The sequence below is a fragment of the Zeus faber genome (genome assembly GCF_960531495.2).
Source record: "Zeus faber genome assembly, chromosome: 5".
Classification (NCBI taxonomy): Eukaryota; Metazoa; Chordata; class Actinopteri; order Zeiformes; family Zeidae; genus Zeus; species Zeus faber.
Window position 1 is genome coordinate 8460924 of NC_137192.1, and position 70729 is coordinate 8531652.

The window sequence follows — 70729 nt, forward strand, 5'->3', positions numbered from 1 at the left end:
CAATTACACTGCCACGCCATTGCTCCGGAAATCCACCGGCGCGGAACGAAAGACTTTTCTTCGAGCATCGCCTTGTTTTTAGCCTGATTTGAGGAGATAAAATTCACTAATGTGAAATACCTCTAGCCAGGTTAGACTAGTGGAATGAAGCCAGAGCTTGTTGTCATTGGAGTCAACGCCACTAAGTGTCCAGTGGAGGTAGGTTCATGCAACCTCACTTGATTATCTTTCTCTGGGTTGATTTTTGTATTTTTGTATTTTTGTATTTTGTCTGTTTAACTTAATTTAAAGGGGACCTTTTATGCTCCTTTTTACAACAAATTAATAAGGTCTCTGAGGTCCCCAAAACATGTTGTTTTTTGTTGAAAATACCACTCTGCATTCTAGCCATTGTAACATACCTTTATACCGTCCTGTTCCAAAACAGATTTTTTGTCGGAGGAGCCACCCTCCTAAGGCCAGGGGTTCTGTGAGCCATTGGGGTTTGAGCATGGGTTCTGGGTTTCCTTGTATTTACTCCGTAGATCTTACTGATTTTACCTTATCAGTCCACCAAAATTTGTTTTTGAACAAATTTGAGTACGAGAAATAAGGAATCCAGTTGCTGAATCTTCACACCAACTGGATCTACGAGGCCTCATTTAAAAGTTAGTTCTGACTTTCGTTGCCGTGCTCCAAGCTCCAAGGTTGTGGGAGACACCGGGACTCTCGGATGCGGGGATTTTTTTTTTTTGGAGTCAGGGTATTGCCCCTCCACTAGCTCAGAGGTATTAAATGATACGGCCACACAGAAAGTACGTATTACAATATCCAGGAGGAGTACTTTAATTTATGAATGTGTCTTGTATAATTGTGCGGAATAATTCCATCTCACTAAAAGCTCCTTCCAGGTTCAACCACAAAAAAAATTGTAAATAGGACCGTGCACTAGGAATTTGAATACATTGATGCCCATGAATGTGTCCGACTGTCCAACTACGGTTAAGAGTAAGGAGACCCAAATGTGACAAGAGGGAAAGATGTGGTGTTGAATGAAGGGTCTTGGGGCCAGGAGGCGGCTGCTGGGTCCTGTTCAGCTTTAGCCCATCATAGATCTGTGTCCTCTGACTTGCAGCCAGAGTCTCTGCCAACTAAGAAAACTTTTTGTCCTTGACACATGACGTCGACAGTGTATCCAGTGCGCCGCTTCATATTCCACTCATACATGACTTTTGCCATTGTTTTTGCGGCATTTCAGAAAAAGATCGTATACCGGCAGACAATTCGGCATCGTTTGTGATTTAAGAAAACTGATAGCGCTGGCCTCCCATGGGCCTTCACCACTTAATAGATAGATGGCTGCCCTTGGCCTTTATTACAGTCCATCCCGACAGATGATGCACAACCGCTCTGCCTGCACTTCCCCAGCGCCCCCGTCCCTCCCGTGGAAGAAAGGCCCTTGAAGGCGGAAGGGCCGCTTGGCAGATCCACGGCCTGTCAGTCGCGCTCAGCTGCGGTCCTAAATCAAGCCGCGTGCCATCTCCCCGGACGGCCGGGCTTAACTTCGGACAGCAGAGGGTCTTCCCAATCACTCATCGCACCCGGTCCGTGCCTGCAAGGACCAGTGGAAATTAGAGGGCAGTGAGGGGTGTGTGTGTGTGTGTGTGTGTGTGTGTGTGTGTGTGTGTGTGTGTGTGTGTGTGTGTGTGTGTGTGTGTGTGTGTGTGTGTGTGTGTGTGTGTGTGTGTGTGTGTGTGTGCGCGCGCGCAATCTGACTCATGCCTCCCACATTGAGAGGTTGTAGACACTAGGCTTGGGCGGATTTACGATTAAAATGTCTCTGCAATCGACTGCGTCATCGGCGATCGACTCCATTCATCACGATTGACATTGATGACACTATTTTTTTATTTTTATTTTTTTCCTCTATCCGCCAGGAAAAATCTGGGGATTGAAACGACCCCTCTCCACTTCAGAGCTGTCCAGTAATCACTGGTGATCGGCTCTCACTTCCCCTCTACAGTCTCATACAGAGAATTTGAGGGGCAGGTGCTCAAAAAAAAAAAGAAAAGGCACATGGACCCCCAGCTCCGGTTTTGGGCATTTTGCCGCTCTGGACAAATAGAGCAGCACAGCGAAGCCGCTGCGAGGTGCAAGGTGCATGAGGAATTCCTCATGGATATGTATACGTTGCCCAGACAATCCGCTACCTCAACACCCCACCCCCCTTCTTGCAGGTACCTGCCGCTCAATATGCAAATCTTGTGATAATAATATAGCAATTTATAATATAATCTCATAGAGAAGGATTTCGATTTATTTCGTTTCCTGAGTTTCTTACATGGATGGGAAACAAAAAACGTAAACCTAACCTTTTTTGTTTCTCCTCCAGACAGCAGTACGTGCCAGCTCCCGTGCCTGTCTTCTTATTTTACATCTATTTATATTTGTTTGTTTCCTACATGTATGAAACAACATTTTTAAACAACTGAGTTAAAGGCCTGTCCAAGTCCTTACTCCATACTGTTCCAAAAAAATCTGTGCACCCCCACTGTCGGGACGCATGTCTCCCCGTTTCTTTGCGTTGCTATGGGACTTGTTGTTATGGGACCCCACCGCGTGCCCACCCCTGATAAAATCATATATCGCCGATCGCTTGGGGGCGGATTGGAATTTTGCACAATCGCCCAAGCCTAGTAGACACAGGCAGTCACGCAGCAGTGTACCCAGTCAAAGCTGAGATGAGCCAAAGAGATCCCGCCGCTGCCGAAGGGCAACACTGACCATTTTCCTAAAAAAAAAAAAAACACTTCTGAGTGGGGAATCGCTCCTTAAATGACGACGTCTCCTTATGACGGGAACCACTCCGGTTTTGTCCGATGTGTGTGTTTTTTGTTGTTGTTTTTTTTCCACCATCTCCTGTGTCCCCGGGCGAGTGTCTCTCAGACAAGCACGCTGAGCTGGGCTTGTTGTGGACAGCTCATGTGCCTACATGAATACTGATGCAGCAGGAGGTTCTCGCCTCGTCTCTGCCGCACGTCACACCCGGGCTCATGGGGTTTTTTTTCCTCTCTTTCTTTTTTTTGGTTTATTTTCAGGCAGCAACACAACACGTCCCAATCGGTCATCATTTCTTTATGCAAGCTATTGGCATGATCACACTGAATGGCTGTAGTATTTTTGAGGTATGGCAAAATCATAATAGTCATTACAACGTCTGCTCACATTCCACAATGATGAATGAAAATAACTAATAACAATAATTTATTCAATATCTTATTGTAAATGTTTGTCACTGGGTGGTTTATCACTAGTAATGACATACTTCAAAATTGCAAGTACTGCAAAATCTTACGAAATCTCAACATAACCTGCAAAGTAAAGCAAAGTCTGTCAATCTTTATATATGAGTACACCATATATGAGTATATAGTACCACCTGTATTCCATTATTGTTAGGTTTTGGACAGAGGGTGAGTTCTCTGTGTCCTCTGTGCAGTCGGTGTGAACAGAGATCCACTCGCCTCCTCTATCTGTGGAGAACATTCCGAAAAACGTCCACTGTCCACAGCCGGCGGACAGCGATCGAGCCACTCGGACCGTCCGTGCACTCTTTAGATGTGACGATAACAACCGGTTGACAGGAGCGGATGATTAAAACAGCTTAGCTCAGCCCGCGGAGCAGAATACGAAAGTAATATCCATGTGACCAAAACCGGGAGAAGAAAGCGTGGCGTATGAAGAGTAAGATACATTTAAATATATATATACTATTATTGCTTCGGCGGCTGATCCTCCCCAGCCGAGATGAGATCTCGCTGGATTGCTTCAGCACGCCTTAACCTCCGTGTTTAGCTTCTCAATATTTATCTAAGTTCTCATTACGGGGCAGCAGGTTAATGGTGTTGGCGCGGTGATGCGGCTTAGAGGGACCACGAGTCACTGCCTTGGGATTAGCGGAGATAAGAGGAAAAAACAACCTAGCCATAACGGCAAAATATATAACACAGTTAAAACATGCGTGACATGCTGTTCAGGAGGGGGGCCATCTTGGAATGTCACCAGAACAGATGATGTGGTAGTCCATGCCAGTACTAGTGCAATTCATTGACTGAATATTAGGCTAGGCTTTGGTGCAAAATTTCAATCGTCCAATCGTGCGTGTATAGAACGTAATGTATTGCGACAAAGTCGTTGTCACATTCCATTTCTGTGGTCGTAGTCGATTCAGACAATACACTTCACAATGAGGGTTTGAGGAACATGCACTGTAAAGGCACAACGACGAGAGGGAAAATGTCAGTCATTTTATTCACACGCAGAACAAATACACTTTTACACAGTGAACATTACGAATAATCAATAATGAATACAAACCCACACTACTGCAAACATTTCTGCAGTGCACGCCGGCTAACAGTGTCGACGACAGCCCCGTCGTTGCTAGTTATGCTAACAAATAAACCGAGATTATCAGCTCTTCAACTCCCAAATGAATCAGTCTTCAACTCTCTGTCGCTCAACTTCTAAATTACAACAATGTTTCAAAAGCCTAATTATCCACAAGCCATTGCGCTGGATAATCTACGGCCGTGGCTGCGGGATTTTGCATTGCTGCACTGTGTACTAGGCTACTTCAGCAAACTAGGCTATGAATGATATAGAAATTGTAACGCTTCGCACGAACATTCCAAAACAGCCATCCAAACCGCACCTCGTTACGGGAATATATTTAAAATCACATAGTTAAATGTTAGTCATCTTGCAGTGTCTCTATCTGACTAGATGACAATCATTAAGAAGTAGGCCTAGCCCAGCTGTGAGTCCCCTTAAAATTGCCCGATACCTTTGCGTTCCCACAGCTACCTGTTCATATCCTTGTTTGTAAAATAATAATGAAGGTGCCGATTGACAAACACAAATGAAAAGGAATATTTAGATGTTTGCAGATGTTGTAACAGAACTTCAAAACTAATACACCTCTTTGTTGAACATGGACTATGATCGAACACAGTAAACAGCACTTACACAGTTTCAAAAACCTGAATTTAACAATAAAAAACAGGCAAAAACAATGTAATAATCCTGAAATTAATAAGAAAAATAAAAATGTAATTCAATTAAAAAGAAACTTTAAGCCTAAAAGTGACAATAAACAATAAGTAAACCGAAAACTCAACAATAATCAATGAAAATAAACCAAAAAAAAAGCAAACAAAAAAAAGAGAACACTTTGACAACTCAATATCTTACTGTTAAACTGACGTTAACATCAAATTAAAGTCAACACCAACTCTAAATGAGTCCGGATGTCGCCTCTTTTCGGCTATTACCCGGCACGGGTCAATGTGTCCCTCGTTTCGGCGGAATTGCTGTTTTTTAGAGCGGCCTTGGGATCCCTTGATCCTTCGCTTCAAAGGCAAAGCACTTGCACTCAGGACTTTTTCTTTTTTCTTTTCCTGGAGCCTTGTATTTGGCAGAGCTGTCACTGCGGCAGCACTCGCTGCATCGCCGTTCGCCATCTTCACTCACTGCAATTCTCTCGTTCGTCGACGTTTTTCCCGTATGTGGTCACTTTTTCCAACATTTTCCATAGACTTATGGGTGCTTGTGACGCCGTCCCCTGTCATCTACAGATCCAATTCTGTCCTGTTCGTGCCGTGTCTCACGGTATATGTTTGTAGTCATGCCCGCGTGACTCCTGGGTGCATTTGCCAGATCGACATGTGCATCCATCACGAAGGCAGCGGTACGTCCTGTGGTCAGCGGAGTTAATCCCCCCGGCTCCCTCAAGCCTCTTTCGCTCTCTAAGGGAGAGAGAGACAACGAGAGAGTGAGCGCTAGAAGGGCGAGAGAGTGCTAGAAGCTAGCCCAAGAGCACCGGGCCACCGCCTCGCCGCGAAGGCCGCATGTGGGTGGGATCTGAGCTCAGGGGATTAGAGGGCTGAACCGAAGCCAAACAGCTTTGCAACGCACGGCCAGAGCCGCAGTTAGTCGGCTGGCCCCGAGTTCCGCTGTATTTTTTTTTTTTTCAGAGCGGGGGTGAGGGGGGATGATGATGATGATGATGATGCAGCGGTAAATCAGCCAGGGACCATGAGGGGTAGTCCTGTCGGGTAGGGTAGGGTAGTCTACGGCGAAATTAAAACTACGGCCTCGGTCAATGTCACCAGACAGGAAGTGGTAGAGACTCAGGAAATGGCTACAACTTTGCACAAACTGTTTTTGGCTGGTGTTTATCACAGTTAATGTTGGGAAATCTCCTGCAAATCGGTGTTGGTAATGGGAACTAAATTTAGGACTGCACTAAATCCTTCGCTAATGGTTTGTTTGTTCCGGTGGCTAAATAACTGCATAACTTTGCATGATTGCAAGCAGTGAGGCCACCCAAACTCGAACCATGATGAACAATGAACACAATAGATGAGTTGGCCTCCATCCATCACATCAGGCATCCCCCGACCCCTGCAGGCCCCACCCTCTGCACACCCCACCCTGCCCCATTGCATCTGGGGTTATCACAAATGCACAAGAGATCATTGCCGGCCGAGTGGGTTCGACCGAGGAGGTGTTTTTGTTTCCTAATTGTCTCTCGTCGTTGTTTTCGGCCACATCTGGGGAAGGTTTTGCGTGTCATAGTCTCCGGCGGGGGCTGACGACTCGCCCATCTCCCTGGCCCGGTCAATTTACCTACCAAGCGGAGCAGAAAATGAAAACGCCTGTCAGGGGGTTCTATTTCTGTCCACCTCCGCCAAATGACGACCCGTCTCTGGCAGTATGCGTGAGAAGATCATCCTCCGCACCGGACTTGATGCAAAGAGGAGCGGTGACCACTTCCAAGTCCGACACGGGGTTATTCCCTGCCGGGGTTCAGCTGGTGTGGGAATTAACACCAGGGACAAGGGGGATGTTGGGGTGGCGGGGTGGGTGTCCTTGATGGATCTGGTTTTATGACCTGAAACCGTGGCGTAACAGGTGTGTCAAGTAACACAAGCCTTTCAAAGGAGGCGTCCAGTTGTCAAGTTTTCCCCGATCGGGTTTTACTTTTCAAAATACACCCCAGCCGTATTTATCCCATGTCTATAAGGAGCCATTTTGTTTGTTTGTCAGCGACAGACCCAGGTCATTTGTCTCTTAATCTGTTGAGGAGACATCAAAACCGTTCCAACATGTGACCATGTCCAGGAAGAGCCTTTTCCCCATTTGGTGCCTGTGACAGATTCCTCTTTGATATCCACGTTTGTATAACGCTCACTCCCAAAAACCACCCTCTAATTTGAGTATCTGCTGTCAAGATGAAAATAACTCCGGCATCTGATAATTTGCAGCCGCTGCGAAACCATCTTTCTCCACATTCAGACAGATGGAGAAAGTGCTCTCTGCTGTCAGTTTGCCTCAGATGGGAGAAATCTATATATTTTTAAATAGTCTCACTTCGAATGCCATTGGGAAATAACTGGACTCGATAAGATTTCCAAGATTAAGGAGTACTCGTTTCCACTTTATCGTTACAAGAACTTTAGCTGTTTGCCGTTCTAATGAGACCCGGGCACCTATTAAGCTGCATCAGCTCGGCTCAGCTCAGCCATGGAAAGTACCTTTTCTCTTTCAGTTTCATGAAATCTTTCTGGCTCCATGTGAGTTGTGTGAGTACTTTCCAGAGAAAGAACCTCCAGAATGTAGAGTCGGGGAAAAATTAGTTAAAATCATCTACTTTTTTCACTTTAAAATCACTCTAAAATCACTTACTTTTTACAGGGTTTTTTTGCTCCACATAAGAGGTACTGTACAGTCAGTGCAGGCTCCCAATCCCATCCCATGCATTAGCAAGTCTGTTGTAATTTGTTTCCTTGACACCTTGCAGTGTTTAACACTTAAGAGCCAGCTTGTATTTTATTGCATTTTTGAGCTTTTAAATGGTTTCCTCTACCTATTCCTGCTGCATTGATTCCACATTCAGTGCCATTGTTTTTCTTAACTAATAACAGATTAAAGTCTCAAGTTCTCTGCTCTTCTTGAAGCTTGAAACAGTGCATGGCAAAAAGGATATGAAAAGTATGATTAAAACTTGTGATTATCCAAGCTGGCACAAACATCACCTTGAATTAAAACCATTTATTCACACTCTTTCTGGCTCTTTACTGAGCGACTGCAGCCTTTTGACAACGAGTCAATTCAAAGCGTCAAATCGATGACTTCAGACAAGGGTGGAGGACAGCGAGCCTTCACCTCCAAACTTGGGTTTGGTCAAAACGTTCACTTTTGCTCTAATTATTGACACTAGAAGTTGCTAATGCTGTGTCATTCAAACATTAACCACAGCATTTTCCAAAACTGAGAGGTAAAGCGGCTGAAGGTCTGTTTCAGAATTGAGTCTTTTGTAGCGACCTCCGAGTTAAAGTAATGGGAGGGATTTTCTTTTTGCAGTTTTAAGAGTGTTTCACACTCCATTGCGTTTATTTGTGTAGATCGTATCTCGTGTCCCCGGTTGATACACACCCATTGTTTGGCCTATGATGTCATGGCGGGAAAATGCGTCCCACGCTTCACTGTTTAGACACGCAAGTGGATGGGTGGAAATGGCTCCAAGCGGTAGAGATTTGAGTCAAGTGTTCACATATCATGTAGCGCACTTGTTTAAAAAGTGCAGCTTGGCTAACTAACTCCAGCTGGCTGTTAGGGGTTCAAACGACAACTGTTCTTTTCTGCTTTAGTCGTTCTAGAGTTAGAGGGAATGAACAGTATATCCATGCTAATGGAATGTCAGTATTTGCCACGTGAAACCGAGGGGGTTAACTTCTCACGCTGCTGAGGCCATTGGGCTTAATCTGCTCTGGATGGAGGGCGTTGGGAGTGACAGAGGTGTCCTCAGCAGTAGGTAGGGTTTGCATTACCCCTGGACAGCAGCTGAAATGCTCTGGGCCCAGGGTTTCCCGTTACTCCCCTGATCCTTACCACTTCAGATCCGGTCTCTATTAATAACGCAGGCATTTTGGGTCCTCCAGATGCAACTACATCTCTCTCTCTCTCTCTCTCTCTCTCTCTCTCTCTCCATTTCCTCTTCCTCCATTGCTGCCCTCACCCCCCAACCCCCCATGCCTCAGACCCTTCTTCATCTGCGGGTCATCGGTGCTCCCGCTGCCTTTCGACCCAGTTTCCTCTGGAGAAATTCCCTCCCTCTCCCGTGGGCTGCCCACCACGCCCCTCCCCAAAGCCTCCGATGGCTGGCCTGAGCCGAAAGGGGGTGTCTTAAGGAGAAAACATTTTGTAATGTTTCAACACTGTGTGGATGGACCGGGGAGAGCCGGCGTTCACTTCAGGGCTGAAGGGCAGGAGAGTGGGATGATGGCGGGTCTCCTGTAGCCCGTGCAGCAGGTGGCGGGGCAGCATGTGGTGTCTACCTTGTGCCTCTGACAGGAGTCGCTCCCTACTCGAGCTGGAGACAGACAGCTGGTAAGCACAAAGAGTCTTTCTGTTGGAGTGTGTGTTTACGTCTTTGCATTTGTGCAAATCTCTGCCTGTGCCTATTTTTGAGGCAGGGCTTATTTCTTATTGGATCGATATGGGGCAACTGTAGCCAGACTAAACAAAGATAAGCTGGGAAATAGTAACAGTATTTTTTTTCCAAATCAATTGCTCTTAACTTTTTCAATGGCTGGATTGTGTTTAACATGCTGCATGATGAAATCATGAAGGAGCGCCGTTTCCCCAAACAGTGTTTGCATTATTTATTGTATTGCCTTGTTAAGTCATTCTGCTCCATCAAGGAGCCAGTGGTTGTGATTTTTCCTGGTGCGTGCCAAGCATGGCAATGCAGCTCAGTCACATTAAAACACTCCTCGATAACACAATCTGACTGATATTCAGCAATTCAAGGTTATTAGGAGTAATTCACTTTTGACAAGCTTTTAACATAAAAATAAATGTGAAATCATAAAAACTTAGCATCAGGATGAACCAAGAGACACTGTGTGTGTCTCTTTAGGACCTTCCCGTCCCCTGATAAATCCCTTATCTCTGCAACTCTCCCTTAACCTCTATGTCATGGAAAGAGTGACTTCACTCATGCTATCCTTCCTGTTCTCAAATGTACACTAGTACTTCACCGCCCTTCCTAGTGGTGGGTGAAGTCATTGGTTTATACCGTACAGTATATCTTCGTCTCGCCTACCAAGAAGGGAGCTTTTTTTGGTTAGGTGATTTCAATTCCTTCTACGTGAAGAAATGAAACATGGCTAGCGGGAAAACAAGCCCAAGGCGCTTCCACGCTGCAAGTCAAAAGAAATTAAGGCATCTGCCTACGAATAGGGCGATTGAGCATTCAAAGCCTCACTCCAATCTAAACAATGAAGACCTCAAATTAGAAATTCACTAGACTAGGTATTATGTTCCGAGGAGAACAGCGGTTGAGGAAATGTTGTCGCGGTGGCCATGCCTCCCCATGTAGCCAGAGAGGTGCAAGTGTCACATTGAAAGAGAGAGGACATTTTAATTACCCCAACCACTGGGGCCATGACACAGGGACTCCTATCTGACCTCGTGTGACTTGGCAAAAAGGACTGGTAGGCAGCGGTGGGGAAAGGACGCGTTTCAATGTGACACTGAATTGAATGGTGGCCACAATACAGATTGGATAATGCTATCACGGTCGTAGAAGCATGGCAATCTGTTTGTATATTTAAAGTATTATTGCGGCCGTTCTATCACAGCTGTTTACTCTTTCGCTCTTTTCTTTGAAGCAAAAGCAGGAGTGAGTCCAGACGGGTGGATATCAAACCCTCCCTCTTTTGTCCATTGAGCTTTTTATTGCAGCCTACCTAATCTAACCTGACACGTTGTGACAGGGCGAGACCGGTATTTGACAAGGTTATGCGGCAGTAGTCGCTCGCAGACGAATGTCCTCTTTTCTGCGCTCATCCATCATTTGGGCAGAGTTTTAGATGGAAGTCAGCTGTGGCGGCTGATAGAAACGTACCGGCTGCCTGGAGAGGGATGTGACAAGTCTAAACAAAATGGAACGGTTTTTGCCCAATTATTCACAACTCGAGACGGCAGAATGTTTCAGGGGTGAGGTTTAGGAAATTAAGTGTCAGTAACACCATCTTTTTTTTTATAGCTCCCGGACCATAGCGACCAAAAAGCACTCCGTCTTAAAAGCCCAACAGAACCACAACCAAGCTTTGTTCTTGTTTTGATGAGTAAAAAGCCATGATCTAATAATTGATGGACTGCAGAGTAAAACTGAAGTTAAACCCCGGGGGATCATGATAAGATATTGAATTGTCATTTATTGAGAATTAGACTTAAAGAAAACTTCCACTTGAGAAGTTGCTTTAGGTAAACAAATTGTGCTTTCGCTTCCCGATATATGTAAAAAGTAGACCGCATTGCTTAGTACATGACACTTAGAATGAGCAAATCCAAAGGTTACATTATGTTAGTGAGTTATGGGTAGGGCATAATTTATGCCGGATCCTGCTGGAACATGTTCCGGGACCTTCCAGATTGGTACCGGCACCTACCTGATTGGATCCGACAGCTCCGCACAAGTTGCGGAGCTGCGGCTCGCGCTGCGAGCTCCGCGTTCCCCGTTTCTCCAAACAAAACAAATACAAATAGTGGGTTTTTAGATTAGTATTTTTTAGGACTGTACCCGACTCACAACTTTGTCAGTTGAATCGGATTTGCATCGGTCTCACTCTCGGAAGGTACAGACGATGCGCGAACCAGCGATGGGGTGCCCGCCATCAGCACCTCAGAACAGTGTGTTTTTATTTTATTTTACGTCTCCTAATGGAACGAAACACGTGGGTTGGAACGAATCCAGCATAATGGGAACACTCTCTGTGACTCTCTCGCTGATCACCCCCTCTCCATGCATTATTTGCAGAAAATAATCTTTACGAGTCGTGCCCCATACACACATTGTTTTTAGTTTAGGAATGAGGCTCGGCTGTCCGTGTTGCTCTCCGCCATTGAGGCGCACAGAGAGCCGTGTCCGTTCCCTTTAAGAATATAACATTTATAAAAAAAAAAAAAAAAAGTTTACTGCTTATAATATCCTTGCACTTATTTCTTGTTTAGAGTTTCAGTATGAATTGCCATTAGGGCTGCGGTCTTCAGAGATGAATTGCTGATCATTTCCCAAAACTTAATTTAGAAGAGCAAATGCCTCCCCCCAATCTGATTGCTGCCTTGACCTACAATTAAAAAAAAAAAAAAAAAAAAAAAAAAAAAAAAGGCATTTAATTCCTTAATGGAGGGAGTTTCTAAGCTGGCTATATTTATTGGACTTTAACCCTCTTAAACAATAGTAATCAGCTAAGATACGTGGACTAAGTAAGCAAATTAATACCATTATTCTGGAGTGGCATAGCCAATATTTGCATGCCAACACTTTTTTTTTTTTAATTTCAACACATATTTAGCCTGGCCATTACTGGCTTTAGGTCATCCGGCATGTTATGTTTTTGGGAATTGAGGACTGGATAATTTACCAGTGATCACTTTTCAGCTGCTCAGCCTTCCACTATTTACTGAACAATGCTGCTCCTAATAAATGGCAACCTATAATCTTATAGCTCTAATTTTATTCATTTACTATGAAATCTGATGGAGATTTACAAGCGCCACTTAGACTGCTCCATAAACACTCCTCACATTTTTCTCTGCTGATGGTATCAAAGTTCACCATGTGTGACGTCCTCTGTCCTGGACAATCCTGGAAACACACTGTACTTTAGACTCTAGAGAGAGTCGCTCACTCCACGTCAGTTATGCTTTTCTGAGGTTTTTGTCTCAGTAAACGGCTACGTGGATTAAAGCCGCCCTCTGTGTTTTGTTACAGTGTGGAAGGTGATGCTCCAGGCGGCGAGGTGGGCCCCACTGTGGACGGCAGCGGGGGCTACGTCTGCGCCCCCGTGACCCGCAACATCGGGCTCGGCCCCGACCACCTGGACGGCCATCTGTACGGCCACATCTTCCTGCCCGCACAACAGCGGCCCCGCAGGCCCAAACTCCAGCACTCGCAGTCCATACTCCGCAAGCAGGCCGAAGAGGAGGCCATCAAGCGCTCCCGCTCACTCTCCGAGAGCTATGAGCTCTCCTCCGACCTCCAGGACAAGCAGGTGAGGAGGACAACTAAAGAGAGACAGTCAGTCCTTAGTTGGTGTCAAATTGGTTTCTGTACTTGAAGTAGACAACAACATTTCTCATTCACTGAGACAATCTCCTTTGGCCTCTAAGATTATAGAAGCAGTTTCTTGTAGTGGCAGTCTGCATCAGGGGGTTGAGATTAGTGCCGTCCTTATTCCCTCTAGCGAGTCCACCAATTTTCCTGGCCTTCCCTTGTTGCTGGACACAAATGCATTTGATGTTTTTTTATTACCTAGTACAATTATTTCTAGGATAATAACCGGTTTATTATAGGGTTAATTATGGTTAATCTGGCATTAACAGTTTAGATTCAGTTAAAGGGGATATTATGAAAAACTCACTTTTTCAGTGCTTGTGCACATTTGGGTCTATGATGGGCCTACTAACGCACAAACTGTGAAATAGGACAACCCAGTCAGTTTTTTGTGTGGTCCATATTTAAGAAAACATGTGATTCAACAAGCCATTCTGATTTGTGTCTCAGTCCTACGTCACGTTTAAACAAATTTGAATTAGAACTACCCCTATCTGAATAACTCTACCCACGGCTGGAGAAATTCTAAAGCGTCACATGGAACTGCTCTGTTGGCTTCGCAGACCAGCACAAATCTTTAAAGAAAAGAGGAATTTATACCAACTGACTGTAACAAAACTGCAGATGAGGGAAATGTAAGTATAGAAAAAGTAATTCTGCTGTGTGTTTCTTTCAAAAAATTTAAAAAACAGCTGTGCCGGTCTATTTGGCCCGGTTCTAAACTGGTTCAGAACCCACCTACAGGACAGGCAGTTATTTGTGTCCATTGGAGATTTTGTGTCAAATGGTGAATTTTATATGGGGAGTGCCCCAAGGTTCGACTCTTGGCCAATTATTGTTTAACCTCTATATGCTCCCACTTGCACATATTATAAAGAAACACAAGACAAATAACTATGCAGATGATTCAGAACTGTATTTATCCCTATCTCCTGATGACCTACTCCCCATACACTTCCACACTCAGTGTATTCATGATATTAATGCATGGATGTCACAGAACCTTTTACAACTGAACAAAGATAAAACAGAAATACTCATTTTTGGTGCAAAAGCTTAGAGACAGAAAATTGCAGCTCATCTCAGTTCTCTGTCTCTGGAGAGCAAGAATGAAGCCAGAAATCTGGATGTAATCATAGATGGCGATCAAAATTTTAAGAGCCATATCAATCACATCACAAAATCAGCCTTCAAAATTAAGAGGCTTCCTGTCAAAAGCAGACTCTGAAAAATGAATCCATGCATTCATAACGAGTAGATTAGACTACTGTTCTGGCCTATTCACCAGCCTCCCAATATCAGCTGTGCAGTGACTACTGTTAATCCAGAATGTGGCTGCACACGTTCTCACTGGGACAAAAAAGTTTTAACACATCACACTTGGTCTTAGATCATTACATTGGCCTATTAAAACTAGAATTGATTTTAAGATTCTGCAACTTGTATTCAAAGCTCTAATTGGCCTTGCACCTCAGTATATACTGTAAAAGAGCTCTCAGGTTCACAGGCAGTGGTCTTTTAGCCATCCCTCGTACCAACTCTAAAGCAGGGGAGGCTGCCTTCTGTATCTATGCCCCAAGTAGATGGAACACCCTGCCTGAGTACCCGAGAGAGGCCCCCCCACACTGACCTCTTTCCAAAGCAGGTTAAAGACCTTGCTGTTCATTGCAGTCTATGACTGACTTCTGTGTTTGTGTGTGTGTGTGCATGTGTGTGTGCATGTGTGTGTGTGTGTGTGTGTGTGTGTGTGCGTGTGCGTGCAGAAATCGGTTTGTAATCTCACATCTGGAAGTGCGGCATAATTAATTCATCAGTCTCCTCTTGAGGAAGATACTCAGTATACGTCATATCGAAAGCAAACAGTGATGCCCAAGTTATGATAAGGCCTCAGTCTCAGTGGCTCGCCAACCCTTCTACGCTTTTGAACTCAAAGGCCACCAGAGATCCAAGCTCATCAAGCGACTCACACCATCCATGCATCTCCTTGAAAAATGTATTATTTCAATAAGGAGTAGATGCCACAGCCTGCGAAACAATCTCTCTCATCTAGAGAAATTTAGACTAAAATCATTCTCGCTCGTTCTCTCTATGTTTTGAGATTTGTGTGTGTGCTCTGTATGCTATGAGAGCTGATTATTCTGCACTGACTGTTCTTATGATTGCACAGACATTCTCACATTTCTCAACTTATTTTCAATACTGAGTTTGATTTCTAAACATAAATATTAAAGAGTCCAGGCTACGTGCTCCATCAGCATTAGTTGAGTACTCGCCGACAAGTTGTTGAACACAGCAATCTTATGGTTTCCTTTCAAAACATGCAGATCAAAATCATCCTTCGATATGTCAAGTGACGTGAAGTCAGAAGGTGAAACCGCTTTGATGAAATAAGGTTAAAAATTGTATCTACTCGTGAATGACTAGACCCCGTCTTCTTCGTGTGTAAAAAAATTTCACAGGACGCCGCCTCACAGGACACGAAGAAGAGCTGTGGGGTGGGATGGTAGCTCAGGAGGTAGAGCTGGTCGTCTAGCAATCTAAAGGTTGCTGGTTCGATCCCAGGCTCCTCCTGCTAGCATGCTGTAGTGTCCTTGAGCAAGACACTTAACCCCTAATTGCTCCTGATGGCTGCGTCCGTCGGTGTTTGAATAATTGTAAGTCGCTTTGGATAAAAGCGTCTGCTAAATGTAATGTAAAAGAGCTGATATCACTTTTGTATAATATGTCCCCTTTAAGAGCAGCCTGTAGAAGTCAGTTATATTAGTTGAGCTTTGCGTTCATGTTCTGAATTAATGTCTGAATCTATTTAGAGCATCCTTATTGTATCAATATTAACTATTATAACGCCTTATCATAAGAAATACTATTGTGCAGAATTATTTGGCCATTCCTCAATTTTTATTGTTCCTTTACAAAACATCCTTATCCTTTATCTCCTGCTATTTTTCTCCTCTAATTCTCTCACACTGTTTTTTTTATTTTCCATTGAGCCATTTCATACAATTATTTATGTTGTCTGTCATAATCTTTTTGAAAAAGAACCTGTTTCCCCATTACAATGGACATTTGTAAGAATCAAATAGGCATAGGAGCTAATGGACCACTTGCATGTTGTGCTCAGGCCGTTTCCAATGATTTAGTATGAGTCATTTCAGATAATATTGTTTTTTTATGTCTCTGCAGGTGGAAATGCTAGAGCGGAAATATGGTGGGCGTTTCATAACCCGACATGCAGCCCGCACCATACAGACAGCCTTCCGTCAGTACCAGATGAACAAGAACTTTGAACGTCTACGGAGCTCTATGTCTGAAAACCGTATGTCCAGACGGATTGTCCTGTCCAATATGAGAATGCAGTTTTCCTTTGAAGGACCTGAAAAAGTCCACAGCTCCTACTTCGAGGGCAAGCAGGTGTCCCTGACGGACGAAGGCTCCAAAATCGGCGCGCTGGTGCAGGCAGAGCATAGCGGAGACATGGGCGTCCAGGCCAAGTCTCCGGCAACTCAGACGGACTTCACGGATGCCATCACGGAACTAGAGGATGCCTTCTCCCGGCAGGTCAAGTCTCTGGCGGAGTCTATAGATGACGCTTTGAACTGTCGCAGCATGCACGGCGAGGACGGCCAGCCAGAGGTGGTCCGGGGCCACTCGGACATGGAGAGGGAGGTCAGCTATCAAGTGAAACCCTCCCATAGCACCTCTGAACACCGCAAGCTGGACGAGATGACAGCCTCCTATAGCGACGTCACCCTGTACATCGATGAGGAGGAGCTCTCGCCCCCGCTGCCCCTGACCCAGTCGGTGGACCGGCCCTCTAGCACCGAGTCAGACCTGCGGCTGCGCTCGCTCAACTCCTCTCAGGACTACTGGTCCCTTGCGCATAAAGATGACAAGGGGGACACGGACAACAGCTGCCGCAGCACGCCATCCCTGGAGTGCCAGGAGCAACGCCTGCGGGTGGACCACCTCCCACTGCTGACCATCGAGCCCCCCAGTGACAGCTCGGTGGAGCTGAGCGACCGCTCGGACCGCAGCTCCCTGAAGAGGCAGAACGCCTATGAGCGGAGCCTCAGCGGCCAGCAGGGCAGCCCCAAGCACGTGGGCCACGGCCTGCCACCGCGGGGGCCCTCCAGGGAGGATGATGTGGCCCGCCACCGGCCGCGGCAGCTGGAAGCTCATCTGGCCATCAACGGCACTGCAAACCGACAGAGCAAGTCCGAGTCGGACTTCTCTGATGGGGACAACGACAGCATCAACAGCACGTCCAACTCCAACGACACCATCAACTGCAGCTCTGAGTCATCGTCCCGGGACAGTCTGCGTGAGCAAACCCTCAGCAAGCAGACGTACCACAAGGAGACACGCAACAGCTGGGACTCGCCCGCCTTCAGCAACGACATCATCCGCAAGAGGCACTACCGCATTGGCCTGAACCTCTTCAACAAGTACATACGCACGCCACCTTCCTTTTTGAGACGTAGCTAAGGCCTTTTGATATGAAAAGGGTTGTGGATTGTTGTTCAAATAATGGACAACAACCCACAATTATCCTGCGCGGTCTTTGTGACTTGTAAAATGTCAGAACATAGAGGACTTAATTGTTGCTTTACGAATGATTACTCACACAATATACCTCTTTGGATTTAATTCAAATAATCACATGGAGTAATTGTCAAAAGTGTTCTCTAAATTAGATCATTAATCTGTAAATGGAACTGTTGATATGCAGCGGAGGCTAAAATCTAAAATCTTCAGCACGATAGCTCTACTCTTATGCTGATTGAAACCCGAGCATCTGCTCACTGTGTTTGTGGTGTAAAAAAGGCTTATAAATCTATTCTGCTGCCGCCTGTTTGGCTATTTGCAGTTGGATTCAACTGTGCCTTTTCTGTGCTTAATCCGAGATGATTGTGGATTTGCTTTGCTTCAGAGGCGGCCATTAAGTTCCCCTTTTAATCATGCCTGATCAATGGTGTGGAGAACAGTAGTTTTGCGCTCCCCAGACTCAGCAGGCTCTTCCAACACTACCCTCTCTCCCTCCCTCCCTCCCTACCAGCCTTCCCTAAACCCTGTCCCACATCTGACACACATTTGGCCGGGGACACAAGTGCAGTGGGATAATCACAGATTGTCCTCTCTCTCTCTCTCTCTCTCCCACCTACAGGAAACCAGAGAAAGGCATCCAGTATCTTATTGAGCGGAACTTTGTTCCCGACACTCCAGTGGGCGTGGCTCACTTCCTGCTCCAGAGGAAAGGCTTGAGCAGGCAAATGATTGGAGAGTTCCTTGGCAACAGACAGAAACAGTTCAACAGAGATGTCTTGGAGTGAGTCAAGCTCTGTTTATTTTCCATGAGCTACTTGGTGCTATTGGATGTGTGCCCTGCTTTCCACTGTCAATCTGATTTGCCATTTGCTTCATCTGTGGAAGTACGGAAAGTAAATAATTTCGAGCAGATACAAATCACCTTTCTCTAAAGGTCATCACTTATACTCCTTTTCAACAAGTTAAAATAGGTCTCTGAGGTCAACCAAAACATGTCTTTGATGTTTCTTTGCTAAAAATAACACTGTATCAGATTATGCATTCTAGCCATTCTATTATGCCTCTATGGCCCTCTGTTTCAGTCCTTATATCGATGGGCTGTTTCTGTGTCTGTAGCTTTAAATGTAAATGAGCTGCTGCTCCCCATGCCCCACTCCAGCTACATGCTGGACAGGGACGGAGGTGAAATGGCCTCCATGATTCTTGGCAAGTCAGTGAACTTCTTGTGAATCTCTATAAAATTAGCAGCAAGCAACACTCTGCGGACGTCAGCACCCATTCTCTTATTTTACTTTCCTGTTATTTAAGAGTGTTGATAAGATGGAGACAATTAACTATGACCTCAACTATTAGCGTTACCTAGTGTTGAACAGCAAAAGAAATACAGAACAATTATTTTTTTAAATACTTACCGTCGTCTGCAGTTTTGTCAAGGACAGTTGGTATTATTTCCTCTTTCTTTAAGAAGATTTTTGCTGGTCTGTGCAGCCAACAGCAGAGCACTTCCCATGCTTAGCTCTTATCTTCGGCATAATGCACTTGCGGAAAAAAGGCGCACCTTCGCAAAGGTAGCTCTCAAGCCGTGAGTGGAGATGCAAATCTGAACGGCTTGTTGAATGACGGCTTGTTTTCTGACCGAGGGACCCCACACCAAACTGACTGCGTGGTTTTATTGTACAGTTTGTTTGATAGTAGGCCCATCAGAGACCCAAAAGAATGTGCATGAGCACTGAAAAAGTGAGTTTTCTTAAGTGGTAACCCTTAAATTATCATGTGTGTATCGCTTATAAATAGTTGCTTCCTTCAAATAGCAATTTCCTTGTATTGGACCTATTGCAACTCAACTGTAATGACTCAAGTTCACTCATAGAATTACATGCAAATCATCAAAAGTTTAGTTTATTTGAGTATAAGAAATCAGATTTTCAAGCGCAGGATTTATAGATTCTTGGCTGAGATAGAAGAGCGATCGTAAAGGACCAAAACATGTCTGGGAGATTGTCACCGCAGTCAACATCACTAAAACAATAATCAGAAACACTAGATTTCCTTTTGGATTTTTCAGCACGATTTTATCTCTCCCCGCATTATTCTACGCAGTGTAAAACACCCCTACATTTGTCTGATCGCCTCCAAATAGCACTTAATTTATGCAATCTGAAGGGACTTCAATGCGGTGAGTTGACACTTCCAACCAAAGCAACCCTTGAACAGGGCCAAGACGCAGTCAGTCAGCGTCAGGTTTTGAGAACAGGTTTCTAAAGGGCTTCTTAAGGCCCTACCACTTAATCCTGACATGAGATCTGATCTACACTACTTAGAAGAGATGCAATCTACCAATTCATGTATTTTTCTACCTGACAACCCCACTCCTGTCCACTCAATTACTTAAGACATCTGGCCCTTTCAAAGAGTAGTTGTTGATATTGACCATTGATCGGCTGTTGGTGTTGTTTTCCCCCAAGCTGCGTGGTAGATGAAATGGATTTCTCGGCAATGGAGCTGGACGAGGCCCTCAGGAAGTTCCAGGCCCACATCCGAGTACAGGGAGAGGCGCAGAAGGTGGAGCGGCTCATCGAGGCCTACAGGTGGGGACGCAACGACTGTTTAGAGTACAACTGTTGGCTCTTTGATCCAAAAACTGTTGTGCAAAGTAGACGTTTGCTAGCAGAATTGTTCCGGTGTGGTGACATAGCTGATCAGTAAATGGTAAAAACTATAGCTTTGCATCATCTCAAGACCACCAGGGCCATCAAATACTAAAGAAAATAAATAGGCTCCAAGACCTCAGAAAAACTCCTCGAACATCTTCACTAGATATTATTTATTGGACATAAGCGTGATCATTGGAGTTAAATGGGGCTGAACCACTGTTTGAAAGAAATAGGGTAAAAGAAAAACAACAACCATGAAATTGTTTCAAAGCTAGTATCAAAAACAGCTTTGAGGGCCCTAGAACGCAGGTGCCTCTTTGGGTGCCTTATTTATTTTCTCTCCCCGAAAAAATGCTCCAGCTGGCCCAGAAAGAATGCGTTCCAATCAGTGCTCAGAAAGAATGTCTCTGGCTCTACACAAACACGATAACTGTTGCGTCACTGGGTCGGGAGGAAGTGATAGCTGATCATCCAGTGCCAGCCTGTGGCTAAGCTGGTATCTTGTCACGATCTTGATTCACATCAATGTTGAGGGACATTGAATGGGCGTATTGGTATGATCCGTCTTGATCGGTGATAAGATGCATAATTTTAACGACCACAAAGGAAATAGTAGAGAGAGCGCTGTGTTTGCATTGATATTCATCCTCCTGCTCATGAGTGGAACTAAGTGCTTATAGGAAAAAATATAGATTTGTTGTTGAGTATTAAAATGTGCTCAGATTTTGTGCTTTTCTTTTTTCTCTGATTCCCTCCAATATGAGATCAGAAATGGTGCTTCAAGATGAGAATATTACCTTTCTACTGGGGTTTGGGTCTGGGTGGTGTACAAAATTTTGAAGAGTAGCTAATGATATTGTAACACCCCTCTTTCCAGCCAGCGCTACTGCATCTGCAACCCCGGCGTGGTGCGACAGTTCAGGAACCCTGACACCATCTTCATCCTGGCCTTCGCCATCATCCTCCTCAACACCGACATGTACAGTCCCAACGTCAAGCCCGAAAGAAAGATGAAGCTGGAGGATTTTGTCAAGAACTTACGAGGTATTTCAGTATTTAATTCTACCCCCCGACCCCCCTCCCACACTACAGGAGCATTGCAGCCGAGCTAAAGTATTACTTAGTTGCTCTTAATGGCTGTAAGCATAGGGTGGTTCATGCTTTGGTCCATTGTTCTGTATATTGGAGTTAAGTTCTCTCTGCCCTGTGGACTGCCTTTGTCAAGTTTATCAACTCTCTCTCTCACTCCCTTTCTCCGTCTCTCAGGGGTGGACGATGGCGAGGACATCCCGAGAGAGATGCTTGTAGGAATATACGAGCGGATCCGCAAGCGGGAGCTCAAGACCAACGAGGACCATGTGTCTCAGGTTCAGAAGGTGGAAAAGCTCATCGTGGGGAAAAAGCCGGTGAGTCTCAAGTTAACCCCTGTGTACCGCTTCCACTTCCCCTCTCCTTTGCAGAGGTTAAATCTACCGGGGAAGCTCAAATGACCAAAATGTCCTTTAGAATTGTCAGATGGAGTTTTCTTAATGGAGCAGTTTATTAATGACCAATACTCTCAAAATAAGCAATAAACAACTGGGGGTGGAGGAAATAAGTCCCTGAGAGCCTCCTTAACCAGAGCAGACCTTCCTCCTCCACCCGACACATCCGATACCTGACGACCGGAGACCTTCATCCTGAGTTACTCTAATGTAGCCTCCAAGAGCTGGGGCGAGCGGCACGGAGGTCCCCCGTTGCTCCCCCATTTTTAATGAATGGGATCATCAGACGCCTGCACTCTATGAGCCAGGCTGGTGTTTACCTCTGAGATCGCGCCCCTGTCACTCCACCTCTTATGGCTTATGGATCCTCATTCATTACCCTAACTCCACTCCGGTGACACAAAATGGGTCAGCAGAGGCCCCAGAGCATGGGACAGACCATTCTCATCAACGTTAGACATAAATCCTCCTACTTTGCCACCAGTGAAACCGCACAAATGGATTGTTAAGAAGGGAGAATGGTTTACAGTTGGGAAAGGACATATAGTTTGCTTTAAAATCCATAAACCTTGATTTTAGTTTTTTTGTTTTTTCATTCAAAGTGCAATGTTTTTCTCTCTCTTGACTCTACAGATTGGCTCTTTGCACCACGGCCTGGGCTGCGTAAGTATCCGTCTTTCTTCATGTCTATATATAATTCAGCGTGCTTAACTCCACGTCCTTAGGATTTAGCTCAAATATTTGAATGTTCTTGACCACTTCTTAAGATTTGAAGTGGGAGCGGGCAGTTTGGGGTCCCTGGGTAATTCCCTCCCCTTATAAGAAGCAAAATACACAAAGACTTGCTGCAGCACATTTAACAGTGGAAGATTGGATGTAGAACTTCTATTTTTGGGGTTGAAAATTTTGAAATTCTCCACCGCAAGCAGCATCGGAAGTCAAAAACAGAGTTGGAAACGCTGACATTGTATTTTAAGTGTATGACATGGAGTGTGTGTGTGCGCAGGTATTGTCCCTACCCCATAGGAGACTGGTGTGTTACTGTCGACTTTTTGAAGTGCCCGACCCCAACAAACCGCAGAAGCTGGGCCTCCACCAAAGAGAGATCTTCCTCTTCAATGACCTGCTGGTGGTAAGGGAAGCAAACCCAAAGAACCATAGCTAGATTCAAACGGAAGGGGGCATCAAATACAAAACAGTCTGTGTGATTGTTTTCGCAAGGTCACAAAGATTTTCCAGAAGAAGAAGAACTCTGTGACGTACAGCTTCCGCCAGTCGTTCTCTTTGTACGGCATGCAAGTTCTGCTCTTTGAAAATCAGTGTAAGTAGGTTCTCCGCAAAGGTATTTTGCGTGGTCGTTTAATAATGTAATGTTACCATGAGAGTCTCTATGTTTCATGGCAATCATCACTCATAATGGCTCGACCCCTGAGCAGATTATCCCAACGGGGTCCGTCTGACGTCGGCGATACCCGGAGCCGACATCAAAGTCCTCATCAACTTCAACGCGCCCAACCCTCAGGACCGCAAAAAGTTCACCGACGACCTGCGGGAGTCCATCGCCGAGGTCCAGGAGATGGAGAAGTATCGGATAGAGTGTAAGCAGAACAGCCGGTTTAAAAATAATGTAGAGTAGAGACAGGGTGTAGAAATCCCTTACTTCCATCGTGCCGTGGTGTTAATCACTGGCCTGTTAAAGGAAATAGACAGAGCGTCCATTAGTATTCCAGTCAGGGAAGGTGGAAGCTAGTTTGCCATTCACTGCCATAAAATTGCATGCTGGGAACGTGTTCTCTGTCTTCTCTAATGTTCTCTGTGTTTTGATCAGTTTCCATTTAGTTTTAGATAAGCTTGTTTTAAAGCAGCCTTAGCCACTGATGAACTTCTGATGTCACACACATACACACACACAAGTGTGAAGGTATTATGGGGCGTGGAGAGGCTTGATTTCCATTGGGGAAAAAGGTCACGTGACTTAATAAAAAGCAAATCTAGTTGACTTCAACAAGATAAGTAGGACTATATAATATGTTGTAGTTTGTTAATTTTTGGGTCTATTATATATTTCCAAAGTTTTTAAATTTTCCGGTAATTTCTAAATTATTGTATATTCCGAATCTATCTGGCCGTACGTCCGTCTGTCCGTCTGTCCATCTCTGGCATTAATGCCCAATGTATGCATACCTAGCTGTACGTATCAACGCGTGCTCTTTTTATTTACCCTCCTCCGCAGCCGAGTTAGAAAAGCAGAAGGGTGTGGTGAGGCCCAGCATGTCTCAGAGCTCCGGTCTGAAAAAAGACGCCGGAAACGGCAACCTGAGCCGCGCCAGCCTGGACGACAGCTACGCCATCGGGGAGGGCCTGAAACGCAGCGCCCTGAGCAGCTCTCTGCGGGACCTCTCAGACGCAGGTACGATCCCCGGGGTCACACATCTCAAAGTAGACAGCTGACCCCCAGGCCTGAAATGCTGGCATTACACAACCCACTTCTCCTGGACATGACCGGTGTTGAGAATGAAATGGGTTTCTGTCGCACGGTTTAGCCTTTGGCACCGAAGCCACTGTGGGTAAGGGAACAGTTATGGCCCCGAGCGAACTCTCTCGTGTTAGAGAGGTGGCCATGAGGCGGCTCGATAGATGTGCTTACTAATGGGCCGTGGTGTAATTTAGTAGAGGCCATCAACGAATAATCCTGCGTCACTAGTGAGGAGGAGGGTGGAGGATGTGGGTGAGGCCCTATGTAGGTCACCGCGATCGATTTGAGTGTCTTAGCATTAAGAGGAATTAATGTAGTGTCGTTGATTCAGACCTTGAATCAATGATAGCGTTTCCTCCGCGCTGACCCCGTCTGCTCTGTGCATGGCAACCGAAACACTGGCGCCAAACAACTACGGCCCCTCACATACACACACACAGACACACACACAAATAGAACGGATTTTAAGTGCTTTATCATGCACAAAAAAATCTCTTGGTAGTTAGCATTTAGCTGACTTGCCACTTTTTCTTTGGCATAGTTAGCAGTGCGGTCGACCATATCAGTAGATGCATCCAATCCGGTCCATTTCTCTCTTTTTTAAATCAGTAGGAAGTTCAGATTATTCAGATCTTATGGTTAGCTAACTTGGCAACGTGCATTAAGATCCCAATTGTTCAGGTTTGGCAGCTGGCACTATGCGTAGAGCAGGACGGCTAATTCTTGGGTTCAGGGAAAGGTAGAGTTTGTAAAAGCAGCTGCCCATGAAATGACATGGATACGGAAAGATCCCTAAACAAGGGCCAAAATAACGGGGAGGTGTCCTGCCAGCTGTGTCCAAGGTGGACATACGCTGTGGTCTTTTAGCTACGGCTAGCATAGCGGTTGGTCTCAGCAAAAACTACTGTAGCAGTGGCTTGCTTCTTCCCCCATGCCCGCTAGTCCTTTTCCACTTCCTTTAGGTGTTCTCCCTTGGTCTGCCGCTTATGGCAAGACGTTTTAACATTTGATCCATAGAACGTACTCGTCACTTTTTATGAGTTACTACTACTCGTATTTTAGTTACTTGTTGCTATTCCAACTGTTATAAGTAATGTTTTTAGTTTCACTAGTCAAAATGTATTCGGTACTAGTACTTATTTATTAGATACAAGTAACTCTTCCAATTGTTACTAGTAACTGTCGCAATGTTTCTAGTAACAATTTGGACAATTTTGTCATTGAATCCTATGGGGCTTCGCATTTGAGGTATCAAATATTTGCCTCCAACTAGTATCTATTCCCATTGTGTCTAGTAACTTGTGACTAGTGTTCATATACTTATTCATTAGTGACTAGTGCCTTTTCTTGCTGTTACTAGTAACATTCTTTGTTTTACCAGTAACAATGTATTTTTACCCGTCATGGGAAATGACTACACAAAACAGCTTGTTGATAGTTGAATTGAAAGTGTTACTAGTAAAAATAAAAATGCAAAGGCAGGAAGAGAGAATAGGCCAATGCTTGAATTAGAGGTAAAAGCTGCGTATGCAAGTCATTATTTGTACTCAAATAGTTTCCCTCAAGCTTTACTTGTAAAACAAAACATTTTACTAGTAATAACGGGATAAAGCACTAATCACTAATGAATAAGTACTAGCACTCAATTAATAGTGACTAGTGAAATTTTAATAGATACTAGTAACAATGGGAATTGATACTAGTAACGATGGGAATTGATACTAGGAACAATGGGAATTGATACTAGTAACAATGGGAATGGATAGATAAATGGAGGCAAATATTTGTCCCATAGGATACAATGACAAAATTGTTCAAATTGTTACTAGAAATGTTGCGGTAGTTACTAGTTACAATTGGAATAGTTACTTGTACCCAATAAATTAGTAATAGTACGTAATACATTTTGACAAGTGAAACTAAAATAGTTACTAGTAACTTATATTTATATAGTCTTATGGATTGATTGTTTAAACAGCTTGCCATAGCCGCTAACTAGTCTTGAGCAAACATTATCCCATCGGGGCGTTAGTCTAGACGCTGTAGTCCTACATCTCAACCAGGCATGTTGAGACGTCTCTAATCTGTCATGTTACATGTTCTGGGCAGGCAAGCGTGGGAGACGCAGCAGTGCAGGATCACTAGACAGCAATATGGAAGTAAGTGGGAAGCCAAACCAACGTCAAGCCTGTCTTCTCTTCATCGATGTTGGTGTGCCTCTCCGAAAGCACAATACTGTAATGTTTTTTTTTGTTTGTTTGTTTGTTTTTTTGTTGTTTTTACAAGCTTCTTTTGTTTTTGCTGGTTTTTGCTGCAAGCACCTTGCTGGTCACTTGGTCACTGCATGCGTTTGGGCTGAGTGCCCCTCTGTAGAGGAATGCTCTGCTTTGTGCCTCAAGCGTCTTAACACTCCCATGCACCCACCATGACGGGACTTATAACACATCTGACCTAAAGACCGCTCCACAACTGATGATAGACATCTTGTTGTTTTTTTTTACACTTTTTTTTACACCCTCAGTCTCTACTTGAATTTCTCCCTCTTCCATGGTAATTCTGACTGAATAATTGTTCCTAGCTGTTAATCAATACAATTCAAGGCTTCAGGCAACAGGGAAACAGATAAACATATTGGAACCCTCAATCTCAAATGCAGTCATATTGAAATATATATATATATTTTTTTTATGATCCTGTGATCATCAACTCACAAGGCAAATTATTTTTGATATTCAACTGGGAAAATCTAGAAAAATAGAAATCTAAGACCCCTGTCAAAAAAATGCTGAAAGTCTAGCGTGTGTTTGCATGGAATGCATGGCTTTTAATGATCTGCTGCAACTTTTAGAACACATTGGCCGCTTTGTTTGTCACTGTGGGCTGCTTTTGTTGTGTCAAAGGTAATTCCCAATTAAGATACACTGGTAGAGAATTCAGTGCACATGAATGAGTGTCCCACGCTAGAGAAAGAGCACTTTGGTGTGTGTGTGTGTGTGTGTGTGTGTGTGTGTGTGTGTGTGTGTGTGTGTGTCTGTGTGTGTGTGTGTGTCTGTGTCTGTGTCTGTGTCTGTGTCTGTGTCTGTGTCTGTGTGTGTGTGTGTGTGTGTGTGTGTGTGTGTGTGGTGATCTGACCATGCTCTCTCCTCCCCAGGGGTCCATCATTAGCAGTCCTCACATGCGGCGGCGGGCCACCTCCAGCCGGGACTGCCCGTCCCGCCACAGCGGCCAGTCACTCTCTAACTCCTCTTCGCTTTTGGGCTCCCTGTTCGGCGCCCGGCGGGTCAAGTCGCCCAGCCCCACCCCGCAGTCTCAGCACCCCACCCTCATCTCCCACACGCCACACCCGGCCAACCTGCACCATACGGCCCGGGCGGAGACGGAGGGGGGGCCTGTGCCACCCCACCCGCATCACCCGCAGTTCTGCCACGTTGGCCAGAACCCGCCGCCCTACCACCACCACCACCACTACCACCCGCCGGCGCACATACAGCACCCGCCACACCAGTTTCACCCCATGCCGCCCACCCACGGCCAGCAGCCTGCGCCCTACCCTCCGCACCCCTACGGGCAGCACAGCAGTGGCAGCGGCGGTGGCAGTGCCGGTGGCGGTAGCAGCGGCGGTGGCGGTGGCGGTGGCGGTGGCGGCGGCGGTCACGGGGGCCACCCCGCCCACTTACCACACCCGCCACACCCGCAGCACGGCCCCCACCATCACGGGCCCCCACCTGCGCCCTCCCCGACCCCAAGCAGCACCAAACCCAAAAACAGCGGCATCAGCACGGTGGTGTGATTGATCGGGATATGAGATTTCCCCGGGGGACCTGGAGGCTCCGACAAACTAACGAGCGGGTGTGACTGTAAACCGTGGCGCAGGGGGCGCCGCGGGACGTTCGGCCAGACATCCACCTCATTCACACCACTCAACAATCAATGATGGGCAGTTGACTGAAAAACAGATCTCCTTTAGGTCGGCCCTTTTAGTTCTGGCGACTCGTCCTGCACCTCCTGTCCATCCATTTTGAGAGTGACCGTCGAAAAGCAAAAAGCATGCACAAAAGACCACAACTACTGTTTCTCCTTAAATAAATGACAGACCTACGGGCGTGCGATTCAATATCTCGCTGACTAGTATTTCACAAAAAAGAAGTAAATAGTGACCTTAACCTTCATGTCTCCACCGTGTGATTTCTATCTAGTCCCAGGGTTGTGTTTTGGCTGAACGAGGCGTTTGACGACAGGTAGAGCGAGCAACGGCCTCCGCAGTAGCTGTAAGAGTATTTAACGTAGAGGTAGCTCAAAGTACACTGTGATATCTCCGTAAGCAGTAAAACTAAATGTGCCAATTATTGAAGCATTTACTGATTTTAGTCACAAAAAAAGTTTGCTATGTGTATATCATACATAGTATTTTGTAAAATAATGACAATATTATCAACAGTTATTATTATGATTATTATTATGATTACAATTATTATTATTATTATTATTATTATTATTGTTCCAGAACAAATTACATCAGTCTATGGCATCGATGAGAACTCTCAGTATTATACTCTTACATAGTTGACGTTGTTTTGCTATTATGAAACCGGTCAAAGCTTTGATTAGTTAGGCCATTCAGCAGCGATTCAGCGGAACCCGTTTGGGTGTTCCACTGTTGGGGAGGGGGTTCCGTGTTGGGTTCAGGCGCCACAGCAGGGAAAACGACGCCCTATACGACTGCCGAACTTGTCTTGGTTTTCATGAACCGGAAGCTGCTCAGCTGGCTGAGTGTGCCCCCGCCCGGCCGCCCTTTCCGGGGTCTGTTCCTCTGTGACGGGCTGTGTAGTGCAGCGCTCAGTCAGACTCCGCCACAGTAGAGCCACGCAGATTAACCACAGTTCCGAAAAAAGATAAAGAATACTTATCATTGCAGCAAAGGGCAAGGTTTTTTTTTTTTTGTTTTTTTTTCATATATATCACTCACCGTACTGACATATTATTGCAATGGTTGGTTGTGTGTTTCGAGCAGGGTTTTTTATCTGTCACTGCGTATTGAGATTGAGACACAGCGTTGGTTTGCAGAGCTGATATCAGTCGGATGTTAGTATTGAATCATGTTTAAGGCCAGGGGATGGCTTTTTTTTTTTGTTTTCTAACTTGTACGTGCAATATGTATTTACTATTTCATACGTTCTCCCGATGTTTTCCCCTGTTTTGTTTTTCTCTTCCCGTCTCAAGTGACGTCTCAAGTAAGCGTCCGCAAGGATCCGGAGGGAACGGACCCCTGCCGCCGCCGCGATGAGGAATGTGAACTACAATATTGCATGTAACATTTCCAGGCTCTCTGACTTATTTGTATGCTCCCAAACTGCAGTATATCAGTATTAACATCGACATGTACTGAGAAGTAACGGTAGCGTAGGATTGACTCGATTTTTTTCAGATAAGGCGAAAGCCCAAGTCAAGAGGTCGGCCAATGTGCTTCTGTCACTGCTGGAGGAGAACCCCAATTTTTCACTTCTCCCTGGTGCACACAGTAGATCGTGGCCGTTCAGGTTGATTCTCGACACAAGGAATTAAATTACAAGAAGATGATAATTCGGCGTTCGTAGTTAAAGGTCTTTTTCGATGGGAAAATCGCGATCAGCGATACATCGGAATGACCGATGAGGACGTCGACAAAGGCGGCTACGTTTGCCCACAGCGACGAACGTTCAAGTTAAACTTTGTAATGGATCTGTCCCAATAAGTGTCTCTCTCATGACTTTGAAGATATGCTCAAAAAATTAGTCAAAAATAAAAACAAGCTAAAGCATCGTTCCTCAGGACATGAATTGACATCGATAGGTATTTCACAACCCCTACAATTGATCAGCTTTGATTAGGCCACTCTAAAACAATGTGTCCCCTACTTCCACTTTTGACAGACTTGCCTGTGACTTTCAACGAGTGGAATTCCAAGTGTATTCAAACCTAGACAGAGCTCTCCTTTAAAGAGGGGAAAAAAAAAAAAAAGAATGTCAGTGTTGACAGCCGTTTGTCTCCAGCTTCTTCAGCAAAATGCATGCCACTGATGCCTACCGTTTCTCTTTCGTTGTTTATTTCTTACGTTGTTTTATTCGATTCCACCGAGTCACGGGTTTTACCGAGCCCCCCCGACTCGCTACTAAGTTGCTTTGATTTCTCTTTGACGCTTGTTTACATGCCGACGATTTCTGACCTGCTTTTCCGTCTTCTATTTAAAGCTTTTTTTGTTCGGCCTCAGCATGCATTTCACCTGTCTCTCTTTTTCTTATTTTTTTTTTTACTTTTTTTTTCTTCTTTCTTTTTTTCAATGTATAAAAGACTTGGCGTTTGTCGCGCTGAGTAGTGTAAATAGCAAACCCATCCCGGGGGATTTGACGTGACTCTAAAAAATGTAAAGGAGTTTCAAAGGGAGGTCAGGGAGAGACTGAAAACGAGAGAGAACATATGTAAATAATCTGTAAATTATTATTATTATTATTATTATTATTATTATTATTATTACTACTCAATGTCTGCAGTTACATTGAACACGCATTCCTACTCCCCTCTGATATTTACATAATCAACTGCTTCTCTCTGCTTCCAACAGTACGGAATTATCATAGGACCAAGAGATGAACCACCAACTGTTACAGTTATCAGCTGTATCTGCTTCTTGTGTCTCCTGTTGTCATACCCAAATCCCCCTTTATAAGTGGAAGGGAACAGAGGAGTGCTCTTATTTTATTATGCATTCAGTTTCTAAGTAGATGAAACCCTATTGATGTAAAACTAGTATTGTGACAATGTTGAAAAAGCGAAATAAAACAAATATACTGTCCAATCGACACTGTTCTTCGCTGTCTGTCTTATTTAATTCAAATGAACTGCGTGTGTGTGTGTGTGTGTGTGTGTGTGTGTGTGTGTGTGTGTGTGCGTGCGTGTGCGTGCGTGCGTGCGTGCGTATTGTGATCTGACCATGCTCTCTCCTCCCCAGGGGTCCATCATTAGCAGTCCTCACATGCGATGGCGGGCCACCTGTGTGTGTGTGTAATTTGACATGACTAATTTAATTTCCTGAAATATGTTTATTTAAAGTTTCTAAATGTAATAGTTTATTAATTTTTGCATTTATACTACTTTGGCAGTCAAAGCCACAGTTCTCAATAAAGAGCCGAACAGTAGTTGTTATGGTGTCTGTGTGCACATGGCTTCTGGCCAAATTGTATATCATTATATTAAATCTCTCCCTGAAAAGTAAGCGGCCTCTTCTCTTTAAGCTGTAATGTGCTACTGAGAGGCAGGTGATCTAAAGAGACTCTATGCCCTGTTTGTCTGTCTGGCCCTTGAGGTAGTGAGATAAAAATAGATTTCCACTCCTCAGGCTGTGTCCTCCACGTCAGCAGGCTGCATCGTGATAATGCATGTTAGGGAGAGGGGGGAAAGTCATTTAATGTCAAAATATTATTTGCGTTTGAGAGGCCCATTGAGATTATTTCAGTTTCTTTAGATATATTTATTTCCCTACACATGTTTATTCTTAGTTATTAATACACTGTTTTATAAATATGTTATATGATTAATATTATATATATATATTTGTATGAATACATTTATTATTGCATAAATTACTAATAATTAGTAATTAATAATTAATGAGTTACTTTGTAGTTGTTTTTCATTTAAATTATAGGTTATATATTTTTATTCTATTTTGTTCCTCGGTTTAGCCAATTTCCGTTCCTCAACCCAATAAATCTCAAGTTTTTTTTCAATCCTAAAATAAAATATCCAATATCATAAAATTACAACCGTAAGAGAATGAATTTACTATATATATATATATATATATATATATATATATATATATATATATATATATATATATATATATATATATATATAATACTTATAAAATTATGCTGCGTTCTAGTGACGTCGAAACTCAGAAATCCCCACCTCCTGCTGGGGAAAGTGCAAAGGATTTTTCGTGTTACGCTAACATGAAACTTTTTGTAGCTCGCACAAAATGCGTGTTAGTCTCACAAACAAACACACACTCACTGTCCGCGTTTTCCCCAACGGACGCAATGGAACACGTTTAGCTCGGAGGTGGTCGCCGTCGCACCGAAACGGGCGATCTCCGAGGTCCGACGAAACGCAGCGTCGGCGCCATAGTTTAGCGCGTGGTGCCATCACGTGGTGCAAACGCGAAGCGGGCGGGACGTTGCGCACGTCATCGACGCGCGACGGAATGGGGTGAAAGTTGCCAGCCGCCGCGTCCCGGCGTTGACGGAACCATGAATTTGAGCCGAGTTGTGGTGCGGTCCAAAGCCCTCTACTGTCACCTCAAGTGCACGGGGAGAGCGCAGCACTACCGGGCCATTAAAACCCACGCAAGGAGTCTCGCCTATGCCAAGGATCTGTTCCTCGGACAAGTGAACAAGGTGACCATGTCTTTTTTTGTTGCGGTTTTCCTACCCAAACTGCACCTGTGTACATGTGTTGTGTACACGATCCCAACGTGTTTCGTGGTGGTTGTGCGGCAGTCAAATCATGCTGCATCACATTAGTAGTCAGTAATACACTGTGATGAGTTAAGAAGATGTTCTTTGCCCACAACCAGTTGATGAAATTCAGTATATTAGCAATTCATCTTTTTTTTTTAATTATTATTCTTGCATTCGTGTATATTGGCAAATCTGTTGTATATCTTATTAAACTTTATTATCGTATGAATATTTGTATTTTACCCATCTCGAAATCCTTGTGCGCCTTGCACTTGCCGATTACGTATTCCAGGGTTCTTACCAGGTCCTTGAGGTGCTTTATCTTGGGGGAAAAAAAAGCCCCTTTTATGTTGAAGTGCTTGAAAAGTCCTTGAAAGTAAACGGACTTGGTAGATGACATTGAGATTAATAATACATATAATAGATATACTATAAAAAATAGACAATGAGACTAAAATTATATTTAAATTAACAAAGATCACATTGAAAATGTATTATATTTGATTTACATGAAGTCCTTGTAGATGAAAAATAGTGCTTAAAAAAGTACTTGAAAGTCCTTGAATTAAGTTCTTAATGCCTGAATGAGCCTCCTAAAATTATTAGACAACATTTACACCTTGTCTCCTCTAGGCAGAGGTCTTTCCTTACCCAGAGATCGGAAAGGAAGAATTGGAAGAGATCAACCAGTTTGTTGCACCAGTTGAAAAATTCTTCAATGAGGAAGGTTAGTGGAGAGGAAAAAAGCTTCTGAGTTATTTGAAACAACATGTAACCTTTCGCACTTTAATACTCCCTTTTTTGATTTCAGTTGACTCCCAGAAGATTGATCATGAGGCCAAGATTCCACTAGAGACCCTGAATGGGTTGAAAGAGCTTGGGTTGTTTGGGATCCAGATCCCTGAGGAGTATGGTACGCTTATTTTAGATACTTATTCCAACCTCTCAGACAAATAAATAAACTACAAGTGCTGTTATTTTCTTGGTTTGATTATGACCTCTAGATGGTTGTCATTGTAAAGAGTGAAAGTGTAGCTGGCAGCTACGCAACCCTCAGTATTGAAGACCAAAGCCTTTAATTTGCTTAATTTAGGAGGGAAATGTCACCATCTCCTTGAAGCAGATGCCTGGAGGAGCTTTAAAGCAGACTTGATGTATTCCTTCATTTTCCATAGGGGGACTTGGGCTGTCCAACACCATGTATGCAAGATTGGGGGAGATTATCTCGTTGGACGGTTCTATAGCTGTGACACTGGCAGCCCATCAAGCCATTGGCCTGAAGGTAAATTCTCTTATTTTCAATCAAGTGGGAGATCTTTGACTGGAATTGGTTAAGTTTCAGTCTCTCCAGCTTGAATTGGATGCGATACACTTTGGTCTTGGTCTTGACTCTGTGACCCCCACTCCACCAAAACTTGGTCTCAGCTTGGTTTTTCCTTGGGCGGTCCGGACTGCAACACAAGTGACGCATTCTTAATGTCGGAGTCCAGGAGGGGAATTCAGACCTTTTGAGAAACCTTTTGTCATTGTTTGTTCTGGGATCTGTTATGGTACTTTGGGCTGTTACTGATGAGGTCACAGTGTCATGAGGTGCTTTGTCGTGTCCAGGGAATCCTGATAGCGGGGAATGAGGCCCAGAAGGAGAAGTATCTTCCCAAACTGGCCTCCGGGGAATACGTGGCAGCCTTCTGTCTGACAGAACCTGGGAGGTAAAAGCATGAAAAAGATATATAGTGGTCAACTAGTGGTCTCTTCTCTTAACTAGTTGTCTCAGTAATGGTACTGCTACAAAAGATGACTAATCAACATAATAAAACAAATATGTAGAACTACAACAATCCCACAATCGATCAATCCAAGATACATGAATAACTAAACAAAGAACCACCATGAAATGCAACCAAAACAGAACTAATGTGTTTTTTTCCCCTGTTGCATGCAGGGGCAGGACGCTGCACTATATTTTGACGATCTCTTGAATCATCAGTATAACAATGTAATTCACTATGCCGGATAAATCAATGAAAACACTCTGCACACTAGATTAGTATTACCTGGCGACCTATTTTGATTTGGGTATCAACCCTATGGGGGAACATTTTCAAAAAGTGAACTCTGCCATTTACATAATTTGACAAATTGATTCCTGGGAACGAAGGAGCAGTGTGAAACGTTTGTCGGGGTGCGTAACACACAACTGTTTCTGTCTTTAACAGCTGCTTTGACTGAAAGTCACGTGTTTGAGAATGCATCCATTTTAGGTCATCTTGTGAAACTCCAAATTGTATCCCCTCCATTCACGCTAACACTTTACATTCACCTCTTGCAATACAATTTACTCTCATGCTGTTTTTCCCCTTTAAGTGGCTTAGATTAATTTAGGATTATTGTGTTTGTTTCAGTGGAAGCGATGCTGCCTCAATTCAGACCCGTGCCACACTATCAGACGACGGGAAACACTACCTGCTCAATGGCACTAAGGTGATAAGCAGCATATAAACAGATGTGGTATATCTGATATCTGAATATCAAACCCAAATTATAAGATGGTAATCAATTTATGTTTTATTTCTTGTTTTTATTTATTAATACAATTATATTTAAATATTATTAATAAACATATTTTTTATTATTTAATATTTGTTATATTATTATGTTTTAATTTTATACCTTTTGTTTTCTTAATTTGATGAACCCAACAAGGTTTTTCATTTATTTATAAATTGTATTTATTTATTTTTCCCATGTACCCGCTTTTGCATAATGTCTGTGTCAACCCCGATATACAGTATTTATGTGCGTCAATGACTTGAAACTCTTTTTTTATGCCCAAATCAATCACAACATGAAGATAAACTAGATATGAAGACTTGAGTTGTTCCGATACAAGTATCGGAAATGCCTACGATACAGCCTAAAATGCTGGTTTGGGTATCAGAGAGTCTATGCGCCGATCCGATATCGCGTAATTTATCACGTGATGATTGTTATCTTGAGTAACTGAGACGGTAGTGGGAGCAAACTCCATTTAATCAACACAGTTCACAACACAAAACCAGTCACATAAAGCAGACACTACACTCTTATATGACATTAACGTAAAGCAGAACACAGCGCTGTCACAACAGTGCCACACGTAGCAATGACAGCTCAGGCTTGTTTGCATGTGTAGCGTCATTTTTGCAATATTTTACACTGGAAAATCCCAGCGGTAAAACGGCAATGTGTACAGTATGCAAGGCTTTAGTTTCGAGGGCTGGCAGTAGTGTTGCCAATTTAAACACCAGCGTTCTTAAGTGAAATTGTGGCTGCACATTCTATCGTTTTGAAGTTGCTGTTGAACTACTGTTTTTAACTTTTACCGTAATATTTTAAATGTTAAATGTATTTAATTTCACTAAACTGCGGCTGCACTTTTACACTTTTTTTTAAAGTGTTTTTTCTTATTTATTCCTAGATTTATTTATTGACGTTGACAGGTGTAAAATCGAAAAAAGGAAAAAAACACTTTCCTTTATTTTTTTTAACTCTCCTTTTTATATCTTTGTTTGTCATTTACCCAGATTTGGATTTCCAACGGAGGGATGGCAGATGTGATGACGGTGTTTGCCCGGACCACGGTGGTCGATGCCGAAGGTGTGAAGAAAGATAAGATCTCGGCGTTCATCGTGGAGAGAGATTTCGGGGGCATCACCAGCGGCAAGCCGGAGGACAAGCTTGGCATCCGGGGTTCCAACAGTAAGACTTCCTTTGAATGTCAGACCACGTGGTGTTCATTTAAGACTGAATACTGAGACTAATAGAATAAGAACAACCTCTATTTGGTGCCTTGTCTTGATAACGCCCTCAAACCTTTCCTTGCCAAATCCTTTAGCCTGCGAAGTGGCCTTCGACAATGTTCCGGTGCCGGTGGAGAACATTTTAGGAGAAGTTGGTGGAGGATTCAAGGTAATTCTCTCGATGTCCTTGAGGCGCTTGAAGTGCTTGGATTTCATTCTCATAAATTTAAGTACAGTGATACCTTGGAAATAGGCCCTTTTGTTGCTGAAGTGCTTGAAAAGCCCTTGGGGGAAAAGAAACGCGATAATTGAAGCCTGTGATAACCTGTCCCGCTGGTTTGGTTATTGAAATTGACAATGAGCCAAAGATTATATTATATTTTAATTAATAAAGATAGCATCTAAAATTTGTTATATTTGTTTTGCATAAAATCCTTGAAAATGGAAAAAATTGTGCTTAAAAAAAAGTACTTAAAAGGCCTTGAATTTCATTTTGTAATGCCAGAACGAACCCTGTTCTTTTCCTGTTCGTAATAATGAATTTTCTCACTTGCATCGCGTGTCCACAGGTTGCGATGAATATCCTCAACTCGGGAAGGTTCAGCATGGGCAGTGCCGGGGCCGGAATGATCAAAAAGCTGATAGGTAAAGATTTAGAATAAAGACTGTGCTCATGACAAACAAATTACTACTTTATGACCAATTGGAGAGTTTAGTATCCTTCCCGATATGGCCTAGGCAGGTCTGACTGCTCCCTTTTATTCCCACTGATCTTTCCACTTTTACCAAACGAGGAAGAAACGGATGCAAATGAAACAGGGAACGTTTGCTGCAGATGTCAGACAGACAGACATCAGCTGATGAAATGTTAAAAAAAAAGTTGTTTTTTTAAACCCTGGCAAATAGTGCAGGGGTTCTGTCCAGCTGTGAGCTAACACTAGGAATCATTTAAATAAATAAATAATAGATAAAAATACAGTACAACAATTCCAATTAGACTGGTCAAACTCTGGTATTATGGCTATCGGGCATGTATCTATGGAAAGCCATTTTAACATTTAATCCATAGGAGGAATTAGTCACTTTTTTTTTTTTTTGCTACTTATATTTAAATTACTTGTTGCTATTCCAGCAGTTACTAGTAACTATTTCAGTTTCACTAGTCAAAATGTATCAAGTACTAGAACCTATTTATTAGATGCAAGTAACTATTCAAATTGTAACTAGTAACTATCGCAATGTTTCTAGTAACAATTTGGACAATTTTGTCATTGAATCCTATGGGGCTCTGTGTTTGAGTTATCAAATATTTGCCTCCAACTAATATTTATTACCATTGTTATTAGTATCTATTTAAATGTTACTGGTCACTATTAATTGAGTGCTAGTACTTATTCATAAGTGATTAGTGCTTTTTCCGTTGTTACGAGTAAATTTCTTTGTTTTACAAGTAAAGCTTGGGGAAAACCATTTGAGTGCAAATAATGACTTGCGTAGGCAGCTTTCACCTCTAGTCCAAGCATTGACCTATTCTGTCTTCCTGCCTTTGCAGAATTGACCTCTGAGTACGCTTCGACCAGGAAGCAGTTCAACAAACGTCTCAGCGAATTCGGTTTGGTTCAGGTATGGATCGGCTTCCTACGACCAGAGGCCAATAAATAGGCTACGTTAGTTTCTCTAGTCCAAAACAAATAACTTTTGTCCTTTATTCCACCCCCGCCGTCGCAGGAGAAGTTTGCGGTGATGGCCCTGAACGCCTTTGTTATGGAGAGCATGGCCTACCTGACGGCGGGGATGATGGACAGACCAGGCGTTCCCGACTGTTCTCTGGAGGCTGCCATGGTTAAGGTCAGACCGCCTGTCAAACCAATCTCAGAATCCCGATTCTTCTGTGGTGTCTCTCTGGGGATGTTTCAGAAAACGTCATCAATCTGTTCAACCTGATGTTTTCCCGTTTTTTGCGCCGCGGTGCGGGCAGGTGTTCAGCTCGGAGGGAGGCTGGATCTGCGTCAGCGAGGCTCTGCAGGTCCTCGGAGGGCTGGGCTACACCAAGAACTACCCCTACGAGCGCTACCTCAGGGACTGCCGCATCCTGCTCATCTTTGAGGTATTGTCGTGTTGGCAGTGGCTCAAATGAATGAGGGACCTTTCTGTGGAAATGCCAACAGTACTGTTAACTGGAAGGGGAAAAAACAGCTGATATAGTAAATGTGAGGCTTCAATTTCCATGTTTCCTTCAGTGAAGCGGAGAAAGAAATACTTTGCAATAGTTTTGTTTTGTTTCCGGTATTCAGCGGGAAAACCTGGAAAGAGCAGATGAGTTTTTGCCTTTTGTCGGAGCAGAAAAACCTTTTTATTCAACTTTTTAGAGCAACCGAATCGATTACATTTTTTTTTATTTTTTTTATTATTTTTTTTTGTGTCCGAATCAATACTCATTCAAATAAAGTACATATGAAGACGCATGTAAAATAGAAGACATGTCTATAAAGTACGCTCCGTTTGAAAACGCTTTTAATTTTCATTAAAAGTTCATTCATCTTTGGAGTTACGTGGCTTAAAAGTCTAAATGTCAGTTTTAGAAAGTGAAAAGGCTTTCATGGTATTTTATGTCAAAAATCAAGCATACAAAGTCTTAACTTCTATTTTGAAATAAATTAAAAAAAAAATGGTGTGTGTGTGTGTGCTTATTATTATTTAATTTTTTTATATATAATTTATTTTTATTTGAAGGTTTCTTTCCTTCAAGTATTCATGCCAGAAATTGTACTTTTTGTCTTTACAGGGCACCAACGAAATCCTCAGGATGTACATCGCACTGACCGGGATGCAGTACGCCGGCAAAATAATGACGGGAAAAATAAAGTAAGAGCTTAAACTAAGTGCTTGTGACGCGTTCAAAACCGCACAAAGCTAAACGGCTCTTGGCCCCCAAAAAAAGAAAGAAAGAAAAAAAAAAAAGTCTCTTGATTCCTCTCTGCTCTGAACTCAGGGAGATGAAGAAAGGGAACGTGGGTCTTGCCATGTCCATGCTGGCTAAGAAGATGAAGAGTTCCCTCGGAGGGAGCGTGGACTTGGGTTTGACCGGCAAGGACGGAGTGGTGCACCCTAGCTTGGCGGTGAGTCCATCCCCTTATCTACAACTCTTTGAAAAAGTACTTTTATCGTGTGGTTTATGACGTCAATGGACGATTCTGAAGCGAAAGGGCACAATGTGGTTTGATTGAAGGTGTTCTCGTGGAAAAAGAAAACTACGTAGGATGACAGGTTTGTGTCAGTGGACTGGAGAAAAGTTTGATACATTCACAGTTTATGTTCATTTACAGGATAGTGCAAAGAAATTAGAGCAAAACGTCTTCCTCTTTGGATCCACCGTGGAGAGCCTTCTGTACCGATATGGGAAGGTAAATCCAATTCATGTCACCAGTTTTTGTGTTGCTTTTTTTTTTTTTCTTTTATGAAAATGGTTTTCAGAACCTCAGATCTTGCTTAAATGTTTGTATTGTTTCATACAAACTTCACGTATTTGTATTAATGTACTGTATAATGTGCTCTTCATTTTAAATCCAAACAAACCTTTATAGATCTTAAAGGTTTTTGTGTCATCTGGGGCTTGGGAATATAAAGCATATGTCTGGTGAGTGTAGTTATGCCCTCCGTGTACACTACATGGCATGTGGATCGCTGCTCCTTATGGGACCGATCAGGAAGGAATGATCCCCGTAGAGGCCAAATGGTTCCAGCCACACTTTTACAACTAAGACCAATTAATTTGTCAAAACGGGCTCGTCGAACATCTTTGAGGGTCGGGGGCGAACGGCCTTGGCTTTCCGCTAGATGCTGGAGCTTCGCTGCAGGGATTTACCTCGTTTTGTGTACGGACGCTGGCCGGTTAGCCCCGACTCGCACCTCGGCTCCCATTCCATCCCAGAGGTGTTTGATGGGGCCGAGTTCAAGGTTCAGTGCAGGCCACTCAAGTCACACCGACTGTGACAAAACCATTTCGATATGGACCTCGCTTTGTGCACAGGCGGTGTCGCAGGAAACTGTCAGGTTAAAGCGGGAAAGGGCCTTCCGAGCCAAACTGAAAACACAAAGCTTGAAGCACAGAATCATCTCTGGCTGAAATGGCTCAGTGAGTTCATTAGAAGGGTCCACATGCTTTTTTCTTTTTTCTTTTTTTTGCCCCCATGGAGTTATTGTACATGAATTTGTGTTTTTGTTTCTTTGACTAAACGAAAAACAAACAGGTTTTAGACCCAGACACAGATGAGCGAATTGGTATTCCTCCCCGTTCTGATGTTTCGAGGCGGTTTAACAGTTGACGTGTGCAACGCTGTACTGTTTCAGACGATAGTCGACGAACAGCTGATCCTGAAGAGGGTGGCGGACGTGCTCATCAACCTGTACGCCATGACGGCCGTGATCTCCCGAGCCAGCCGCTCCATCAGCATCGGCCTCCAAAACCACGATCACGAGGTACTCTAACCCGCTATTCACGGCTATTGTTTTTATTTTATTTATTTATTTTTTATTATTTTTTTGGTGGGGTTGTATTTTTATCACAGCGTATTGAGCCGTCCCTGCAAAAGCGGCTGCGGACCACTCGATGGCAGAGAGTGGTCCGCACCCACCCCAATTTAATCAGAAACACTCATGGAGGACAAAGCGGGGAGGAAAAAGACTCCTCAGAAGTGAGATTAAAGCGAGCAGCCGTGTTCTTTGTTACCGTGGGCTTTTCTTTTCCACTTCGCTCGGGTCCTGATGTTTAAACAAAAAAATATATATAAAAGCCGCGTTCCCTCTGGCTTCCAGGCACAAAACGTCAGGCTCTGTGATCGCTTCTCTCCGGCCCTCCCATTTCCTTTCAAGTCTTGAAATGTTTTATAGGTTTTTCTGGCCTGTTGTGTTGTGTTGTGTTTAGGACTCTGGATCGGGGGGAAAATTGCGGCACAGCAACATGTGTAATAAATCGGGATTGAACATATGGTTTCAAGTATCTCGGTCTTGTTCGACTGCTTTGTGAACTTTACTGGTTTAGTTCCTTTTCAATGTTGCATCCTTAGACCTTGACGGATGATAAATACCTACTCTCTCCGTGCGTCTAGGTGCTGCTCGCTAACACGTTTTGCAACGAAGCTTACTACAAGAACAATTACATGATGACTCAGTTACAAAAACGTAAGTATGACCCAAAACCGTAATCAGGAACAGCCCTGTGGATTTTTTTTTTTTTTTTTTTTATAAATTGCATTGTTGTACAAAAGACCTGCATGTGTTGTGGAATTTCCCCACCAACCCCCCACCACCTCACATGCGAACAGCCAGCAACCAATTGTATTGTTTTGTTTTATTCACCGTATTGGTGTCATTTAAATGGGGGGGGGTTTATACAGTTATCCGGTGAAACGGTCCAGATTACAAAAAAAGCCCCATCAGGTTCCATATTCGTCAAAAAGAAGTCTTTGTGTGTTTGATAAAGGTCCCATTTCCTCCAGATTCTCCAGAGAACGACGACGCCAACATCAAGAAGATCGCACAGGCGGTCCTGGACAAGAGGGCGTACATCTGCTCTCACCCGCTCGACAGGACATTCTGAGGCCGTGTGTGTAACCGGCCCTCTGATTGGAGGACGTGGGCAAACTACCACTAACATGTTATCGTTAAAAAAAGAAAATAAAAATAGGGTTTGTCTCGGCCCCATAGATCAGGAGCTTTGCTTTTGTTTGATCGTGTAGATACCGCTTGATAAGTGAAATATGTTGATCATTCCATCAGAATTAACAAAATGAGCTAATAAACCCAGCTGGTCCAAGGGTGCTTATCAAAGCTGACGATTGTGTTTTATTTTATGAAGTTAAACTCAAAGTGCTTCTTATATTTGCAGTGCAGTCTCACAACCGTCTATTTAAGCAATTAACAAGAAGGGGAGGGTGGATGTATTATTTATTGCCCTACTGGGTGTACAGGGCAATGTCTTTGTGGGTTCGGACCTCCACAAGGTTCTTGAAAGGTTGCACGGCCGCTTCGCGTGTCTTAACATCAGGGCCGGGATTGTGAAACGTGTGGGTGTGCCTCTCTTCATCTGTTAGCGGCACAGCTTTCCGCTTGTGGAGGAAGGAGCACGGCAGACAGTATTCCCTAAAAAAAAAAAACAGCAAAAAAACAACTTTATAACTACTTTTAGTTTTTTTTTGTTGGTTTTTTTTTTTTGTCTTGAAGCCATTGGTTCTTTCTCAGAAATCAAAGGGTCATGTAACTGGAGCTTACATGTATCGGTACTTGTTGTACAGGGAATCGTGTCTGGGGATGTAGTTGGTTTTGCAGCTGATGTTGCGCTCGGTGTCGGGGCCCGGGCCCAGGGCGCCGTGTTTCGGTGGCTCTGCGCCGTCATCGCCACTGGTCATCACAGAGAGCGCAGGCAAGGGCTGGAAGGAAAGGTGCGTAATGCAAAGCACACACAGGGTTATGTCTCCTGAAATTGGGACTGGGATTGGTTGGGAAGCGTTTCATGTAATAACCCATCAAAAATGGAAATCTGAACCTTGTATATCAGGCAATAATACATAAAGTAAGGTGCAAAGTTATAGATTCATTGCATATTTAATACATGAATAAAATCTGACATTCAACCACTCAAGAGTGTATATGGTTGTTTTTTTTGCACGGCCATTAGGCCATATCACAGAATTAGAATGTCTGTTAAAGTCTTCTCAATGACTGTCACCAAAGTTGTACCTTAAGCACCAAGCCTTGTTTCCGCAGGGAATATTTCTTTGGTTCGTCTTTCAGCATGTCCTGGAGCTTTCCTTGGCTGCCTCGCAGGTGACACTTGAATTCAGGGACGCGCCCATTGTCCAGTGCCGGCGTCCCACCGCTCGGGAGCAGCCACCTGCTGTACTGAGCGTTGGCCGCCTCGAGCTGCTCCTGCTTCAGTCTCTCTCCTTCAGTCCGCCAGACAAACCAAAACCTTTTCATGAACATCTGAGTTTCATCAGTTTTGATCAGTTTTATTTTTTTTATTTAAAATGTAGCCTAGACTGTTTTATTTGTTTAATGCATGCCTTGAATTCAAACGCATTCAGTGGTAATTTGGTCAGGAATTTACAAATGTGTACCGTGTGACGGTGCAGATTTCATGTCCTAATGTAACTATGCATTATAGCAGTAGCCAAATTGTAAAGGATTTTTCAAAGTGCTTTCTTTGAATCAATACTCATTTGTAATACAGTCTTTGACAGGATGATATGCAGTAATGAGACTTTTGTGCAACCTTGAGAATGTATCTGTAGATCACTAAATAAGATTTTGTATCAGTGATTGTTTGCAGCCAAGGTCTGAGAAAAGGCCAGCGTTCGACGGCAGCACACTGTGAAGATACCGGCTAGGTGGATCGTAGCAGGGGGTTCTGGTTGGAAGACGGGGGGCGGTGCCGCGTAGAGCTCAAAGTCCTGCGAGCGCTGGTCCCAGGACCACCTGTCTCGGGTCAGTGGGGGCTTCAGGGTGGTGGTGTGCAGGACGTTCTCCCTCCACGGCTGAAGACATAAAGAGTTCACAACCTTTCAACAAATCCGCCATAACATTTCACATGTCTAGAGAGTAACTGGATTCCTACTTTTGTTGTAGGTTTTTACTTTGACTGGCAGGGAGGCAATAAATTGTTAGGCCGGTTGTACCGCAGCAGCCAGCGTGGCCAGCGTTCTGCGACTGTTAATCAAATGGTGTTAGTCACGTCATATTATACGCTACCCTATACCTCGCCTACAACCAGTGGATTAGAGGGGATGAGGATACAAATGCATAAATCAAAACCCTATACCTGTGCTTATTTTCTTGAGAACCCTCCTAACATTAAAATTCCTCTGCGGGGATTAAGGTGAAACCTCCAAAAGTCTGAGGTGGGGCAGTGATGTCACCTTCTTCAGCTCCTCCAACCGTGCCTCGTCTGGATATCCAGAGTACAGGCTGAGTTTCTCCCTGAACTGGTTCAGGAAGCAGTCGAAGGGCGCCGTGGTGGGTCTGGGCTTCTGCTTAGGTGTCACGTCTCCAGGCTCCACGATCGCACTGAGATACTCCTGGCTGTAGGTGAACCTTCGTCCCGGCACCTGAGAACCGATATGAACTACAGAAGTGAGATGTGTTGAAACATTGGGCCCGTCGGAAATGAGTCGTTTCCAATCGAGTCCAAACCTTGGCCATCTCCTGGCGCAGCAGCTCCTTCGCGTGCTCATTTGTGTTGAAGGTCTGGATGCTGTAGTTGTGAGCAGGCCCGGCCTGGTCGATCTCTAAGGCAGCCACCTTGGGCTTCTGCATGGAAGAGCTCGCCCGGTAGACTTCTTCGATATTGACCTGTGGCATTATGCAATGGACATGATATGCTGCGCTATTGAAGTCGTATAAAATCATGTTCCAACCCTCTAGACCTACAGACCTGAACAAAGTCCTTGGATTCCTTGGTTAGCGTTTCTTTGGCGATTTTCCGTTTCCAGTTGATGTACGCCGTGTTTTGCATGTCGAAGGGCTTGTATCTCTTCTCGGCGACGGAAAGGGAGGGCATGTCTTGCTCGTCCTGAGAGTTGGCTTCCAGCTTTTGCTCCGGCTGCCCAGGCGCCTCGCCAAGTTCCTTGCTCAGGCTGCGCACCATGTCGGCAGAGGGGAACAGGTCGTACTGCACTACATCTCTCAGCTGCTTCTTCTGACACAGCTTACTTAACCTGTGGAAAGAATGTTGGTTAGTCCATAGGATTGGGTATCAGGGCCGGCCTTTAACTAAACTGAATTATTTCCCCATTCAAATGAAATGTAGCTAATAAGTGAGAGTACAAACACTGTAATAGAGCATTGTGGGCGTTTATTAAGGTTATTAAAGTTGATTAGAATTAGTGTCATTGATAATTAATGGGAACATTACGATAGCGGATGATTTGTTGGTGGTGGGGCCGCAGCAAGGTGATTGCACCTTTTTGGGGTCCCTTGGCATGAGTACCAATTTATGCTGCTGTACTCTTTCTTCTTTTTTGTTTAACCTCATAAAAGGCATGGCCTGTCATGTGTTAAGAAAAATAAGTTGTTTACAGTGCGTTCAGGAGCCCCCGACCCCAGATATCTCTGGAATGTGCAGCAGTACCGCGACAGAGCTTGGGAGCAGGAGTAGGGGAGCTTGTCTCTGACGTAGACCAGAGGCTGCCTCATCAGGGCGTGCAGCGGCTGGTGCAGATGGACAGGGCTCAGGGCCACGTCCAGCGAGTCGTAGATGCGCTTGGAGAAACTCATGCTCGAATTGTAGAGAACTATCACCTGCTCTGCCTCGTTCCCGCTCAGCCTGCAAAGCACAAATTACAGGTTGCTCGTTGAAATTTTACCTCGTTACAACGGCCAAAAACCGCGCTGGGCAAAATGAGACGAAAACAAACCGGTTGCGCAGCTTACTTCATAGGAACCGTCTCCCAGAGTCTTTTCACCGCTTCGTGTCTCAGCCCTTCCAGAACAAAGAGGTGTATCTTCTTATCTTGCATGTGGAATCCTGTAACAAAATCCAGATCCTTGCTCTCCTGCTCCTTCGAGTTTATTTTGTAATTTGATAGGGCTTTCTCGACAGTTTCCCAGGAGTGCACGCCTAGACCGAACGCCGCCGCGTTGATTCTCAGGATCTCTGACCTCAGATCGGTCACCACAGGGACGTTGTTGTATCCGAAGAGGTAGACGATGCGCCCGAACAGACACTCTGACCTCTGCGATTCGCCCCCGTCGCCGGTGCTTAGCGGAACGGCTATTTCGATCTTGACTTTGAGCTGAGAATTGAAATCAAAGTAGTGTCCCTGAGGCACAGACTGTTCCCCGGGTCCACCTGTAGCACCAGCGGCACCCGCCGCCTCTATCATCTTCTTCTCCCATACGCTCTTCTCGTTGGCCAGCGGCTGAGGCGGAGGGGAGCATTTGATCGGCAAGTAGAGCTTGAGGCTGCTCTGCCCAAGCAGGAGCTCTGAGAGGTCCAGGCTGGCGATGCCGTAAGAGTCCAGCTTCGGCTTCTCTTCGGGGGGGTGGTGAGCGGCGCGTTTCTTGCCAGTCAGGCAGCCGCCGCTCTGCTTGTCGTCGTCCGACCGCATCCCGAACAACCTGGGGCTGGCAGGCGACTTCCCGCATTTCTTGTCCCGGTCGTGAACCTCTATTTCCAGCGGAGGCCCTGCGAGGTACTCCTGCAGCTCTCCCTGACTCATCAGGCCGGTCAGGATCACGTTCACGTCCCTGAAGTAGACTTTGGAGCCATGATCTCGATACTTGGTCTTGTGCGTTTTCTGCTTATTGAATTTATATTGGCAATACACCGGCAGGCATTTCTCCTGGAGACAAACGAGAAATCTTTCATTTAAAAAAGCAGGGAGACTCATTTGGAAATGTTGGATTTTAGATACAAAACATACCTTTAGCACATGATATGGCACCGGGGAGGAGGGCATCGAGTCAGCTGATAGAATGGTAATAACTAGCGGGTTTAGCTCCACCCGCAGCTCCTCTGATATCAAGGGTCTGTCCAGAGAAATGTTGCACATCACCTCTTCCACACCGGATGAACATATGGAGAAGCACTCCGTCAATGAGGTCTCCCCTGGAAGTAACCTCACGAGTCACACAAGAATCTTCGTTCCTCGCTGATAAAAGACACTATCAAACTCCCTTTGTACGCCTCAGATTTCAGAAATGTCATTCGGTGTACTCTGAAGTGTTGTTTTTTGTGACTTACCTGCTAACAGGTAAACTGAACTGATCTCAACTGAAGCAATGCCGTTCTTTCTCTTGTCTTTTTGGTTTTGGGCAGCTATGGGGGGGTAGTTGTAATCACTTAGTTAGAATTTTTTTGTTGATTGCCTTCAACAAATTGCTCAAAGGAAAATGGCATAACATACTGTAAGCTGATTTACTTGATGGGAAGGTTTCTTTCTTTTGCCCCAGTGGTTTAGTCTTCTTTTCATCATGTGTCAGGGTATTATTGGTTCTGAACAAAGACAAAACATACTTTACTAGTGTTCTTCGATTATTTGGTTACTAAATTACAGTTGTTTAATAATGAGAACATATAGACAAAGCAATGGCAATAATTTTTGGTCAACCTGTAGATGGGGCTGTTCCTGTGGTTTGATTCTGGCGTGTGTGCACAGTGTACATACTGTATTTATATTATACACTACTCACAAAAAGTTAGGGATATTGGCTTTCGGGTGAAATTTCAGGATGAACCTAAAATGCACTATAACCTTTACAGGTGAACTTAATTTGACCTTCTCTAAACTTTTGAATGCACATGTCCAACTGTTCAATGTTTCACTACTTTTTGCACAACTCGCTGTTCTCTAACAAGGAGCTGAACGGCAAAATTCACAACAGGTGTTTAATCCATGAATCGACCAATACATTTCCTGGTTCAATTAGAATTGGTATTTCAACAGTCCTCTTCATCATGCTGTTCACATTTTGACATCATGAGACCAAGACGACACCTAACAACTGATCAACAGTAGCTCGCCATTGCGAGGCTTCAAACAGGCATAGAAGTGGACGTCCTTTGGCCACATCCCACACTGATGACCGCTTCATTGTGAACAGCGCCCTGCGGAACCGGATGATGAATGCCACTCAACTCCAGGCACATTTAAGGGAGGTGAGAGGCAAGTGTCACGTCAGACCATTCAAAACCGTTTACATCAGCGTGGTCTACCTGCTAGACGACCTGCAAGGGTACCTGACCACACCACCAGGCACAGGCATCATCTTCCTGCACGGGCCATGGACGACAATGCTCCAGCTCATGGAGGTTGCATCATTAGGGAACGGCTGCTGGAGACTGGGGTACCTCAAATGGAGTGGCCTGCACTTTCTCCAGACCTGAATCCCATAAAAATCTATGGGATCAGCTGAGTGGCCGTGTAGAGGCTCGTAACTCTGAACCCCATAACCTCACTGACTTGAGGACCACCCTTCAAGAAGAGTGGGGGGCCAGGCCTCAGCAGACAATAAGTCGACTTGTGAACAGCATGAGACGTCGTTGTCAAGCTGTAATTGATGCTCAAGGGCACATGACAAGTTATTGAGACATTGACATATTTTGTTGTGGTAAACCCACCACTGTTGTTGGCTTTTGTTTCAATCAATTGTTTGAGATGAGGAAACCACCATTGCATGCTTCTACTTAAATGCCCTACTTTCATGATATAATATCACTGTCGCGTGAACTTTTTACGTTTTCCATAAATTTCACCCGAAAGCCAAATGTCCCTAACTTTCTGTGAGTAGTGTATATATATTTTACATTTAGATTCAATGTAAGTTTTCCAACCTTTCAGCGTGTTTTACAGAAACGGCTGCATTGTTTTCACAAGCTGCCACACCAGGCGACGACACCTTGGAATCCGCTTTGGTCGAGGTTTTGGGATCTCCTGATGAAAAAAAAAAAAAACAATGAGAGGTTTCAGGACTTGACACAAACTCTTCTAAGATCGCGAGTGTTTTGCGCGTAGACATTTTCCGTTTTGTACAAGAACTTCAAAAACTGTAGGTTCACCTTTGGCAGTGCCATCCTCAGGACTGTCACTTGGCTTTTCCGTGTCTCGTTGCTTTTTCGGTGACTTTGACTCTCTCAGCCTGTACACTATGTTCTTGATGCCTTGTTAGAAAGAAAGATGCATTCTTTTACTATTTTTCTTATCCAACTATAAAGGCAGGAATCTCTGTCTCTCTGTCCTTCAAATATAAAGTCCTTCCATTATCTCGACAAGCATTCATCCGATCTACTTCACACTTGGCTGGTGTATTGCTAGGGACCCAAGGACGTGCAGTGTCGAATTTGGTGCAATGTGGACACGTGACACGTGTAATATTAATAAACTTAAAATAAACGGCGAACAGCGAGCCAGCAGGGCTTTAGGGCTTTCCCCAGTGTACGACTTTAACCGGCAGTTTCACCTTCCATTGTGGAACACAGGACTGAATCATTGACAATTTGTTAAACTGTGCCATTAAAAAGTCTTAGAAAGTCTTACAATTTGTACGAGCACGCACTAGTTGTTTAAAAGCACAAAATAAGTGTACTTCAAGGTGATTCCAGGTTATATTTCCAACAGTTTCTTAAAAAATGTGTAAAAACAAGAGGAAGAAATAACTGCATATCGGATCCTTGACATCTAAATGAATTCGGAATCATGCCGCTTCTAGATTACATTGTCTGCAAGTAGGATGTAGAAATCGAAACTTGAAATTATGATATTGCTAAAAATGTGTATCGATAAAAACTGGTTAGCTAATGCAAAAACCCAAAGCCAGGGTTAGTAAAAGCTATATCCAATACAAACCGTAGTGTTAAGTACTCAGAATAATGTCAAGAGCCTACTTTTGGACACTTACCACACACATCGGATGCGTTTTCTGACTGTGTGTTCATCACTCTGAAGGCTTTGGGTTTGTCACTTCGGGCCTTTTGAGAGACCTTGGCCTTTCTGTCCCATATCCTGAAGCGGACCTTATGCGACAGCAGTTTGAACAGCAGTTCCTTGGTGACGGCGACATTGAAAGACTGAGTCCAGCCGATCCAGATCCGGTTTCCCTCGTGCCAGGGTCTCAGAAGCTGCCAAAGGATTTTACACACAGATCAATAAGATGTATTCGCATGTACTTTTGCCATGAGTTCGAAAGGCGAGTTCATTACAAATACACACATGCTGTCTTTTGTTCATTTTTCTCACAATTAATTATTCCTAACAGGGACCCACACGTGACAGAACATCGTTATGTTACCTTTGATTCGTTTTCTTTGTATATTTTGACGGCCGGCCCAAACATGGCTACGTCCACTTTGACCGTTTCCGAGTCACCTGGAAGCAGATTGTATTCAACGTGGTAGTAGTTCTGCGCTTTGGGTGCCTCGATGATACGAACAGGCGGAAGTCTCTTGGCGTTTTTCCTCACCTTCTCGCCGCCCACATCGCATTGTTTTTCCTCTGCTGAAAGGGAAGAGTCGAGCGAATGACTTTTGGCAAAAAACAAAGATTAAGCACAACAAACTACACACAGGATACATGAACAATAGTAAAGAATGCAACGTTAGAAAACTGCACGGTGATCATTGGTACATGAAAGATGACAGAACCCTTGTGTCACTCTTGTGGACCCGTTGTGTATCAATCCGAATGCGGGATAAAAGGAATTACCTCCTGGAAAAGACATTGCCATGCTGACTGTCCAGGTGATCACATAGGAGACATTGTCGCAGCCTGCGCCAACTTTCTCGAGCTCCATGCCATTTGCCGCTTCCTGGTCCGCAGGTCGGGGATCGGGCTGCGGCGGGGCGCCATCTTCACCATTATCTGTATCCGCTCCGGTGCCGTTTTCTGAGTCGCTTCGCCTGGTGTCAGGTTCCTGGGAAATGGTTTCCATTGCGGCCGCTGTAAAGCGATAAACAAGATATGAATCCCCAAGACAAACAGGAGCCGCAAACTCTCTACTGATGTTTGATGTGGCATTGGGCCTAATTGGGTACAAGTAATGGAAGTTAGAGCGAGTGGGGGGGGGGGGGGAAATTCTAAAATGTAGCACTTCAGCTAGAGTGAGGAAAGGAAATTAGGTTTATTACTCAATGGTTGTGCTGTGTTGCAGTCTTCATAAATAAATCCTCGTATCTCGGCCAGATAGTTGCCAACATTTTGATGTATGATATGTGTGGGTTAGAAATGTGTGGCAAAATGGCAAACGTTCTCTTCTGCACTCTATCATCCAATGGGAAACCACCTGGCGACCACCTTTTTCACTTTAAGTGTAAAGCTTCCACAACACTAGAATCCCAATGGAGCTGGTTGCTTTTTTTTTTTTTTTTGAGTTGAATAATAAAAATTTCTGCGGCTGTATATGAGACCGGTAACTAGGGGACCGTGTGGGAGACAGCCTAGGGGACAGACTGTCTCCGAAAGTTGATAGTGGCCCCTCCTACCGCTTGGCGTCTTAAGGGGGTACGTGGTTTGAAACTGATGTGAGCTCGGGGATTGCGGGGACGGGCGCTCAGCTTTATAGGGCCAAGTTGTGATGTCACAAAGACATATGACGATGCCCCCGGTTTCCGTAGTTATGGGGTGACGAGGCGGCTCGACTGTGTGGGGAATCCCCCTAATTTGTTTCCATGTGTTTCCATGATTGAGTTAGTATTGACAATTGGATAGTAGTGGCGGTCCTGGCTCCTTTGGATCGTGAAGAGATAATAATCAACGCCTCCTTGCTGCAAATATGAAAAGCAAAAGGCTTGAAACTACACAAGCCTACACAATTTCAACATAGTTTTTATATATTGTGCAAATCATGCATCGTTTGCAGCTTTTTAAGTATCCCATCCATATTTTGTTTATTAATATAAGGAGGGGCCATTTAGAATTTATTTTGATACCTCTACTACTACTACAGTGCGACATACACCTGTATACCTGTCAACCCTCCCATTCCTGTTTAAATATTTTCCCATAAATATCCCCTTTTTAACCTTAAAAAAAAAAAAAAAGTTTGGCGATCAGAGCACAGAGATCGCTCCGCGAAAAACAGTTTCTCCTAACAAAACAAATAACTGTTTTTATTGAATCGTAACGGGGAGACTTTCTCAGTCAGTCTCATAAATATAGCTTCAGGCAGCAATACACAGGGCCCAGGGTAGTCGGCCCTTGTGTGTGTTTTGTGATTGCAGAAGTTAATTTGTCCCGGCCTGGTTACAGTGTGATTCTATGATCGGGTGGTGTTTGCAGCTGTGGGTGGGTTTCCTATGGCGCAACTGACGGTTATCATTCTGAAGTAGGGCTGCATGATTATGCCTAAAATGATAATCACGATTATTTTAGTCAATATTGTGAGCACGATTATTTATCACTATTATTAATCCATTTGGGGGAAAATAAATTTAGTATGGCACTTTATAAATCAACAGAAAACTGCCTTCACAATAATACTGTATTTTATAAACCTATAAATAAAAAACTAAGGTAAGTGGTTTAACTGACTTCAATTGTAGAGGATACATAATGAAATAAATTGTGTGTATGGACTCAACATTTTTGTAGTAATTCTAAAACAAATCTTTGAGGCATCTGGAAGGGAATCCAAAAACACAAAACAATGAAAGAAGTTCAAAACACATACACAATACATACATGTTCCATGTAATATGTAATTGCTCATGGTTATTGTAGTTATTATAATTCAGAAAGTTTGTATATACAGATTACGCACATTTTAGTATTTTTAGTATTTTTACAGCTATTAGAGCTTATTGTGCGTAATCACCGGGTGTCATGACATTTCACTGCATATATGTATGAACGTATGTATAATTATGTGACAAATAATCTCTTGAACATTGATATCTCTGGAATGTCTATAAATTCTGAGAGTGTTAATTATTAGTAGAACTTACTCTGGTGTGTGTCAGTTGTCCTCAGGTGCGTATATATTTATGACATTTAATATGCTGCGCTTTGTTTCATCCAATTGTCTTTTGGTAATACTTAAACTTGGGTTTTTTCAAACAAAGTTGAATACAGTAGTAATAAAATAACACCACTTATATAATACCAGTCACCTTGTAACTTTGTATGGTTAAGAGTTTGTATCTTATATTCCTTTAGTTAAAGTCTAATCGCAACTATATAAGGCGCCCCCCGCAGGAACCTTTTCATAGTGCTCAGAACTTTTTGGAGGAACCGTCGTTTTTCTGTGTCCGCTCTGCTAGGGACGATCGTAGTTCTTAGAACTCAGTTTTGAGGAACTTTTTTAGCTCCTACTCCAGGGCAGGAACTAACTGGCACAAGAGGAACCTTCAGTGACATAACAGCATGGTCCCTCACCGGTCCCTCAGACTGAGTCCGCATCGCTCTACGTGACCAGCTCACATACACTCAGAGGTAAAAAAAAAATTAAAAAAAATAAATTAAAATAAATAAAAGATATCGGAAAAAATGTATTGATGTATTTGTTTCATTTATTTTGTTTTCTGACGTTAACTGAATGAAACAAAATGTCCGCGTGCGCTGGCCTGACGTGAGCCTGTGCCTTATGAAAGTTGCCACACATTCTGAAATGATGTCTTGTGGATCTAAGTGAGTGAAGATTCCGCAACTGAATTGCTTATTTTGCACCTTAAATTTGTTCAGAAACAGATTTTAGTCACTGGTGAGGTGAAACCAGTTACACAGAACTCAGGCTGCAGAGTTCCTATCTAGTTCTCAGGGCCGTCCATCTTGGCGAGGTGGCCACTGCAATTCTATTGTGACCTGTGCGCGCCGTCAAATGCGCATGAGCGAGTTGCGGGGATGATATATATATATATATATATATATATATATATATATATATATAGTTTTTTTACTAAATGATTCCACAACATTGTACCGATCTGAAATAAAACTTGGACGACGGCATGTCGGAACTGTCCTGAATACACATTTTATTCTTCTTGTCCGTGTGTGCGGCGGATCCATGACATCCATAGACTACTGACGCCGGGGCTGAACCCCTAATAATAAATGAGCACCACGGTGAGTGTGCTGCGCAATGACAATTTTTAATATTTTGTGTTAAAATTGTATTCACATGTAATACTTTGTCTCCGTGTGCTCACCGTGGTGTTCTGGGGGTCATGCTGTGTCCTGCTGTGGAAACCCCGTGAAGCAGCTGAATCCACGAGCGCTCTTCAGTGGCACTTCCACCGATTCAAAGATATTAAAGGACTCGTTCGTGAGGTCAGATCACAACTGATTTCGCCTCCCGGAGCAGATAGTGAAAGCGGTGCAGTGGGCCGTCACGTAAAGTGCGTCGCGTCGCCTTGGCAACAGCGAAGCATAAACTCTCTCTCTGTGCGCGCGTGTGTGTGTGTGTGTGTGTGTGTGTGTGTGTGTGTGTGTGTGTGTGTGTGTGTGTGTGTGTGTGTGTGTGTGTGTGTGTGTGCGTGTGCGTGCGTGTGTGCGTGTGTCTGTGCGCGCGCGTGTGCGTGTACTGTGAATGGGGTGGACTTCAAACGTGTCATTCATTACTGTGGAAACTGGATCCGTGTACTTCTTGGTTTGACAGTCGGATCCGTTGTCGGATTCGATGTAAACGCCGTTTATCGCCTCCTTCGCCATCCTAACTTATTTTGGGTGCATTGCTTTATATGCCCATGGGGATAGGAAATATACGACGGCCGCTTAGTTTAGTGGATTTATGGCTAGTAGAGCAATTAGTAATAAAAAAAAAAAAAACGATAACAGAAGTAGAGTTAATGTGATCAAGGTTTTGATGTCCTGCCCTAAGCCCTGCGACACTAAATAGAAAGTGTGCGACAGAGCACACAGCAGTTGGAGACCATGAATATTGGATTTTGAACAGCGCTCGTATTGCATCTGGGGGCAGAACTCAAACTCCCCCAACCAGTGTGAAAGGCTCCACTCCTTTTTGGAGAACCGGTTCTTGACGAGTCACTCCGTATAAACGATTCGATCGATTCCTCCGACTCTCTCTCTCGTCCGCCCGCCGAGTCTAAACTCGGGGTTTCTCGTTCGGACGAGTTGCTCTTTGCGTCGCGAATCGAGAGCGTGTGGCCGACGGTGTTTGACTGGCTGCAGTTAACGAGTCGCGAACGGACGACTCTTTTGTCGGCGCGACACCCGACCCGGCTAGCAGATGAATCCGCTGCGAACGAATCGTTGGCGTGTCGCGGATCACCATCCCCATCGCGCCTCGTTCCCGACTCCTCTGTCCTCTCGTGGAGCCGCAGAACGAGCCTCGGTGCCCCTTGCACCCAACATGGGGATGCTGAACAAGAGAAGACTATAATGTTCCTGGTCGCAGATGGACAGGATGGACCACAGTGATCCGTACCGCAGACCGGCCCGCAGGACGCAGTGGATAGTCAGCACCCTGGCGTACCACTACGGACTGGACCGGGGCGTGGAGAACGAAATCATCGTGCTGGCCACCGGCCTGGACCAGTACCTGCAGGAGATCTTCCATCACATGGACTACCGGGGCAGCGGGAAGATCTCCGTGGAGGACTTCGACATTCTGTGTGAGATTCTGGCGCTGGACACAGACTCGGATTCGGATTGCGCCGAAGTTGCGGACGACATGCCGAGCGAGTTGACTTTCAGGCATTTCCACGCGAAGCTGTGCGGGTACTTTAGCACCAAGGCGGGGTGCCGGTACGAGGGTGGCCGGCTCCTGGTGGGCAAGGACAGCGAGCACATTGAGACACAGATCCGCCTCCGGAGCCCCCCGAGGCGGAGAGAGAGGCTGCTCTCCGTGGGCTCCTCCGCCTCCGGCTGCAGGCTGGGACCCTGCACCAGGGAGTGTTATGAGGAGATCGTGGCTCTGGAAGAAGCAGAGGACAGGATCTCAAAGATAGAGGAGGAGAACGGCAGTCTGAGAGAGCTGGTCGAGGACATGAGAGCCGCGCTGCAGAGCAGTGACGCGCGCTGTCTGGCGCTACAGGTGAGTCCGGCGCTGACGTCATATGTCAACACGCCAGGTGGGCTGACGTCATATGTCAACACGCCAGGTGGGCTGGCCTTATATGGTCTGTTTTAGTCAACTACAGTGGAATACCGTAATATGTCTAGTAAAATGGTTCTCAACGTGGGGTCCAGGGACCCTCAAGAGGTTCCAATCATGTACAGTGTCGACTGGTCTGATCCTCCATGACAGTGAAACTAGATTCAAGATTCAAGATTTTTTATTTATGTGACAAATAAAAAATCTTGAATCTTGAATCTAGTTTCACTGTCATTACCCTAACTATAGTATAGACAACTATGGAGATTTGGATGAAATCATATCTAACAATAACAACCGTCCTGGATTGCTGTCCCAGAGACAAACAAATCAAAATAGGATCCTTGATATGAAAAGTATCATATAGTTTTCTTTATTGTTTCTATATATAAATCCAACCGATTTCCTTTCACCCACCACCCCTTCAGGTAGGACTGTGGAAAAGCCACTCTAAACACAAACCAGAAGATGGATGTTTTATTGCCCACCAAAAGCAGGCTGCCCAGAAAGGCATATTCAATATGACAAACAGCAGCCATGGAAGCCTAAAGAGCCTGCAGAGCATCATCCAGGAGATAGAACTGCTCCACACCTCCAGAGACAGGCAGGTGGAGGAAGCGCTGCTCTGCAACCAAAGACTGGAGCAGGAGCTGCAGTCCTCCAGAGATGCCGTGGCCGCCCTGGAGGACTGCAACCGGGCTCTGAAGAGAGAGCAGGTGGGCATGAGGAGGAAGGTAGAGGAGGCCAGGCAGGCACTGCTCACCGGCCTGGGCAAGGTGAAGGACCTGGAGGCTCAAGCCAGCCACGTGCCGCTGCTCCGGAGGCACGCCCTCCAGCTGGAGTCAGAGCTCCTCTGCTGCAGGTAGGACCCACCACAGCTCCTCTTGAAAGCCTCTGGACCGTCATGTCCATGAGGGGTCCACACACGTGAATTGTAAATCCACGCGCGAGGACCTCTAACTGTCCGCCCACAAAATAATCGCTGTGTTGTGGTATCCAAACATAACTGCATTCATCCGTCATGTCATGTCGTGTCTGCATTAGATGGACTGACAACCCAACTGCGTGCTATCTGGGATTACATTTTAAATGGTTATTGAGAGGACATGGGTCAGATTCTTGGTGTGGCCAAAAATATGTCCAGTGGTCAGAAAACAAAATCTATAAATAAAATAGTTTTATTATTATTCAAAGTCAATGCAAAACAGGTGGTTACAGCCTTGTCTGGCTGTATACTGTGCCATAAGAGAAAAGGGCTCGTTTTGGCAACTATTGCATTATGAAGGCCTTTGTGGCTACAGTGAACCGTAATGAATTATAATTCCTCCAAGAATAAAATGGCTCCCTGTTTACTTCTGGCTCCATGCCTGGAAAAGTCTGCCATGCTATTCACGAAGGTTTGATGTGGTTTGCTATTCCAATTTTCAGCCTTGTTTTGTTTGGGTTTTTCTTTAACAGGCTTCGTGTGTGGCATGCAGGTCCTCACCGAGTTCTGCTACTGTCAGGAAGCCTTCATTTTCACAGAGGACAAGCTCTTTAGGGTGTAATTGGACATTTAAAGTGCAAATCCTTCGGTTTAATGTTTACCTTTGTGTCTGTTGTTCCCGCTCCAACCATATAATCAGTGTCTGCAGGTCGGGCTTATTAAGGCAGAGGATGTCTCTAAACGGCTGTAACATCCGAACACCTCCGTCATTAGCCACTCAAACTCGCGAGACCCGGCGAGTGGCCAGACCCAAAGTCCGATGGTGAGCTTAAGCTCTGGCATAATACCTGCCCTAGTGTGTAACCAAACAACAGATTTTTTTTAAATCTGCACCACCCCAAAAACCCTAAATGTATTCATCCGCGCAGACTCCAGAGACTCCAAAAGATCTTTTCAGTGCCCTTCCATTGATACCCTAATTCCCAATAATTCACCACCACAAAGGGTGTGACTTGTCAAGAGAGAGCTCTATTGAGTAGAGACCTCAACAGACTGACCGTTCCCATCGGCCCCCCCTCCCCGTTCTTTCACCCTATACCTCCTCCCCCTCAATACCAGCCAGACACCCCCATCCTATGGACCCTGGCTACCAGGCACCATGAATATCAAGGCTCAATGCTGCCGCAGCAACCGATCACATGGTGTCATTTCAAGGCTTGTCTAGTTGGCCAATGTTTGGATATCATTCATCTTATTGTGAAACTCTCTGTACATAGGAATTTTCCTGTGGTTGTAAGTAAAGCGCTTGCTGGGAAATACACTTGCAGCGGAAGGAAGATGATGAAATCCAGTCTCATCTGACCACTTACTGTGGTCATCATCTCAAAGTGTTTTGAGCCCACAGAGAGAGAGAGAGAGAGAGAGAGAGAGAGAGAGAGAGAGAGAGAGAGAGAGAGAGAGAGAGAGAGAGAGAGAGAGAGAGAGAGAGAGAGAGAGAGAGAGAGAGAGAGAGAGAGAGAGAGAGAGAGAGAATTTTTGAATTTTAAAGCATCTTTATTTTAACATTTTCTCTAGTTCACAGTTACAGACAGTACAACAAACACACTTGGTTCACTAACAGAGTCCTACACGTTAAAAACAGACTGGAGAGAGAGAGAGAGACCTGTTTTCAGGGCCTGTCTTAATTTTACTCAACATCAGTGCAATATATCATACAGTATTAACGCGACAAAACTGTGTGTGTGTGTGTGTGTGTGTGTGTGTGTGTGTGTGTGTGTGTGTGTGTGTGTGTGTGTGTGTGTGTGTGTGTGGTATGTCTGTCACCACATGGTCTCTAGCCCCAGCTCAGGCTGCCGCGGCTTCTTGAACGTGACTTAAAAGATGCGGGGGTGTCGTTGCATAAACACCCCGGTGAGGTCTCTGGTTGAAATGCAAAACCACAGAGGAACAGCAATGGACATCACTGTTTAAAGAAAAATAATAATAATTTGACCAAGTTCAACATTTTTGGCCGATTTTATTTTTCCGTTTTCCTGGAGCAGCAAAAGGTGGGGGCTAGAATCAGTCACTGTCGCCTATAGCGCTCCATCAGCCTGAGCCTTAGACAATGGAGGGACACAAAAAGAGACGAGGGGGCCGGGGGGCGAGGAGGACGAGGGGGCTTCCATCTGGAGGAAGGAGCAAATACTCCAGTGTTTGTTCACCAAGAACCACGGACGTGTCTTTCAAGACAGGATAGGAACTTATTTATCTCTCTCTCTCTCTCTCTCTCTCTCTCTCTCACTCTCTCTTTTTTTTTCTGTTGGACTATCACAAAAATCACCCATGGGTTATATAAATCAAACTTTCATATCTGATTGTTTGTTTGGCCTTTTGAGTCTGTTCGGAAACCTCAGATTTTGCAGCAACGTACTGTGTCTCCGACAGACATAGCCGGTGCACGGCTGAATGTCATCAAAAACACAGGGACATTAAACAGCATTTAAAAACCCTCTTTCAGATTTGTGAGAACTTTATTTTATTCGTGAAAACAGAGGAAAGGTGGATTTCAGTGATCTTTTTTATTCCACACACAGACCACTTAACAGCAGTTCTAGATGGAAAAAACTACTGTATTTCTAGTAGTATGCAGAGATATTCCTTGATGGCGTACACGAGTTGAGGTTTCCTGAGAGGATGGACTATGAACTTCCCATCTACGCAGCGTGCTCCTAACCCTTGGCCCCCTGCGATCGCCAGGGGCCCACCGGGTCCGGGGGCGTAATCTCCCAGTGTTTTGTAAGGCTCTCTGCTTGGTGCCAGAGAGAGAGAGACGGAAGAGAGCGAGGGAGTTGAGAGGGGAGAGGATGAAGAGGGTCTTTACAACAGCCGGAGCGTCGTGGGGAGCAGGTGCTGCTGTGTGGACCGCATTCCACCTCCCAGCGCCTTGTGATAATGCCAAAAGAAAAAAAAAAAGGTCCGACTCGGGGGGGGACGTGCGAGACCCTGCGCCTCTCTTCCGCCGCATTGTTGCCCTTGAACATATTTCAAAAAGAAAAACCCCGCGCGGCTCCCGAGTGGGTTTCGTTTTCCCTTTTGACTCTCTGCCCATCCTTCCTTCCCTTCTGTTGAAGAGGTGTTCTCACTCCGCTAACATCAGCAGAACACTATTTCTTATAAACACATTCCTCCCGGCCTTGATGGAGCTCCAGCCCCGTGTTTTCTCCCACTTTTATTCCCCCCACCCCCTCTCCACGTTTTTCCTCTAAGGGGTTCTTAACACGTTGCTCAGTGGGGGGAGAGCTCGAAAACTTGAGCCAAAAGTCCCGCACTAAAATAACCCGAGACATGAGGAAGGTGCCTGATGGATGGGGGGGGTGGGGATGGGGGGTACTTTTTTTATTTCACTTTGTTTTGCAAAAGCCTCCGCCCGCTTGCACGATGGGTTGATTTATGACCAGGTTGATTTATAAACGTCTGCCACGTACACACAACCTCTCACCCCCTCGGTGCTTCGGGGGGTGCCCAGAGGTGATGAGCCCCCCGCCCCCAACCCACCCTCCGCCCCCATGTTCAAGCTCGGGTCCGCTGTGTGTCCTCGCGTCCACCCCTCACCCCCCCCCCCCCCCCGCCCCGGGACCTGTCGTTGACTGATGACACCTGCGCGCACGCACACACACGCGCACACCCTGAGGGGGGAGAGTGGAAAGTTCACTCAGACTCGATGAATACAGGAAGTGCTCCGGGTGTCCTGACTCTAAAACACGAAAAGCTCCTTACCCTCCTGTCCGCCTTCCCCCTCCCAGCATGGTTATACTGGGTATACTTGGTCGGAGTGGTGTGCATTTTAGGGGCAGGGACGAAAAATCAGAAATCAGGGGTGGGTTGATTATTATAACACCTCTGTATCTCAGAAAAGCGAGGGCCCAGCAGGATTCTTTGGTGCTGCCTTTCATTGCTGCCGTCCCAGGTTCAAGCCCCGATTTATTTTTCCATCCAAGTCACCGCCATTGGTCTTAAAATCACATCCCTCGGTAAGACTCTGTGGCTCAAAGCGATGAAACGCTGGAGGAGGACTTGAGGGTTCGATGCCGAGTGAGCGTTTTGAACGGCGGCACCACAAGAGCGTGTCGGGACACCAGGGTCCAGTGTGACGGTGACCGGGTGGCATGATGGTCCAGACCCCGTCCTTACAGATTCAAGTCCTGATTCTTCAGAATTGAGGTTTCTCTAATCACCATCCGCCCAACTCACCATATCATGAGCCCAGACGATATTTCGTCTCATATCACAGTAACAATATTATAAGGATATACTGCCCAGCCTTACCCTGAGAAGTAAGAAATGGCTTTTTATTGACTGCTCAAAGAGTTTTAAACACACTTTTGGAGTCAAAAGTAGTAACAAGATTCAAAAAAAGATATATTTTTTGGACATTTTTTCTGAGATGCTCTCTGGTCTTGGACATTCCCGTTTTTACCCTGCAAAATCATTGATGTTGCTTTTCCACCGGTGCATTGGCAAGGACTTTGATGTCTTTGCCACAAAAACACAGCTCCGGTTTTCGTGTTATGTCTGCACCAGTCCGCAGTAAAAAAAAAAAAAAAAAAAAAAGAATAATAAAGCACCATCCAGGATGTCTGGGTTACTTTAACTTTTAGGTTTCCACGGAGCTTCCTGCGCACACCGAGCAGCTTTTCTCACGTTCAGCGACCACCGCTGGGTCCTAATTTGCTCCCTCCCAGCGCCTTCACTGGGAAACCATAGAGCTGCCCTCCTCAAACAGCGTTTAATCTCGCACACAATCCTAATCCCCGACCAAACGGTGAGCCCATTCTCTCCTGGACCCCTCAAAAAGTGAATGCGGCGCTTGTTCTGGGGTCCTTCTGGGCTTTTAAATCCGGCACCACACCGACGGTTCGGTGTCAAAAAAGGCCATATTCAGATGCTACAGTTACACTCCAGACCCCCGGCTGCACCTCCTCGCCAACCGCCTGTCAATTAAAGTGCAATTAGTCACACCGGTTTCTGCATTTGAAAGAGCCCCCCACCAGCTCATTCCAGAGTCGGGGCGTCTCCACAGCAACCAGAAAGTTTTTTTGTCCGTGTGTGTGTGTGTGTGTGTGTGTGTGTGTGTGTGTGTGTGTGTGTGTGTGTGTGTGTGTGTGTGTGTGTGTGTGTGTGTGTGGGAATGTATGTGTATGCAAGCTTCCATATATGCGTGCATGCATGTCTCGCTCCACTTGCAGTTTCGGGGCTTCACGAGTCCACCCCCTTTTATTTCCTCAACGGCGGCCCCCTATAACTTAAACATGTCTCCATGCCGTCACTGATTGATTGCCTAAAGCCCTCCTACAATTATTGACCTTTGCTGAAGCCCCCGCGCCCCCCTCCCGATTTTTGCACAAAGGAACCCTATAGTGAACAGATGCAGAGTGTAATATGTAATCATATTACAACATAGTGTACTTCAAGACACCAGCAGGATATGCTCATGGGTGCTGCTCAACGGCAGATTTTTTGTTTTTTTGGGGGGTTTTTTCCTTCGGAACGCCAGACTGTTGAGAAAAAGAAGAAGAAGAAAAAAATAAAAAAAGAAACTTATTTTTTCTCTTTTTTTTTTTTTTTCAAGATTTCTTTTCCCCCAGCAAGACATCATCATCTGGAAACACTTACTGTGTGATTTACGAAGGCCCCCTATCGGATTTCCCCCCCGACACAAAAGACAAGGCGGCCCGAAGAAAGCTGGAAAATTCAAACGATTAACAGGAGAGAGAGAGAGAGAGAGAGAGAGCGAGAGCGGCCCACACAAACCCCCAAGTCTCAGTCTTATTTAGAAGGAAGAACACATTTATGAATGTATCCCAGAGATTAAGGACAGCCCAGACAAACAGACGGACACGCTTTGCATTTCCATCCGCAGATCACGACAAAGGAGTCCTAGAGCAGAGGGCTTTCAAGTCTGTCCACGTCCTAAACAGTATATTAAACCATTTTTATTCCAACCTGTGGCAGCAACTGCTTTTACGGTACATCTTGCGAGGCTCCTACAAGGTAATAGCGCCACTCTACTGCTGACCCACTTTACAGTAAAAATGCGTTAAAGATGCAGCGTCTGGATTCAATTACCCCTCCCGGATTTCAAGCGCTGCATCACTGACATCTAGAAAACGATCACGGCGCTCGTAGATTTGGCTTTATCGTGCCGTGCTGTGCCTCGCCGTTTCTCTATATCTTCTCTTTGATTTCGCCAATTGAATTTACCAGATAGTTCTCCTTTTCCACACATTTCGAAAAAATCCCTCTGCCCGGTTCTTTCCCCCAAGCCCGGGGAATGAATAGGACGGCCGAGGGAGTGAGAATGAATGGGACCAGTGACAAACGTTAAAAAAAAAACAAAAAAAACCTCCTCCCCTGCCCAGGTCAGAGTTGTCCAAGTTGCAGCTCCCGGGAGGCGGCAGGCCAGAGCAGCAGCAGCAGGGCGCCGGCGACCGTCCGGGCCAGCGGTGCTACCTGGACCCCCAGCACGACCGGCGGTCCCCGACGGGGCGGGCCGGTAAGACGCCCTTCTTTCATTTAAAACCCGAAGAAATGTTACGGTGATGATGTAGACTGGTAACGGTAACGATGTTGATGAGGATGACGATGGTTCTGTTGCCGGGCGGGCCAGTGGAGGAGCAGCTGTTCCGCTCGGTGGAGGGCCAGGCGGCCTCGGATGAGGAGGAGGACAAGTGGACAGGGGAGCAGCAGAGGCAGGTGGACGAGGTGAAGAGAACCCTGACCAGGCTGTCCTGCTGTGGGGAGAGGTACGGCGGAAACACCGAGACACACGGGTTTGGCCAAATACCTGGCCGGAGACAGGTCAGTGGTTTAACTCTGTCTCCTCCCAAACATGTGCTCGAGCAGGTGTGACGACAGGGCGTTCAAGAAGCTGATGTCCAACTTCGGAAGCTCCAGGGGCGAGGAGAGCCGCAGCGCCGTGGTGGAGCTGCTGGAGAAGGTCACCAGGCTCAACAAGAAGCTGGAGCTGAAGGAGAGCCAGGTGGAGCTGGACATGGACCAGGTACGGCGCAAGGCCACCCCGACAGACTGGAGCGGCTTCTCCTGCCTGGCGACAGGCATCCCCTACGTCGAAAACCCCCTGAGAGTGTATGTGTGTGTGTTAAACTGCATCTGAATAGACTGGTGAGGGCCGTTGTAAAAGTGGTGGGCTTCAAAGATGAAAACCACTAGCTAGCGGTACGGCACTGCTGCCTCCACCGAACCAAGCTGCCAGCAGCGGCCACCAACCTCCCTGGTTGTGTGTGTGTGTGTGTGTGTGTGTATGGGTGTGTGTATGTGAATGGGTGTGTGTGTATGTGTATGGGTGTGTGTGCAGCTGTTTCTCACTGCGAATTACCACAGAAACACTCCCACTCGGCCCAAATTACACTCTCAGGAACATCATAAATTGAGCTTGGTTCCCTGTTCCCGGACGAAAGAAAGAGGCAGTTGGGGGCGCGGTGACGTAACGTTTCTCTAAAACGTCTCATCTCCCGGGAGGGAGGAAGGCTTAAACCAAACAAAAGCTGGACTGCGAGGCCTTGTTTACACGCAGGGTGCACAAGGTGAGACTTGTGAGTGCAGTGGGACATAAACGTGCACCGTGGGGGATTGACAATACTTTTTTAGCAGGCCGGTCAGGAAATTACCCTCGACTCCAAGATTTTCACTATATTAACTATATATTTCGATTATGATGATAATGTGCGCATTAGACCTACAGGGTTTAGGGATTTAAAGACTCCTAAGTCATCATAGTGATGAGGAGCCAGGTGTTTACACCAAGGAATGCCCTCGCGGTGACGAGGGGGAGGAGAGATCCGTGATCCGTACTTTGGGTTAACCAGCTGCACGGTGTCTTGCAGATGAAGGACTCCCTGCTGCAAGAGCTCCAGCAGAAGGCGGAGGAGACAGAGCTGCTCCAGGCGGAGCTGCAGATGCTGGAGACGGAGCGGGTGCGGCTGTCCCTGGTGGAGGAGAAGCTCCTGGACATCCTGCAGCTCCTGCAGCAGCTCAGGGACCTGGTCAGTAGAAAGTGACTGTCATCCTCTTTCTATCTTGTCGAGGGCTCGTTCAACATTGATGAGATCCCCTTCACCTTTTCCTGACAGCTGTCTGACAATGGTTCTCCCTTCTTTTTTTTCCCTCCTCAGAATGTCTCTCGCAGGTCCCTGGGGAAAATCCTTCTCAGCACTTTGGAGTCTTGCAGCGACCCACAGCACGGTTAGTGCAGCTCCGAATTGTTGTAAACTCACACACACACACACACACACACACACATACACACGTTACCAATAAAATCAATACAGGACCCCATGAAACATTATATTGTTGGATTTACAATTACCCTGCGACTTGTAAAGGGGGCAGAATTAGATCGGGTTCTTGTAGAGGTTTTTTGTTTTTATACGAGTGCCACAGACATCACATCTGTTCCTCCTTTGAATAGGGAAAGCCCACATTCTGGAGGTTCTCAACGCTCTCTATCACGAGCTGGCAGCCTGTGAGATCCTCTCTTCTGGGGGCCCTCTGGAGCGCACTCAGAGCCAGCAGTCCCTCAACGCCCTCATCATCTCCTGCTGAACAAGTCTGCCTCCTGCTGGGCGGAGGATGCTCCTGCAGATCCAGTTTCATCCAACTTCAAAAGGAATGATTTGGTCATTTGTCATAATGGTCAAAAGTGTAATTAGAACGTTGTATATAATATACTATGCTCTCACTCATTAACCCCCCGTCCTTGTATATAACGTGGAACAACGTGTTTCATTCATTAGCCTGAAATGGGAAATATTGTAGCAATAAGTGCCTAATTTTGATATAGACTGGATGATTGCTCTCGTGTTTTGTGTTTCCGGGGTGTTGATTGCACATAACCATTGTTCCAGAATAGTCATATTATATGAATCCAGGGTGTCTGCACGTCCTTAAAATAAGTCGAGTTATATTTGACAAATGTTACATCTAGGTCTAAATTGTGTTCAACTTGAATTTCGACCTACTGCAGCAGTCTCTTAATACTTACATTAAAAAGAAAAGTGCTGGTTAGATTTGTTGTAGTTCTACTTACCTTGCTTGCCAAATAAGCAAATGGTTACGATAACAGTTAATAGAATCATCTGGTTCATAGCCCTATTTCTACCTATTACTTACCTCTGCCCTGTATTAAATATATACTTACCTGTGATACTTTCTCAAATAAGAGTGTGATTTGTCCACAAATCAGTCCATTGGCTTAAACTTAATGGCCATTTGTCTGCACAAGTATTACATTTAACTGATACCTGCAGACACCCTGGAATCAGTCCGTTCTGTACTTTAATGTAAGTATTTGGAAGAAATAAACCCAAGTTGAGTTTGGAGTCAGATTATGGTTTTGTGTGGCTCTATTAGGGGTCCATCACTGCACTGCCTGGACGCTAAAAATCTTAAAGGAGAAATCTGATGAAAAATAAAAAAACAGTTGTGGATGTCGTACTATAACATAGTGAACTACACCAACGTAGTAAACTCGACCTACCTACCACATTCTTAGTCTTGATTGGCAAAAAATACAGTTTGAAAGAAACAGAAATTATGGAATTGTTCCATTAAAGTCATCAACACCCATCATGGATTCTTAAGACTTTTTATTGTGCCATACAAATATAAAGTAGAAATGAGACCAAGGGAAGGTTAGAAAACTTCCAAAGTGTTGTCCTATTGACATCGTCAACACAGAGGTTGAAAACAATGATAGAATAACAATTAAGAAGAAACATTGAGAAAAACATTGAGGGACTTGAGAAAAAGAAGACAATATACTGGAAACATTGTTGGATTGAGGGACTGTTGGACCCAACGGTGTAAACGATGAGCAGTCTAGAAGTTGGTAGACACGTTGCTCATATCCATGTTCAGGTCCGCGATTTGCTTTATAATGCTCTTGTGCAACTCCTCCAGTGAGGACAACAGACTCTCGTACAAGGCCTGGGGAGAGAGGAAACAAGGGATGAGGGCTTATCGTCTTACCCCGGCCATAGTAGCCATAGTGGGGTACCCCCTATTAGGAATGTGCCTGATTAGCTGCTCATTTTTTGTAAAGGGTTAAATGAATTGAGACAACCTAGCATCATAATTAAAACTAACTACAGCCAGAGCGTTTCTAAATAGGCTGCCAGTGCTACGATTTCATTTTCTACTGGAACATTTAGATCTGGATGACTTTTGGAGCTTTTGTTAGTCATTTCAGTTTGCACTCTCCCAAGTGACATGTTAAGGGTGTTCTATTCTATTGCCCAAGTGTACGTATGCTAGCCTTGAAGCAGCTTTTCAAATCAAAAGGCGCCCACGGCCCATAAATTGCGGCGGCCGTACCTGTGCCTTCTCTGTCTCCTTGCAGCACGCATCCCTTAGGCTCTGCATCTTGGACTTGAGCTGTGTGGTCTCCCTGGAAACCTCTTGGATCTGCTCAGCCATCTCCTCACGCTTCTGGTGCACATGGTCACACTGCCTGCAGGGAAGTACCAGGGATGGGTTGGCTCAGTACAAGAACCGCTGTAGAAATGTACAAACACTATGAAAATGTAGTGTGCTGTGCAAAGGAGCTGTGAGACACCGTCTTCTCCAAATTCCCTCTTTTCTGAGCACTATAAGGAAAAAGCATGACCCTTACTTTAGCTCCTCCAAAAAGTTTCCCTTCCAATACTGTGATGTGGGGGTGGTGTGATTTAAGCAGCCACACCAGTCTTGGGTCTAGGTAATTGGGCCCGGGATCAGGGTGCCTGTACGCCTGTTGCGCGTTAGAAAAATCGACAAGTGACAGTTTAAAAAAAAAACATCCCCACATATACACGGGGAGAGCCTCTGTCGTGACGTGTGTCCATCTGCTCCAGGCTTGTTCCATCTTGCCACTCTCGACAATAAACTGGTGTGCTTGCAGCATCTCTGCCTGTGTCTGTGGCGGAGGGCCCTGAAGACGCCATTCGGAAGGCGTGTGGCAGGCGGAGCTGCCACACATACGTATCTACATTTCTACTCTCAGAACTTACGATGGATAAGGAAGGCCGAGTAGATGAGGTGCTACAGGGGAAAGGGGGGCGTTTGTTTTATACACCAATGCTCAGTCGCGAGACTTTTTTTTGGCGAGAGTGAATTCGGAACCTGGTTGTGTTTCGTTTTTTTTTGGTGGGGGGGGTTTATACCCCAAAACGTCCTGGACGTGGAGCTCCTTGTTCTCCTTCATCTTCTGCCTGCGGATCTGCTGCTTTGACTCCTTGTCCAGCTTCATGCCCAGAGCCCTCTTCAGCTGACTCTCCTCCATGCCCAGGTTCTTCAGCTCCTTCTTCTGCTTCTCATAGAGAACCACCAGCTCCTGGACCTACACGCGCACGCGCACACACACACACACACACACACACACACACACACACACACACACACACACACACACACACACACACACACACACTCTTCAGAATATGCACTGTTCCCAGCAGAGGTTTCACCAAGCACAGTAAATCTCCAACTGCTTAGTGTTTAGCGATGTTTAGATAATGTTTAGCGATATTCCAGAATTATGTTCATGAATATTCTCTATTCACCTGTGGGTTTGTCAATTGATTGATATAATTAAGATGTTCACCAAACCTTCACTGGGTCTGACAGAAACTCTTATATATACACATATATAAACACATTTTACCAGGGAAAAAAAGCGGTAATTACTGGAGTCAAACATCAGGCAAGTGACGTAGTGCCATAAAGCGTAACACATTTTTCCCACGGTTGGTTCTCCATATTACAAGTCAGTGTACTATCAAAATGATTTTGAAGCTGTTATTTTAAGGTAAAAAAAGTTAAATAGTTTTTGTTTAAGCCCATTTGGAGATAAATTAAGTTTGACCTGGTACACTTCCATTTATAACTAAGGTTGAAAATTGGAAGTAGTGTGAGTAAGCAGGAAATAAAAACATGAACCCTAATTCAGCAACATTGCTTTAACACTTACACGGAATAACAGGGTTTCTTACACAGGATTATCAGAGTTCCTTCTAACTCTCATTCTACTTTACCAGCATCCTGTGTTTTCACATGCTTCCAGTTAGTGAAACCACACAATGGGCCATTGTTTGCTTGCACTGTTCTTTTACGGACATACCTCCTCCTGCCACTGCTTGGTGTTGTTCATGCTGCTCTTCAGGTCCTGCAGCAGGCTGTGCATCAGCTGGATCTCGGCATCGCTCTGGCTCACGCCCTGCACCTTGTTCTGCAGCTCCACCAGCCGCTCGTCCGAGTCTTCCTGCCGCCGCGGAAAACACAGAACCTCGAGTTGCTACTGGAGAAGTTTTTCCTTTTCTTTCCTTTCCTTTCCTTTTCCCATACCGAGACTGAAATGTCTTCCACCGATGTCAGACCCAGGCATCTCATATCAGCGTTCATTCTGGCATTACAAAATGAAATTCAAGGACTTTCAAGTACTTTTTTTAAGCACTCTTTTTTCATTTTCAAGGACTTCTGAAATAGATTTTCAATGTGATATTTATTAATCCAAATATAATATAATCGTAGTCTTATTGTCTATTATTTATATTTGTATATGTATTATATTCTGTACTATACTGACTCATTGTCATCTACTATTATTTATAAGTGTCTATTTCCAACCGTGCCAAGCCTCCGGTTAAAACCGTTTTAATTCACTCACGATGGAGTTCTTGATGTTCTTCAGGCTCTCTCGCATCTTCTCCATCTGGCTCTTCAGCTCCTCAGGAGACTCCACGATCTGCGACTTGATCTTGCTGATGTCTTCTTTCATGGTGGTGATGTTCACCTTCAGCTGGGCCTGATGAGGGCAGAGCGACCGCAACAAAACCGTGTTCAAAAAGGCCCCGCCCCTTCAAATCTTTTCACTGTGTAATTACACATCACACAGCAACTGCTGGAAATGACTGACAGATACACTGGAAAACGGTTTGCTATCATTTGATATAGGGACAGTTTTGTGTTGTAATTAACTGTAATTACCATTGCCTAGTAACCTCTGTATCTAATAAATATGGCATAAAAATAAAATAAACCATTGCCAAACATGAGCATATAATCACTATTAACAGCTTTTGCGACAAAGTAATGTCTGAATTTACATCTAATAAACATAACTGGGATATTACTTGTGCAGTTAATTACTACAAAATACTTTCTTCACCCATGTATTCCACTATTTTCCAGAACTGAGTGTAATTCGAGGCCAGTCATTTAAGTTAACTTGGTTTTAGTTCACACCAGACTAGGTCCAAAACAGGAAAACACTACTGAATTTACTTAATAGTACAATGCTGAATTTTAATCCAATATCTTATGGTGATCAGAATCATCTTGCACATTTACGGCTTTTGTACATTCCCTCACACAGTAGGAACTGTTACTGGCAAATATCAAAATAAATGCACACAGAACATAATGTAAAGCCGTTGCATCGTTGTGCATAAGCCATGTACCAGTTTCTGGGTCCTCTCTGCGATTGCGGTTTTCCGTTCGGCAATGGTGTCGTTCATTCTGTTCTGGAAGAGACAAGCAGATGGTTTAAGCATTGAGGCTCGAGAAGAGAAGCCATCGTGTTTTCCGACATGCGACGCCACGTACCACTTCCTGGTATT

At 44.8% G+C, this 70729-nt stretch overlaps 4 protein-coding genes across 4 annotated transcripts in view; 3 read left to right on the forward strand and 1 right to left on the reverse strand.

The window, feature by feature from the left end:
- The first annotated feature begins 12810 nt into the window (after positions 1 to 12810).
- iqsec1b (IQ motif and Sec7 domain ArfGEF 1b) lies at positions 12811 to 29284 on the forward strand. Its single transcript, XM_080000682.1, has 13 exons — positions 12811 to 13106; positions 16352 to 17613; positions 18333 to 18494; positions 20179 to 20301; positions 21245 to 21411; positions 21634 to 21773; positions 22485 to 22514; positions 22858 to 22983; positions 23073 to 23172; positions 23288 to 23449; positions 24085 to 24261; positions 26437 to 26486; positions 27479 to 29284. Exons 2-13 carry the CDS (start codon positions 16358 to 16360, stop codon positions 28115 to 28117), a joined length of 3132 nt encoding a protein of 1043 aa, XP_079856808.1. The 5' UTR covers positions 12811 to 13106; positions 16352 to 16357; the 3' UTR covers positions 28118 to 29284.
- Positions 29285 to 32582: 3298 nt separating this feature from the next.
- On the forward strand, positions 32583 to 43244 carry acad9 (acyl-CoA dehydrogenase family, member 9). Its single transcript, XM_080000258.1, has 18 exons — positions 32583 to 32762; positions 33459 to 33552; positions 33637 to 33738; positions 34001 to 34107; positions 34434 to 34534; positions 35228 to 35306; positions 36389 to 36563; positions 36700 to 36773; positions 37174 to 37249; positions 38157 to 38227; positions 38333 to 38452; positions 38583 to 38711; positions 39390 to 39469; positions 39597 to 39723; positions 39931 to 40008; positions 40955 to 41083; positions 41713 to 41785; positions 42103 to 43244. Exons 1-18 carry the CDS (start codon positions 32616 to 32618, stop codon positions 42201 to 42203), a joined length of 1863 nt encoding a protein of 620 aa, XP_079856384.1. The 5' UTR covers positions 32583 to 32615; the 3' UTR covers positions 42204 to 43244.
- Positions 43245 to 55450: 12206 nt separating this feature from the next.
- Positions 55451 to 66638, forward strand: efcc1 (EF-hand and coiled-coil domain containing 1; the record flags this gene model as incomplete). Its single annotated transcript, XM_080000058.1, has 8 exons — positions 55451 to 56089; positions 56578 to 57011; positions 63476 to 63609; positions 63724 to 63859; positions 63960 to 64116; positions 64961 to 65119; positions 65249 to 65318; positions 65545 to 66638. The coding sequence occupies 8 exons, from the start codon at positions 55451 to 55453 to the stop codon at positions 65676 to 65678; spliced, it is 1863 nt and encodes a 620-aa protein (XP_079856184.1). The 3' UTR covers positions 65679 to 66638.
- A 94-nt stretch (positions 66639 to 66732) lies between these two features.
- nuf2 (UF2 component of NDC80 kinetochore complex) overlaps positions 66733 to 70729 on the reverse strand; it is a 6755-nt gene continuing 2758 nt past the window's right edge. The window contains exons 7-13 of the mRNA XM_080000838.1: positions 70716 to 70729; positions 70571 to 70633; positions 69778 to 69915; positions 69232 to 69372; positions 68276 to 68451; positions 67449 to 67584; positions 66733 to 67061 (exon numbers count right to left, since the gene is read on the reverse strand). The exon at positions 70716 to 70729 is cut by the window's right edge and continues 80 nt beyond it. Of these exons, the coding sequence (XP_079856964.1) occupies positions 66954 to 67061; positions 67449 to 67584; positions 68276 to 68451; positions 69232 to 69372; positions 69778 to 69915; positions 70571 to 70633; positions 70716 to 70729 (776 nt within the window). The 3' untranslated portion in view covers positions 66733 to 66953. The remainder of the gene's footprint in view (positions 67062 to 67448; positions 67585 to 68275; positions 68452 to 69231; positions 69373 to 69777; positions 69916 to 70570; positions 70634 to 70715) is intronic.

What these genes read in the sequence shown, in the direction of transcription:
- acad9 (XM_080000258.1), top strand. Translation starts at nt 32,616, where the DNA reads ATGAATTTGAGCCGAGTTGTGGTGCGGTCCAAAGCCCTCTACTGTCAC. An exon ending in TGGAGGCTGCCATGGTTAAG is followed by an intron (nt 38,453 to 38,582) that starts GTCAGACCGCCT and finishes CGGTGCGGGCAG; the next exon opens with GTGTTCAGCTCGGAGGGAGG. An exon ending in TTCTGTACCGATATGGGAAG is followed by an intron (nt 40,009 to 40,954) that starts GTAAATCCAATT and finishes GTACTGTTTCAG; the next exon opens with ACGATAGTCGACGAACAGCT.
- iqsec1b (XM_080000682.1), top strand. Translation starts at nt 16,358, where the DNA reads ATGCTAGAGCGGAAATATGGTGGGCGTTTCATAACCCGACATGCAGCC. An exon ending in TTTTGTCAAGAACTTACGAG is followed by an intron (nt 21,412 to 21,633) that starts GTATTTCAGTAT and finishes TCCGTCTCTCAG; the next exon opens with GGGTGGACGATGGCGAGGAC. An exon ending in CACTAGACAGCAATATGGAA is followed by an intron (nt 26,487 to 27,478) that starts GTAAGTGGGAAG and finishes TCTCCTCCCCAG; the next exon opens with GGGTCCATCATTAGCAGTCC.